Source organism: Nymphalis io, chromosome 30 (genome assembly GCF_905147045.1).
Source record: "Nymphalis io chromosome 30, ilAglIoxx1.1, whole genome shotgun sequence".
NCBI classification, from domain to species: Eukaryota; Metazoa; Arthropoda; class Insecta; order Lepidoptera; family Nymphalidae; genus Nymphalis; species Nymphalis io.
The window spans coordinates 1,107,107-1,160,411 of record NC_065917.1 but is presented as its reverse complement, the minus strand read 5'-3'; the positions used below and the strand labels follow the sequence as shown (position 1 = coordinate 1,160,411).

General features: G+C 34.5%; 2 protein-coding genes across 4 annotated transcripts; one reads left to right on the top strand and one right to left on the bottom strand.

Moving 5' to 3' along the window:
- The first annotated feature begins 1,038 nt into the window (after window positions 1-1,038).
- On the top strand, window positions 1,039-37,693 carry LOC126779925 (M-phase inducer phosphatase 3-like). Of its 3 annotated transcripts, none has more exons than XM_050504120.1 (6): window positions 1,039-1,201; window positions 32,870-33,380; window positions 34,248-35,172; window positions 35,442-35,593; window positions 35,981-36,159; window positions 36,944-37,693. In XM_050504120.1, exons 1-6 carry the CDS (start codon window positions 1,152-1,154, stop codon window positions 37,227-37,229), a joined length of 2,103 nt encoding a protein of 700 aa, XP_050360077.1. In that variant the 5' UTR covers window positions 1,039-1,151; the 3' UTR covers window positions 37,230-37,693. The 3 variants fall into 3 exon arrangements, with proteins under 3 accessions (XP_050360077.1, XP_050360079.1, XP_050360078.1); XM_050504122.1 differs by lacking the exon at window positions 1,039-1,201 and adding an exon at window positions 2,012-2,148; XM_050504121.1 differs by lacking the exon at window positions 1,039-1,201 and adding an exon at window positions 31,474-31,606.
- A 5,028-nt stretch (window positions 37,694-42,721) lies between these two features.
- Window positions 42,722-50,356, bottom strand: LOC126779833 (uncharacterized). Its single transcript, XM_050503954.1, has 7 exons — window positions 50,290-50,356; window positions 48,486-48,694; window positions 47,247-47,412; window positions 46,232-46,428; window positions 44,782-44,916; window positions 44,160-44,314; window positions 42,722-43,188 (listed from the first exon to the last, which is right to left on the bottom strand). The coding sequence occupies exons 1-7, from the start codon at window positions 50,296-50,298 to the stop codon at window positions 42,722-42,724; spliced, it is 1,338 nt and encodes a 445-aa protein (XP_050359911.1). The 5' UTR covers window positions 50,299-50,356.
- Between the last annotated feature and the right edge of the window lie 2,949 nt (window positions 50,357-53,305).

Below are 53,305 nucleotides of genomic sequence, written 5' to 3'. Positions count from 1 at the left end.
TAAATATAATTGAATTATTATTTATGCTGTATGGTACATAGTTTTTTATAATCTATATAAAAAAGTCTTAAAATAAAAAAATAGCTATTTGTATTATTTCCTTGTAACGTTAACAAAATTCCAATACAAAAACATTCTATACTGATAAGGTCTTTATTACCCTAAAAATTACAATTGTAAGGAAAGTTTTCTTCGAAAACATTTGTTTCAAAGTTGTAAATCAAACCAAATGAAAGATTTTAAGACCCTTGTGCCTTAAAACTGCCGCACAGCATTCACGAGAATTTCAACGTCTTAAATATTTTCTTTTAAACAAGGCTTATTTGCTTAAAGACTACCTGAATGCTGATTGTTAATATACAAGCTTTACATATTCAGTAACTATATATACTTTTAAGTCGAAATATTAATATTGCACATAATAGGATAGAGGGAATAACTTATATTATTATTTCACTTGGTAAATTACTTCTAAGTAAATTTGATAATTCTCTTCAATGTTTATCTATTTATATTGTTTTATATATCTAATAATTTCAATTATCTAACTATACTAATATCTAACCTGGTGGTGACCTGGTTTTGCCTGCGCGTCTGGAGGTATAGGTTTTAGTTAGCCTATGTGCTTTGTATTGTGATATTTGTAAATAACAATTAAATTATATACTTAAGGTACATATAAATAATCAATTAAAATGGCCGGTCGTTTATTTAAGCCCCGTCTTAAAGGTAATCTTCCTAAATTGACAAATTCTAATTTTCAACGGTCGTTATAAATTAAAATCTTCTATAAAATAGATTTAAAACAAATAGATTATTTTTTATAATGACTTAATAAATATAAATGTATTATTAGATAAGTATGTATATAATGCATTTTTTTATAAGTAATAATTTCTACCGTAATTTAAAACCAATCCTACCGAAATGGTAGAAAATTTTACGCACAGCGCTCTCGAATCAGGGGCGGCGGGATACAGAACCGGGACCGCTTGGGAACCGGGACAATTTGACATCACATTCAGTTGTGGCTCGACCGCGGAGCGAGAAACATCGTGGTTGGAACACTCTCCTTGTTATTAGACTGATTATTAATAATGGACTTGTGATTTGTGATTTACGTGTAAGTTTATTATTGTGTTTAAATTAAAATGTGGGGCGCAAACAGCAAGAGCTGTGAGAATAACTGCCAGTGTGCCGGGTATGTTATTTTAATCTTTTAAACTATACAAAGATGTAAACTTTAAAAATAAAGTTAATAGCTGCTTAAAACTATAAACAATTTTTACATTTTTATTTATTGTAATTAAGGGAAATAATTTAGTTTTTTTTTTTTATCATCATAACCTAAACATCATAAACCTTTTCGTAAACATATTTTTATTTTAAGTTACTTTTTATATTAAAAAAGTTTATTACAGTTCTACCATAAATTATATTTTTGTACTTAATTAAATGGATTCTTTTTTAACATAACTTCATAATTTTAGTTATAATATATATATATAAATTATGTTATAAAAACCACGACCTCACATGGTAACATCGATATAAACTTCTTAACTACGATACAATAAAGCCAATATAAAAACTAAACTAATGAAACCTATTTTTACACATTACATACGGAGAATTCCTTCGTACAGATTAGAAATCATTAGTTCCATATAGGTAAGGAATTTATAGCAGAAATTACTATAAAAAGACATTACGTCACTCAGACCTTGAGGACTTAGAAATAGTTTGATAACCTCCTTGGTCGGATGTGTATCTGTGACTTGTAAAAAAAAGTTGAAATGCGCGCGAAAGTTTCCATTTCATTAAAGCGAAAGTGAGAATCTAAATACTAAGTTTAAATATCGAACGAATTTAAAAGAACACGTTTAAGTAAAGTTTTTTAATTTATAAGTGAAATAAAAACGACAAAAGTCAACAAGTCCGACCAGAAGGATTTTTTATAATCTTTTAAATTCTAAAAATGAATGAGAAATCATATAAAAAAAGTGGACCAAAAAGTTTTATCTCGGACACGAATGTTATCGCATAATAGCTGATTTATGTTTATATTGCCGTCTCTTTCTAATCCGTGAAAGAATGCAGTGTGGGAGTGAGATATAGAATCAATTGGCGGGAAGTGAGTGTTGTCACGTAGGTACTTAATTTTGTAATTGTGCACGTTTTACGGGAGAATTATTAACAAATTTGTATTGTTTAAAAAAATATTTGTCTTGTATTTAAATAATAACATGTTATTAAATTATAAGATCTATCTAGATTTAATTATTAATTTGTTTATAATTCTGTACATGTTTTCATTGGTTAATCAGTTGATCACGTGACGTCGTTGTCTTGTCATTTCCGCACACTAAGACGAATTCGCTACCAATGAATCCATCAACTTACCCGTGTAACGCTACAAGTTCTCTGACATAAGTCGCTTAACCTTGAATATTAAATATTAAGACATAAAAGGCATTTATGGGAATTACGACATGGAGTTATCTTGATAAAATTGTAGAGCAGTACTTGGTATTGTTGTGTTCCGGTTTAAAGGGTGAGTGAGCCAGTGTAATTACAGGCATCTTAGTTCCCGAGGTTGGTGGCGCATTGGTGATGTAAGCAATGGTTAACATTTCTTACAATGCCAATGTCTATGGGCGTTCGCAACCACATACCATCAGGTGGCCCATATGCTCGTCCGCCTTCCAATTCTATAAAAAAAAAATCTAAGTCCAACTTAAACTTGCTTAGAAAGAAAAATTGTCTTAACTTTCTGGGTCAAAACTACTTCAGGTAAGGTAAGGATTTCTATCATTACCTATTTATATACATCAGGTTTATCTATCGTATAATCGTACTATTAATGCTTTATATACTTGTAAAAATACTCTGTAAATAAGCGATATATAAATGACACACAGGGCCGTTTATTCCTGTGACTGTTATAAGTTGCATTGATATACATAATTAGATATATATATTTATATTTAAATAAATTTACTTAATACGGATAGGATGGCAGGGGTACTGCCGACGATCCAGTCCAGAGATTGTTATACATCTATGGTACGAATATCTCTTGCCGGAAACTGGATAGACGCAAATCTATTTATAGTTTAAATAGAAATGACAACACTGTCCGTTGGGTACGGAACGAATGGCGGATTGAATTTTTTGATGATACTTATCACATTAATACATGAACTTGTAGCTTACTGGTGGTAGAGCTTTGTGCAAGCTCGTCTGGGTAGATATCACCCACTCATCAGATATTCTACCGCAAAACAGCAGTACTTGGTATTGTTGTGTTCCGGTTTGCAGGGTGAGTGAGCCAGTGTAATTACAGGCACAAGGGACATAAAATCTTAGTTCCCAAGGTTGGTGGCGCATTGGCTATGTAAGCGATGGTTGACATTTCTTACAATGTCTAAGGGCGTTTGGTGATCACTTACCATCAGGTGGCTCGTCTGCCTTCCTATTCTATAAAAAAAAAAGAAACGAATGGCGAATAGCGATTTTTTGATGATACTTATCACATTAATACACGAACTTGTAGTAAGCAGTGTAAAAAATTAAAGAAATTGATAAGATTGTTACACTAAAGCGTCCTCGTTATGATAATGACAAGTACGGGAGATAAACTCATTACTTAATCTTTCAAATCTTCTATTCTATACGCTTATCACCTAGTTGGCTGTTTACTTAAAACCATCTCGTTCTGCCATCACTGATTTGACATTCGAAAGAAGAAGACAGCTATGCTTATCCAATCACCCGCTAAACAACGTTTATAAACACCGTAAATGTATATATATGTATATAACAATTAATATGTTCGTTATATACTTTTATATGCAGTGCATTATGAATGAGTTCATAGCACAGCTATAAAAAGTTTCGAAAGTAGATATTAATTATAGAAACCAACGAATTTTTTTTTTATATTTACATAAAGTAATATATAAATTTGTTTATTCTATATTAAAAAAAAAACGAATTTTGACGTAACTATTATAACAAAAATGGAACGTTAAAATATTTTAAAACATATCGTGACGTCATAAAAATTGACATTCCATATTCGTTGAATGAATTTACGTCATAAAACGGCTGATGAATTAATAATGGGTAAATGCATTCATGACTGGCAACACACTCGACTAAATCATGAATGGACGGCCGTTTTGCATGTTAAATTTGTTCATTAACGGAATTTAGATTTTATGACACGGTAAAAGAGCTCAAAATCGAAATTTTCATTTTAAAGCATGCTTAGAACATTATAAGACTGCAGTTTTTTTATGGACTTATTGATATAAAGCGGTCACTTTGATAAATTATTTTATTATTGCGTCTTATCTCAGTATCGAGTCAAGGCTTATGGGGTTAGCTTTTAAAGTCGCGGTTTCGCATCCGCTTGACATAATTATCAGTCATCTTGTCGAGATATTTTTTTTTCATAGGGACACGCCAATGGGCCACCTGATAGTAAGTGGTCGACCGCGGAGTGGTGAGTGGTGGGGGGGGGTACGGAAGGCGTTGGCGCTGTAAGAAATATTACGTAAGGGATGGCCTTCGAATCGTCAATTTGTCCCCAACCTTGGACATTAAGATGTTATGTTCCTCGTGCCTGTAGTTACACTGACTCAACCGAATATCTTATGAGTGGATGGGTGGTCCCTACCCAGACGGGCTTGCACGAAGCCCTACCACCCAGTAAAAGCCTGGTTGGTATACATCCAGCGAGTCCATGATGACAGCTATTATGATCTAGTAATTACTATCCCCATTGTTGATCTGATTCAAATTAAAAGAGGTACTAGTAGATTCTTACCGCTAGACGGCTTTCTGCAACGGTAGTTGTTTGTTTAGTACCCGGTAGTACTACACTACTTATACGATAAAACTTCCCAATATGCATTGCAGGATAGATCGCTTCATTACTCTAACATTTTAAATACGTTCCTTATTAAGTACTTCCAGAAATAAATAACGATAGCGCGATTTAAAATACAACTAGCGCCATCTAGTAGCGAAAAGGAAAATTCAAATGATATTTGACATATTGTCATGTGATCTCGAGTAGTTGAAGTATTGATACTCAAAAGTAGATTTGTTATAAAGTTTACTTGAATCAATGTAATTGATTTGATTTGTAAGGTTCTAAATCTAGATCTAGATTCTAAAGTCTCTTTCGTCGCCATTTGTGCCTTCTTTATCAGCTCTACCGAGTCGTTGATATTCTTGCCGGTTTTTAGTAGAATCTACATACTGAATCGGTCTTAAAAATCATCTTTAAATAACAAAAAATATATTTATACAAGTTGGATAGACTTGGTGACTTTCAGGCGAGTGTAGTTATTACGCGTGAATATTAACCGATGATCGTGGTTTCGAGCCCGTTCAAGCACCGCTGAATTTTCATGTGCTTAATTTGTGTTTATAATTCATCTCGTGCTTGACGGCGAAGGAAAACATCGTGAGGAAACCTGCATGTGTCTAATTTCATTCTAAATTCTGCCACATGTGTATTCTACCAATCCGCATTGGAGCAACGTGGTGGAATAAGCTCCAAACCTTCTCCTCAAAAGGGAGAGGAGTCCTTAGCCCAGCAGTGGGACATTAACAGGCTGTTACTGTTACTGTAGTAATTACAGGCACAAGGGATTTAACAGCTTAGATCGTCGGTGGTGCTTAGTAGAATTTATCTCAGACTCAATGTCTATTGGCTATTGTGACGTACCATCAGGTGGCTTGTTTGCTGGTACATTATATAAAAAAACCATAGACAAAAAAATGTAAATCATAGAGCTCTGTTTTGTTTTATGGATTCTGTGGTATCTCACAATGGACCCGTATCATGTTTGAAGTAACATAAAATTTAATAAAAAAAACGAACCTAGATCACATTTAATAATAACTCATAAGTCATTACCAATAAGGGTGTGAATCGCTTATATGCAATCCAATTGTTGGAATACATTTTTTTGTTTAGACCTACTTCAAGTGATTCTAAGTAAGGCGTTTTGTGGTTTATAAAAACTTAAGAATGAGATGTTACTTACGGAATACATGTATACGTTGCAGTTTGATCCGGTTGATACCGGCTTTGTCCAGTTGAATCTAGTTTTATTTCAAGACTAGGTGCGCCCGAGGCTTCGCACGCGTGGAATTCAGATGAGACTGTTAATTAAATGTAGCCTATCTTACTTCTGTATAGAGTATATTTCTGTGGTGAGAGAATTGTTAAAATCGGTTAAAAAGTGGTAGGTACCACCCACTCATAAGATATTCTACCGCAACACAGCAGTACTTGGTATTGTTGTGTTCCGGTTTGAAGGGTGACTGAGCCTGTGTGATTACAGGCACAAGGGACATAAAATCTTAGTTCCCAAGGTTGGTGGCGCATTGGTGATGTGAGCGATGGTTAACGTTTCTTACAATGCCAATGTCTATGGGCGTTTGCAACCACTTACCATCAGGTGGCCCATATGCTCGTCCGCCTTCCTATTCTATAAAAAAAAGTATCAGAGTTTATCAATTACAAACAAACAAATATTTCCTCGTTATAATATTAGTTTATAAAGGTTTGAAAAAGCTTATGAGCTGTTGGCTTTGCGGGCAAGTTATACTAGGCGCAGGACCAACGGCTTTACCTGCTTTTCGAGGCTCGATTGTGTACACACTGACAACTTCCTGGCTGCTGAACCCAGAAGTCAGAACCTCGCCATCTGCAGCCTACGAGACCGAGTCAGTTCGCCCCTCACCATGGATCCTCCATTGGTTATTAATAAACATGTGTATGACTCCGTTAAAATACGTTGTGCAGGTTAACGTAACGGCGCGTTACGCTTGACTCGGACCGGACTTCACCACGATTCAGTGCGGAGAAGGTTTTTATAGAATCGTTTTCAGTTAAGAAACGGATTATACTTACGGTTAAAAGTTTATTCATTTCTTTTTTTATGTTTTATGCAATTGAGTTCTTTATCTGTAACGATACGATTTGAGGTTGCTTATAATGTCATTATTTTACTTGTTTTTTTTTTTATTTAGGTTTTTTTAATGTAACAAAATTGTTTTCGATTTTAATAAGGTTCTTTTCGTGTAATGTTAAAAACAACTTCGATTTATTTCTGACGATGTTTGTTGTAAAAATATTTAATTATTACTATCATGTAATACAAAATATTTTATTATTTATCGTATTAAAAACATAACAACATATTTATCTTAAAAATTTTGTTCATTGGCTGTATATCGTAACACCAAGGTTACAAAATAATAAACAAAAAAAGCTTTCCCGCGCTCCTCACATAACTTAAACCGCAGATTACAAAAACTATATAAAAGGCGATGACCGCGTCGTTTGACCTTTGTTTATTTAATTTATATTTTAACTTAATTATAAGAAATTTATAAATTATGTAAAAGTGATAATTTTGTTATACTTTTTTACATAGTATATACGTACCGGCAAATTGGCTAATGCGCAACCAACCTTGGGAACTACACTAGCTCACTCACCCTTCAAACCGGTACACAATACCAAGTAGGTATTGCAGTTTCGCGGGAGAAAATTAAAAGAGTACGTGGTGGTGGGCTTTCACAAAGCACTACCCAATAACTACCCATAAATACCCAATAACTGCCTTTATCCTTATATATATACATACATGAACTTTAATAAAGACAGATTCAATGGTATAGTCATAATGAGGGTACAAACAAACAGATTTACATTCGCGTTTATAATATTAATCTGAGTATTATTTACTTATGATCAAATCTCAAAAACATTGGCATCACTTCCCGTTGTAACAATTGATATAAAAAATTTCGTAGCTGCGCTTGCGCACGATCGATGCTACCCCCGCAGTTCGTTCAACCCACCAGATGTTCACCCTCTGTAATTAATGTACGTAACTAGTGAACCGTTCCGGCTTTTACGTATTTAAAACATCCCATTATATATATATATATATATATATATATATATAAGAACAAACAAACAGACAAAATAGTAAAATATATTAAATGCTATAAAACTTTACAAGGTCGAACTTTTGTGTTTTTTGTTAAAACGAAATTTACATTTTAATATGTTTTTATTAATGAAAACGCTTTCAAGTTATTTAAAATTCATTAAACAATAACTATAAATAAGTCGATAATTTCGCAAATAACATAACCTTTTTAGATAGCGATACCATAAATAATGTTATCTCTAGAACAATAAAACGAAAATTGTCTATGCCCTATCGAAAAATGGCGCGTTTTATTAGGGTGGATTGACACCTGCCTAGTTGATTCGGGGTCGCTAAAATTCGGACGCAATTATGAACTTTAGATAAATATATTTATAGTTTAATTTCGTTTGCAATAATTATTATTTCTTGTTATTTTTTTTATATACCGTAACCGTACTCTGACTTATGATGTACATATTAACTCTATATGGTTACAATGCTATTTAATGAACATTTTCATGGTGAGGAATCCTGCTGGAACTATTTAACTTTAGCATTTCAATCGTGGGAGTAAAGATAAAAAATCATAGATTTGTTAATAGTCAATTATTAATATATTTATTGCCTGCCTCGTTGGTCTAGTGGCTTGATATAAGGTCGCAGACCCGGAGGTCCTGGGTTCAATTCCCAGGTCGGGCCAATAAAAAGTTATTGGGGTTTTTCTGTCTCGGAGTCTCGAAGTTGAAAGTGTGTACACTCCCGTGCCTCGGAAAGCACGTAAAGTCGTTAGTCCTGCGTCTGAACTCTTTCCGGTCGTGTCGGATTGCCGTCCCATCGGATTTTGAGAGTTAGGGAATAGAGAGTGCACCTGTGTTTGCGCACACACTCGTGCACTATAATATCTCCTGCGTAGTTGGCTAATCTCTCTTGAGATTGGCCGCCGTGGCCGAAATCAATCAATTACACACTACAAACAGCCCGCGATTAATATGTCTAACTACACTAAGCCGCGAGTTCATTAGTTATTCATTAATAACATCAAACTATACAGATTAATAATGTATAATTTGTTCTTGCGTCTAAGTTATGATACGAAAATTATCCTTAGCTTCCTCTTCAGACTGACATTAACATAATTGAATATAAATCCATATATGCGATAAGTCGATATTTTGGAAACTATACCGATTGACTTGAATTTTACCAGTCTCAGAATGGAGTCATTCGTGGTAGGGCTTTGTGCTCGTGTTGGTAGGTATTAAGCACTTATTATCTACCGCTAAACAGCAATGCTTAGTATTGTTGTGTTCCGGTTTGAAGCGTGCAACAAAGCATGGGAACATGACATCTTCGTTCCCAAAGTCGGTGGCGCATTGGGTGTAAGGGATGTCTATGGTGACTTAACATCAGGCGGCACATTTGCCAAACCATTTTTTTAAAACAGATTTAACGCAAATCCTATCCAAAATAAAATTTTCATTTTATGATATTTGAAACATATGTTTTTAACTAAATTAAATGGGTTATTTGCTACGAATCATACCCGTACGTAAGTCGGAACTTTTTAGTTAATAAATAAAATCTCTACAGTCCATAAAGAAACTGACAAAACGCGTCCAGCATCACTCTCATCTCGTGTAATCATCTTGTCGAAGGTTTTTTTTTACCTAAATTGCCCGGACGACGTAGCATTCCTACAAACCGCTTCGTCTATTCTCTTATTTTATCTGCATGTTACCCACGCACGCTGAATACAAGTGGGTAATGATTTTTTAATTTCACTTAAAGAATTTGGAAATAGCACAAATTTCTCATCATTTCTTGTGATATAATTTTTGTTAATCACGAAAAGCGAATCGATTTAACGTTATACAGACAACTGATAATTATTGTGATGCCAGTTTAGAAATGTGTAGCGTATTCCATAGACAGGAGTAGTGAGAAACGATCCTTATTACACATTCCACGCGATTCGCCACCAGCTCCGCTGTATCGTACACCACAAACACTTCTCGAACAATATATCTCTATATATAACACGACACTGCTACACTTAATGCTCGCGTCAGGGGGGGGGGGTAGGAGATTTAGGTATCCCTATATATGTCCCTTCATCCCAATTCGTTTGGTTTTTGCGTGAAAGTCTAACGAAAATCCCTTAGCACAATGTGTAATATAAAAATATTGATTTTGTCATATTAATAGTGCCCAGCGCCTTGGGTACAATGCCACAGGACAATCTTTTAGACGGCGTGTTTTTGCTATAAATTTGTAATGTGTATTTTTTTTTTTTTTTAATTTTAATTTTATATATTATAAAAATGACTGTACATAGTTTCCTTAGAAATATAATAAATTTTGTAATACATAGAATTAAATATATAAATATACAACTAGTAATTAAAATTATAGTAATAATAATAAAAAAGGGAATAAAATTAATCACAAAAATACATAATAATTATGCCAATCTATTTTTGTTTTTTATAGATTTGACACGATGTCCGATACAAGATTGGGTCCGTTTTTTATCACGGAAGTCACACTCCATGGCTTCCGATAAAAAGTTACTTACCAAGCATTACTCTACCGTAACGATTTACCGGTGATCACTCTCACCACCATTATCCCGCTTTCGTTTTCACTTACTATGTAGTTTAATATCGTCCAGTCACCCTGTTTCCAGTTAGGACGAGATTCTTTCAATTCGATCCAAGTGTCAATGAATATTCATTTGCGTGTATTTGGAGTTGATGCAGATCTCAAAACAAGCCCTATTTTATCGCTGGAAAAACGTTTCCCCCACGGGAATACCCACTATGTGGGGCTCGCGGTGTTGAAGGCGCCGAGTGCGCCCCGAACATTGGAATACCCAAAAAAACCAGCGGTACCCTTTCCGTCTTAACGAGGAGCGCCATGGTACACTTGCGTATGCTACCGTGACCTCAAAATAAGCCTTAGCCCAACAGTGGGACCACAGCATGGCTTTTAATATAAATGATACAATAAGATAGTCTATATTACTCTCTGATAATTAAGCTTTATAAAGGTGAAAGAATTTTTAAAATCGCTTCAGGAGATTATCCATTACAAACAAACATACAAAAAATCTAATGTTCTCTTTATAATATTCGTTTTGTTAATTATTTATTTCGTAAATCATATGTTATATTCGATCTCAATGTTGAATAGCCAAGATCATAAAATTTCAAGTTACCACCGGAAATTAAATATACCGAGATGAACTTGTATAAAACTCGTTAGTTTGTGATAATGAAAAAAAAAAATATATATAAATTAATATTGTATATGCCATGCTATGAGATTTAATATATTTTTTCTTTATATATTAATATATTTCTTAGTACTTAGTAACAGCCTGTTAATGTCCCACTGCTGGGCTAAGGCCTCCTCTCCCTTTTGAAGAGAAGGTTTTGGAGCTTATTCCACCACGGTGCTCCAATGCGGATTGGTAGAATACACAAGTAGCAGAATTTCAATGAAATTAGACACATGCAGGTTTCACCGTCAAGCACGAGATGAATTATAATCACAAATTAAGCACATGAAAATAAAGTGGTGCCTCCCGGGTTTGAACTCACGATCATCGGTTAAGTTCGCGTTCTAACCACTAGGCCATTTCGGCTTCATTAATATGTTACTAACTGTAATTAATTATCTGTGCCAAGTAAATAAGATGTGTATTTCCTATTCGCTTATAACAGTCTATGAAGGTATAGTATATAACACCTGCACTTTAAAGTCGGTTCAAATGGAATGTAACTTTTAAGAGATCTATAAAACCGGTTCGAGGCGGTTCCAACCGAATCACTATATAAAAAAAAAAGTTATACAGCGTCACGTCCGTTCATAACGTCGGAAACTTCTATATACGGTAAAATAGTATATATTATAATACTTCTATATATCTGGACAAGTTGAATGTAGACTTAAAACATTATAATTTCTTTTAACGTGATAAGATAAGTGGTCACCACCGCTCATAGACATGGGAACCGTAAAAAATACCCACCCTTACATCGCCATTGCACCACCAATCTTGAGAACTCTTGTTATTTCTCTTGTATTGCTATATAGTAGAAAATCTGAGTAGCTATTGGTTTAGTTGGTATTGTTGTGTTCCGGTTTGAAGGGTGAGTGAGCCAGTGTAATTACAGGCACAAGGGACATAACATCTCAGTTCCCAAGGTTGGTGGCGCATTGGCTATAAGCGATGGTTGACATTTCTTACAATGTCAATGTCTAAGGGCGTTTGGTGACCACTTACCATCAGGTGGCCCATATGCTCGTCCACCTTCCTATTCTATAAAAAAAATTACATTAAATTACAACTATTATATAGTTAATACAAATCTCACAAATCAAGTTATTTTCTCGACCCATTTCTGGCAATTACACTAGAAAATGGACCTTCTGCCTTGCATATAACCAAACGGTCGCTACTGAGGATACAGGCAATTGACCCCACAACATTAGCGGGAGCTGTTCCAGGATGTTACATCACCAACGGTAACGTTTATAAAAGAATATTTCATTTTAAAATAGCGTCGGAATGTGTCGAGATGGCCTAGTGGTTAGAACGCGTGAATCTTAACCGATGATCGTGGGATCAAACCCGGGCAAGCACCACTGAATTTTCATGTGTTAAATTTGTGCTTGTAATTCATCTCGTACTTAGTGAAGGAAAACATCGTAAGGAAACCTGCATGTGTCTAATTTCATTGAAATTCTGCCACGTGTATTCTACCAACCCGCATTGGAGCAGCGTGGTGGAATAAGCTCCAAACTTTCTCCTCAAAAGGGAGAAGAGGCCTTAGCCCAGCAGTGGGACATTAACAGGCTGTTACTGTAAAGTGTGTTTGAAGATATATAAATATATGTGTATATACTAGCTTAGGATTTATCTGAAATCCCTTCTTAGTGAGCGTCTACGCCGGAAAAGTAACTGGCAAATTTCAATTCTATCGGCCATTAATAAGGCGTTACTACTCAATGAAAGGTTATATGGTTGACTAAGTTGATGGTGGGGTTAGGTGGTCGGTATAAAAAAGCCAATGTCCGTCCTTGGGATTCAAACTTGCTTCATACCAAATTTCGTCGAAATCGGTTCAGTGTTTTAGTTGTGAAGGCTTAAGACAGTTACTTCCGTATTTATAACATTAGTATATACTTGATTTAAAAGAGAAATACTAATATTTAATTATAATAATAATATTCTGATATATTATTCACACACGGCCATCTGATCCCAAACTAAGCAGAGCTCGTGCTATGGAAACCAGACAACTGATGTACTACATATACTACTTTTCTTTTGTAAATACATACTTATATAGATAACTACACCCAGACTCAGGACAAACAGACATGTTCATGCACACAAATGTCTGTCCTGGGTGGGAATCGAACCACAACCTTCAGCGTGATAGGCAAGTATCCAACCACACCAACCGGCTCGTCAATTGTTAGAAAAACAGTAGTAACAAATCATCTTGCCGGTTATTTTTTATATAATCTTTTTTAAATATTGACAGTTCATTGATTAGTAATACCTTTGTGAATCTAAAGTAGATTTAATAAAATTAAGTTTTTTTTTTAAATTTAAAAAATACGTCTTAAAAAGTCTTAGTTGAATCTAATGATAACGAAAAAGACCGAAGTTTCTATATAATTATATATATGTTTATATATCCTGTACGAACAAAACGAAAACTACTCCGAGCTCTTTCATTTATGTAATTCTGTACACTATATTAGTTTTTTTTATCTGTGGCACTTAGGATCTTTATTTAATCTGGATTTTAATGTTTAGTTTTTTTTTAAATGATTACATCACCGATATCACTGTCTGTAATGCTACGCTTCGATCCTAACGGTTGAAAATTTGAATTTCGAACGGGATAGGTTTTCGTAAGTCAAACGTGTAAATAGAAAGTTCCGGATGTTTTTCAAACATTGCGCAAGTGTCATCTTGTTCAAGATGGCCGTTAGTGATTAGAGAAGTAAAAGGTTTTTATATTTAAACAAACCTTCGACGACGATAAATTTTCGTTACTTGCAACATTTGTAGCTAAACAAATTAAAAGTGGAATGTAGGAGCAACGTTTTGTATGTAACGTTTTTGTGCCTCGTTTTTGACGCTATCAGTTTAACTTTTTATAGCTGTAATTATTATTACAATATAATCGAGTTATATTTTCTTCATATATATAACACATATATATAACTTTTCGAATTGAAGCTAATATATTAAAATATCTAACTTTAATAAACAAATGCAATTATAATAACAATAAAACCTTTACAAAAATCGCCTTTTTTAAATCACTTAAAAATATTAAGAAAAATATTTTTTTAATTTCCTAACATTTAAGCCTTTCGTTTGCGGCCTTTGCTCAATTATCGTTTTAGATTATGACATCCTTACATCGCATAGACAGCTGTTGACAATTATAATCTTCAATTAAAGTTAATTTTGATTCCGTAGAAGTCTTTATGTTCATATGGTCGCTAGGCGTAAATTGAAATACATATTTTTTTATTATTAAAAATTACGTTACAGAGAAACGGCCAAATTGGCGTAATTTTGAAATAATACAATAATTATAATAAAAAAAATAATTCGTTTTTCAGACAATATAAGTTTAACTAAGTTTTTTTTTTTCAATATTTCTTCTTGTGGTTGGGAATGGTGTGTTCTGTAATTGGTTATATATAATCTGTTTTAAGTGAATGTAAAGCGTGTTCTACATGTATGTTTGTGCAACTGTTGGAAATCTAAAAAATAATAATATTTAATTAAAATTATTACATTTGAATTGGTGTGTGTTCATATCGAGTTTCTTACCGGTTCTCAATAGAATCTTAATGCTCCAGGGGTAAGAACAATCGCTAATTTTCAAGTGCTTAATTCGTGTTCCCTATTCATCTTATATCTCATGGATAAACGTACTGTATCAGCTAGGTGGATAAGTTCTTGCAATATGTATACTATAATTGAATCAAAAACCATTACTATCAAAGTACATATCAAAGTTAATACATTAGAATTCTAGATTAAAAATAATGCTAGGTCCATATCTGGTAAAACGGACATTTAGAATCGTATCAAGTCCCACTTCCTCATTAAGCAACCATATTTAGTTCTCAGAGGAATCTAGAGACTACCCTATAAGACGCAGATAGCTTTTTTTATGAACACATTCTTTATTTAATATATGTGGGATAATTTGTCCGTATGTACGTACAGTGTCTATGGTAAAGCTTGGTAGGGTACCACCCACCCGTCAGATATTCTACCGCCAAACAGCAATACTCAGTACAAGCACCAGGGACATAACTTACTAAAACCATTTAAACCATTTATTTTTGCTACACGCATACATTACATAGATTATACAGAAGAAAAATAAATTAAATTAAAGAATACAGTGTAGGTAGCAAGGGGTTCATCTCAGTATAAGCTGTGCTAATGCACAGCACTGATTTTCAGCTGGCCCCTGACTATTGGGTAAGCATAAACAAATGCGCGCACACGAAAATAAATAAATGAAATTATAAGAACAAAAAACTAAAACTAAGAAGCCCTTATCCTTGAGAGAAAAAAAACCATATTACACAAAAAGAAAAACATCACAAGGAACTTAGACATAAGATTTAATTAATTAATAAACTACCAATTGTCTATGTAAGGAATGGCTAATATATCTTACAGTGCTATTGTCTATGGGCGGGGGTTAATACTATCAGGTAATAATAATAAGCGTGTAAATATATATGATAATATTATGCCTAACCGATAAAACTACTGAACTATGTATGTTACATATAAGACGCAGCGTACTTCGGAGGCTTTAGTATATAATCTTAATATATAAGTTGATGCGCTTTGTAATTTCACCCGCTCTTATTTGGACTATTTACGTGATATTGCAACATTTTCATGAACTTATTTATCTACTTATGTGTCTATATATAAATAAATCGCTATTTCCCTTGATCACTTACGCATTTCATTCGTTTTTTTTAAGTTTGCTGACACTTTATTGGAGGTTCTTATAGAAAGGAATATTAAGGAAATTGCGTAAATTGGAAAAAAAATAACGCCTGTTTTTAAATTAATTAATATTCCAGTACAAATTGAATATTCATAGCTAAGACTGACTTCTCTCTGGCCAGCTGGTATATATATATGCAGTATATTATACACAGTAAATATGATTGGGGAATAATTACAAGCAACATCATGGTCCGAGATGTATCAATCAGTTGCGTGGGAGAGCTACGAGTTAGAAAAAGACGGCCGAGCGACCGTTGAAGCCAGTTTTGTCGTTTTCTTTTTTTTTTTTAAACCATAGAGCCAGTTTTTTTCTAAAGATCCTATTCTCGCTCGCGTCTCGAATTTTTATCTAAGGTTATATAATTTATTCAAAGGAAAGTTCATGTGAGGTTATTCTGACAGTTTTTTTTTTATAAATTTTAGGTTTGGAATCTTAATTTTTGAATCGTTTTTTTTTTCATTCATATTTCGCTTAATAATCATAACGATATTTGTTTATATCAATTATATTGTCAATTCGAATTCCAAATTATTTGAAACGGAATCAATTTTTTTTTGTCATACAAAGGCGAATATGTACATAACTTAAGTGTAACAGTTTTAAATAAAATAAATCCTAATACAAGACCGTAAACCCGGCGTTGTTTAAACTTGTTAATCAGAGGAAGCTGCAATCACTTAACAAGTACGCTCACGTGGAAGTGCTTTGAAAATTATATTTTATTATCTATGTCGAACTGTTACATCCTTATTATGGGGTTTTTTAATGACTTGTTTTAAATAAGTCCCATAAGCTAAGTGGATTGAACATAACGAAGGTTGCTGGTTCAAATCCACACCAATTTATTATAAATTTACTTGTATTTATATCCGGTTGGGATAAAACTCTGATACGTTTTTAGCTGGTAAGTTATTTGCCCAGGCGTGGGACATTTCTGGGCCGTTAATAAGTTAGTATTCATGTCCATATTTTATTTATATTTTGTTAGGAACTCCAAGAAGGAATACCCATCACAAGCTCACATTACACGAGTTATACGTCTATGTGCTCCTTCAATTATAGGAAACCACAGCATCCATCTTATATAACTAAGTAACAGCTAATTAAATAAATAAGAAAATTCTAATTAAAAACATTACAAATTTAAATTAATAAACGATAAATTGATATTATATGAACTAGCTATGCCATCGCCAGCTGCCAGCCAGCATACACCCAGCATAGTTTATTACATTATATGCTTAAACACAATCAAAGTGACTAATGCTGCGAGCTTACGGCTCATTAAACAAGTGTAAACAGTAACTTAATCTATACTTAGACAAAGCAAACACAGGTTCTCGTTGTACTGTTTATTCAATGTTATCACAAATAAACTAATGAGCTTAAGTTGTGGCACTTAACATAAGTACATGATTTTAATGGGGTAACTTTAACTTAACTTGTGACTAAAATTTATTTGTGAAACAAAAAATTAAAACAGGTATTCTGTACTCTAAAACGTTATCTACCTTTATGCTAAATTTATCTAAATTAGCTCAGCTATTTGGACGTGGTGATGAAAGAAATATTACAAAATGTGTACTTGGTGCTAGGGCTTTGTGCAAGCCCCTGAGTAGTACCATCCACTCGTCATTTATTCTACCGCTGAACAGTAAAATTTTGTATTGTTGTGTTCTTTGAAGTGACCCAGTAACAGAACGTAACATAGTTCCCAAGGTTAACCCTTTGACCATGTAAGGGATGGTGTAATATTTCTTACTTCACATAGCATCAAATTCATTTGCCTCGCTGCTTATTTCAACTTAAAAAAAGAACTAAACAACTAGTTGACTTTGAATCATTGCTCAGCTGTGGGATTCCCCACCTGCATTGCCCACCAATTCCCACGAAACATAGAAATACATATCCGTCGTCCATATTTCGACTTTCGTCTTCACCTGGTCGAAAAAATTAAAGAAATCCATATCATTCAGATTGAAATCAAAATCATCAAATGAAGAACAGTTGCACAATTTCAAAATTAGAACACCCCAATATCGATATAAAAAAAATATTACAAATCCGAATCGAACGTGGTCCATTTTCAAACTGGCCATCTGCTTGAGAAACCCACAGATAATAATTCGTTATACAATAAACTCACGGTGAGACGTTTTAAACCCTATGCTACTTCCGTAAAAAAAAAATAACAATAAACAAGAGATGATCTAAATTCGCATGGGAATTTGCGCCCTATTGTTTGACAGGTCGTGACCCTAGGGCTCCGACTTGTATTACGGCCATTGAATACTGACAGTTCTCAAGGTTTTTTTTTTTCGGTGTCGCGAATATATCCTCTACCAGCCATCGAACTGAGGCGCCTGTAGTTACATACACTGTCTTACTCACCCTTCAAATCGAAACAACAATACTGAGTATTGCTATTTATATGTAGAATATCTGATGAGTGGGTGGTACCCACCCAGATGGGCTTGCACAGACTACCCCCAGGTTCCTTATGAGAATTTACTTGAATAAAGTCAAAGTTGATTTTGTATTGAATGTGATGATTCTTTTAAATTATTTAGGCCATTACTGGAGACGGTAGATTCCGAAGCAATAAGGTGTCAGGCACATAGGATTGTGGACTAGCTCGGGCAGTTCACACCTCAAATACCCTATTCCAATTGATGGAGTAAAAATGAACAAACCTTATATTTACAAATACCACGCAATTCGCCACCAGCTCCGCTGTATCGTACACCACAAACAGTTCTCGATCAATATATCTCTATGTACAACACGACACTGTTACACTCGACTTTTTATATACACTTTAGTTTTACTTACAGTAACAGCCTTTGAATAACTCCCTCCCTCCCTCTGTAAATCCCTTTTGAGGAGAAGGTTTGGAGCTTATTCCACCACGCTGCTCCAATGCGGTTTGGTAGAATTCACATGGGCAGAATTTCAATGAAATTAGACATACAGGTTTCCTCACGATGTTTTCCTTCACCGTCAAGCACGAGATGAATTATAATCACAAATTAAGCACATGAAAATTCAGCGGTGCTTTCCCGGATTTGAACCCACGATCGTCGGGTAAGATTCACGCGTTCTAACCACTATGCCATTTCGGTTTTACTTAAAAAATTCTAATGAATATCACAGATTCAAGATCTCGACAAGCGATATCGCGCCAATTTAATGTCAAAGTTTTTTATCTGTCTTTGTTCTTCCTGTGGTTGGAATAGGCTGTATATATTGCTGTATGGCGGTAGTACATCTCCTGTACTTTACCATACTTCTATAGGAGAAGGCATCTCGTATTTTGTTCCAATTAACATAATCTATTAATAAAGAATAATAATATTACAAAACAGTATAATTCATTCGATGTTAACCCGAACCGTGAGAAACGACCATAGACAAATCGTATTTTTTTATTAGCATATATTTAAATATATTTCGCTAATTCCTTGATGCCTGAATGGAATTAAAAAACTCGATCTTCGACTTTTTTTGTTTAGAAAAAAAAAACGATGACGTAACAAACATGTATGTAAAATTATTGTTTGTTGGGTGAAGATGTTATCTAATTTATTTTTTTCTTTTTGCCATACGAATGTCATGAATGAATTGATAATTTTATCTCTTACTTTCAATCATTTTCTATTCGTGCAGTTCAGGAAAACATCGTGAGGAAACCTGCATGTGTCTAATTTCATTGAAACTCTGCCACTTTGTATCCTAAAAATATGTCTCCTAATAGATTCATCATATAAATTTGTGCTGTCATTTTGAATATATAACGCAAAATGTCATTCATTCATAGCGTGATGTCATCAGAAAATTAAAATGGCGTTTTTATTTTGTTTTAAGTAACAGCCTGTGAATGTCCCACAGCTGGGCTAAGGCCTCCTCTCCATTTCGAAAAGAAGGTTTGGGATTATCCACCACGCTGCTCCAGTGCGGTTTACATTGGCGCAGTGTGGAGAGGAGGCGTTAGCCCAGCAGTGGGACTTTAACAGGCTGTTACTGTTATCCGAATCCGAAACAGCCTGTGAATGTCCCACTGCTGGGCTAAAGGCCTCCTCTCCTCATTTTGAGGAGAAGGTTTTGGAGCTTATTCCACCACGCTGCTCCAATGCGGGTTGGTGGAATACACATGTGGCAGAATTTCAGTGAAATTAGACACATGCAGGTTTCCTCACGATGTTTTCCTTCACCGTAAAGCACGAGATGAATTATAATCACAAATTAAGCACATGAAAATTCAGTGGTGCTTGCCCGGGTTTGAACCCACGATCATCGGTTAAGATTCACGCGTTCTTACCACTGGGCCATCTCGGCTTATACTTGTTATATAATTGTATATGTTACTGTTATAATAAATACATAATAGTGACGATCGCGTCCACCATTATTAGTCTATAGTTAAGGAAAAATAAACAGGCTACTCATATCCTAAATACATATCATAATAATAAGTCTAACGGTTTTCCGTTAGTTAATTATACTTTGTTATGTTCGTGATAAGAATTTTTGCATTTACTGATAAGGATGAATGCGAATTGCACAAAAAAAAATACATTATTGTTTTATTGTAATGGCAATTCTCATCGAATTGCCAGATCTGCGACACTATCTTGACCTCATATATTTTACATTATATATAAAGCTTATGTGTCTTGAGAGTTATTTTAAATTTTCATACAACAGCTGAAATATTAAATATAATATTAAATATCGTATACGTTCGAAATGTCTATTAAATAAATGCCTTTTTTATTTTAATTAAAATTAATTATGTATAATAAAATTAACGCAATAGTACTTGTCCTAAAGCCTATTGTGGAATCAGTGCCTTTTTGTAATTTGATAATTTAAAAAAGAAACATGTCAATTAGACGTTTCAACATTTTTTCGCTCCAATATTGTACCCGTGACGTCATTAACGGTTTCGTCTAAACTCTAAATCTCTTTGAATCTTGAATCTAATGTTCTTTGAATTTTGAATGACGTACGACTATGAACCTAATTACTTGCATGATAAAGTTAAATTTTAATTAAAGTGATTTATGTCGCCATTTTTGCTTGCTCTAATATTTCAAAATAAACGCTTAATTAAAGCAATTGCTATCAAAATGGGTCGGTGTTAGATCGGTTTATCGGTGTGTATGTAGGTCATTACAATGACGATACGTTCAGCTTCTAATAATATAAACACACATCGTTAAACAAACAAAACGCTTACAGTTATTAAAATTCTAATTGTTTTTTTTGGGATTGACAATTCTATACATTTGCTGAATATAAAAAAAAACTTTACACATGTACACATTCCAAAGTACCTTTGCCTTTTCAAAAAAAAAAAAATCTGTCAAAATTTGTTGCAACGAAAATTTTACAATATTAATACGATAATAATAAAAAAACTAAGTGAAGTAATATAGCTACATAGCATAATTAATTACCAATGTATAACTCAAATATTTATTAATAGATTTCTTTGTTTTTTAAATGAACGGCCAATTGTGTCAGGGACTTGTAACTAATCATTCGAACAATATTCTTATCTCATAACGGTCGTTTCGACTCTATGACGCATACGTGCAATTTAGACTTTTTATATTTTTTATTGCTTTAGATTCTGCTCTTTTGGCAGACAATAATTCTGCCATATAGAAAAAAATATATCAAATTTTATCTCTTTATAATAATGATAAATAAACTTTAGTATTAATTAAAAACAGCTTAAAATATTACAACTGAAATTTGCCGAAGACAAAAACTTATCGCGCAGATCTTAAAGAGCAATTTGGAAAAATAAAACGCTCCATTAGCAAAATGGCGGCTCCTTTGTCAGTTCTGAAAATTTAACAGCAAAAATGTGAGTTGATTTACGGCGGTCTAGCGAAAGTAACTTAACAGAAATTGTTTATAAAACAAAACTTATTGTCTATTATGTATTTTAATTAACAAAGGACATTCTTTAAGAAATACCAACTCTCATTTCTGTACATTATACCGTACCGTAACCGTAACAGCCTGTGAATGTCCCACTGCTGGGCTAAAGGCCTCCTCTCCTCTTTTTGATGAGAAGGTTTGGAGCTTATTCCACCACGCTGCTCCAATGCGGGTTGGTAGAATTCACATGTGGCAGAATTTCAGTGAAATTAGACACATGCAGGTTTCCTCACGATGTTTTCCTTCACCGTAAAGCACGAGATGAATTATAATCACAAATTAAGCACATGAAAATTCAGTGGTGCTTGCCCGGGTTTGAACCCACGATCATCGGTTAAGATTCACGCGTTCTTACCACTGGGCCATCTCGGCTTTTTTTATAAAACAAACAAAATCTACTATTTCTATTAACATTGTGAGCGAAAGCCTAGTGCTTAGAACACGTAATTTGTAAAGATGGCGGGTATTAACAACTGTATTTTCATGTTCCATTTATGCTCATAATACTTTGATTTATAGACATTGGAGTATGAATTAAGGATACCTTTTCAAGAGTTGATTTTTCCAGAAGTAACACATAAATAGATCAGTTTTCGCCCGCTGGTTAGGGGTTAGATACAAAAAGTTCTATACAAGATATAAGGGTTCAAGCTTCCTTCATTCTTATTTCATAAAAAGAACAGACACACTTTACTTTCGCTTTCATATTAGTATATTTTGTCCGTGCAAAAGTTTATATAAAAATTAACATAAAACTTTATCTTTATGCTTTATTATAATAATTAATATTTAAATAATTTTCCGTCTATTGTTTACATAGTGGCTTATGTGTAACGTCTATGGTTTGTTTAATTATTATTAATTGAATACATTTTGCAAGCTGTATTTGGATGGTTTTAAAAACAATTGATCGTGGCTGAAAACACGTATGCCTTTTCCGAGAGGTAAGAATAAAAAATAATTGAAAAAAGTACTCAATTAAATCGTATTAGTCCTTCAAGTGTGGTCTGTTTTTTTCACACATCTGAGAGCGTTCGAAATTCAAATCCGTTCCGTTCGAAAACCGTTCAAACACGTGCAGCTAACGATAATCGGAAAAGGTTTTTTATCGTGCACATTTTCTTGCATCACTTTAAATATTAGATTGTTTAAAAAAAAAACTAATTAGTCACGTGTTAAAATACTTATTCCTGTTGAGATTAAAAGAAAACGTTTTCTTTATATAAGTATTCACGGCCTTTTATAAGCGTTTAATTAAACACTGATTTCTCTCTTTCTTTCATTATTGATTTGACATTAGAAAGAAGAAGACACAGCGTTGTTTAACTGATCTCCTATACGCTATGAAGGTTTTTTGGAATGTAAACTTTAAGGGTATTGTATCATTACGGACTCGGTACGTGCAACTAGTATAACCATCGCTGCACATTATAAAACAAAATCTTCTAGCCGCGTCTGTTTGTACGCGATAAACTCAAAAACTATCAAACAGGTTTTCATACGGTTTTCACCAATAAACGAAGCAAGTCACGATGAAGGTTCACGTGTATAATTAATTAACATTTTATGTAAATTGGCTGAAATATGATTGTTAAAGATTTTGGAAAAAATGACATGGCAACTAGAGCTTTACTTATGCCGTAATCCAATAGATTAACATTTTATCTAAAGTTCTAGACCAATTCAACACTTGCTAAGCTGAGACACCAGCAGTAACAATATGACGGGCCGTTGGCGTGGTTGGTAGCTTGCCTTTCACGCCGAAGGTTGTGGGTTCGATTCCCACCCAGGACAGACATTTGTGTGCATGAATCTGAGTCTGAGTCTGGGTATAATTATCTATATAAGTATGCATTTACAAAAGAAAAGTAGTATATGTAGTATATCAGTTGTCTGGTTTCATAGTACGAGTTCTGCTTAGTTTGGGATCAGATGGCCGTGTGTGAATAATGTCCCCGGACATTTATTCATTTAATATATGAAAATTATTTTATAATGGCGATCGTCAAACTGAAAAAGAGACCAAGTATTCACGGTCTCTGTAACGTTTTAGCTTAATTACAATTAATATTATTTGTATATTTCTGCCACCGACCTCCCTTAGTCCCTCCCGCGTTGAACATATGGCCGCCGTGCGCAGCGAGACATGAAATTTGTCCAATGAATATTCTTAAAACAATGTCGGTTACTAACGCTCGACATATGTTTAGATGATATTGCAACGACTTCTGTTCAATCCATAGACAATTTTTTTTTTTTTATTTAATATCGCATATAGCTTAACATTCTGGACTTTCGGTCCTAATTACTCTTCTTTCACAGCCAATCTAATGTAGTCTCATTCAACTTCATCAAAATCGGTCCAGCCGCTTAGAATCATAACAGGATTACAAGCAAAAAATTAAAAAAAAAATTAAAAACTTCAAAAGATAATTGCCTAATGTTTATCTACGAGATAAGCAGATAAAGAAATACCTCCATAGTACTCATTCATTCATTCACTCATTCAACCTTCAATATTCTCAAGCGGAAGCGGTAACAGGATTCAAGCTCTGCTTGTTTAGACCCTCCGTATCGTCTTACGCTAGCCGTCACCGCAAAACTGTCACCGTCCACTTGTTACACTGCACGGGTGTACACACATCCGCAACTTTACAAACCACGCAATAATGGTTTTTCTTCACCAAATATCTGATAATCATTTATTGTTAAAGTAATCAAGCCGAGATGGCATAGTGGTTAGTGAATGTGGACCTAAACAGATGATCGTGGGTTCAAAATCCACACAAGCACCACTGAATTTTCATGTGCTTAATTTGTGTTTATAATTCATCTCGTGCTTGACGGTGAAGGATGTCACATGTGTATTCCACCAACCCGCATTGGACCAGCTTGGTGGACGCTACAAACCATCTCCTCAAAAAAAGAGAGGCGGCCTTAGTCCAGTAGTGAGACATTCACAGGCTGTTACTTCACAACTTACTATTCAAACTTGCTTTATAACAAATTTCATCAAAATCGATTCAGTGGCTTTGCTTTGAGAGCGTAACAGACAAAGTAACTTTTGAATTTAATATTTTTTGTATATATGTTTATTTGTTTGTCTACAAACCATCATTACGTGAGGGTTAGAGAAAAGGACATAAGATAACCTCTCCTTCCCACAAAGCTAACTAGTATAGAAAAAAAAAAGTAATCGTTCTAAAACAGAAAAGTTTGGTCAATTAATAAATACAAGCAGTTTGTAAATTATTGCTCTTAATTCAGAATTGAAGAAATAAAACGAAGCGCTTTCTATTAATATACATCGCCAAATTACGAATTGTTTTTTTTTTCATTGACAGTTTTTTTGACTACGCGCCGGATACGGAAGCACGTGCGTACCGGATAATGAACGAACATCCCATTCAATTTCATTCTTTTATCTTTCAGAAATCAATTCGTTTAAACATTGCTAAAAAAGAGTTAAATATCCGAGGATTTCAAAATTAGAAATTCCATGAAGCAAACGCTAATGTATTACCATAAACAAGCTATATTTTTAAACGGACGTTACAACGACGGTACACCATACAGCCGAGACCGTTACTGATCGATACGAGTAATGCTGGCGTATTGTGTTTATGTCGAGGGTGGTTACAGATTTAGATTGTTTTGATTACTATATTTTTTATATGAACAAAATAATGTTTATTATTGCATAGAGGAATTATGGATTTGTACCTTTGTCTATAATTTTTATGGAAAAAAAATTGAAATTGGTGGTTAATTTTTTTTTTTGTTTTAAAATGTGGCAAAAGCACATTACGCGAAACACGACAAATGTTGTTTATAGCCTTATCTTATCAAACGGAAAGCATCTGCCGTTCCCCCTAGTTCCGATGGAGGTCAATGTTCGCGAAAAAAACGCCTGACGCCTTCCAAGACGCAAAGGTGCTATATGTACCAATTACGCGCCAGCTGCCACAGCTGCGTTCGAGATTCAAATTCACTTGTCGTCAACCATTGTTACAAACCACGGTTATAATTTTGTAATCGAATATATACATTATTGCTATAATTTTAGGGGTGCGAATGCTATGGATGTGCGGCAGCTGTGTGGCACGCGCCAAGACGTTAACTTTGACCTGGCTTTGTCAGATAACGGTGATGCTACCGTTGCATCATATTGTTCGTTAAGAAATTTATGTTAGATTGTTTATTTTTTGAGATTTTGATCTTGGAAAGAATTTTGAATTGCGAAGTTATTGTTTAAAAATTTTGATTCTTTTATAACACATTATATAAATATAATAAATATTATATTTTAAATATTTATTATTTTAGTTTTACGAAAAGTTTCAATAGGTTTTTTTTTAAATGTCTTATTAAATACTTTAAGACAATATAAAAGTATTGTATTTAGATAATAAATATATTAACAAATAGCAAGGCACGTGCCGTTTAAGATTACATTCCTTTTTAAATAAATCCGCCCACCTGAAAGGACTCAATTGTTATTTACTCCCCCAACCATAGACACGTGTGTTTTGACACAGGGCAACATTATACTTACGTCAATGTCATTAGAGGTTATTATTCGGTACAATGTAAACAGCCGGCTGTTTCGTGCGCGTGCGCAGTGTAAAGTGTAAGAAAATAATAGTTTTGTTACTATTTATATATCGATTCGATTGTTACGAACCGTTTTTGTATTGAAGTTGAAAATGTAGTTTATAACCGGTTTTAACCGGTAAAATTATGATTTAAAACGCATCTGGTAAACTGATGGCAAGTGGTCACGACCACACAGACTGACACGGTATCGTACCGTACCACCCACATATACCGCATTCAACCGCCAAAAGGCAATTAGTAATGGTGTATTTGCCACTGCCTCGAGTGTGACTGCCTCGTTGGTCTAGTGGCGTGATGTAAGGCCGCAGACCCGGTGATCCTGGGTTCAATTCCCAGGTCGGGCCAATAAAAATTATTGGGTTTTTCTGTCAGAAAATTCTCAGTAGCGCCCGGATACTGGAAATTGGAAGTGTGTACACTCCCGTGCCTCGAAAAGCAAAGACGTTGGTCCTGCGCCTGAATTCTTTCCGGTCGTGTCGGATCGCCGTCCCATCGGATTATGAGAGTTAGGGAATAGAGAGTGCACCTGTGTTTGCACACACACTTGTGCACTATAATATCTCCTGCGTAGTTGGCTAATCTCTCTTGAGATGGGCCGCCTTTTGACATTATTATTATTACCGTAAACCAGTATAACTGCAGGCACAATGTAACATACTATTTGCAATTATCGGGTGCATTTGTAAGGCTACATATAAATAAAAGTAACAATTTCTAACTAACAATTGCACTGTATTTAAGAAAATGGCGTGCTACCGTTGATTACCGTTCAGTTCCTGAGTTTCTCAGCTATATTAGCTCGTCCGGTGTTAAGAACAGTAATTAGTTATGTACATGAATATATGAAAACGTTTTCAACGACGTCATGGAGCGAGGTTCCGGGTTCGAAGCGTGCGAGCCTCCATTATCGTTTGCTTCAATTATTAATGTTGATAAAGAAAAATATCGTGAGGTTTCCTCGTGTGTCGAATGATAACCAAACCTTCTCAAAAGGCTCTCTCCCCCTTAACCAGAGAATTAATGAATTTAAAGCCGGTTTCATTCATGATGATGTAAGGATTCTTACGATACCCCATACAACTAAATCTGTTGAGGCGTTTAGACGATACAGTTGAATAAACACACATACATGAACTATAGTATACCTACTATATAATATTCAAGGCTAATATAATATTCAAGATGCAAGCTTCATTCATACTAAGTTTCATCAAAATCGGTTCAGTTGTTTAACCGTGAACGCGCGACAAACAGACAGAGTTTCTTTCGCATTTATAATTTTTCCTTGATGTGATAATTATCTGATGGCCCAGTGGTAAGAACGCGTGAATCTTAACCAATGATCGTGGGTTCAAACTCGGGCAAGCCTAACTGAATTTTCATGTGCTTAATTTGTGATTATAATTCATCTCGTGCTATACGGTGAAGAAAAACATCGTGAGAAAACCTGCATATGTCAAATTTCACTGAAATTCTGCCACATGTGTATTCCACCAACACGCATTGGAGCAGCATGGTGGAATAAGCTCCAAACCTTCTCCTCATAAAAAAAAAGAGGAGAGATCTTTAGCCCAGCAGTGGGACATTCACAGGCTGTTACGGTTACGGTGACGGTAATAATTAGACTAATTACCGCGTTAAGCATTTTAATTAATAATTTGATATAAGAACTTTAAAAATCACTGTTATTTGGTAATCAGTCGGCAGGCATGGCTGCCTTTTTAATGCAAGTTGTATAATAAAAACCAAAGTGAAATAACGAAAATATCGCTTGTAACAGTTAGGGATGCGACCCCTTGTGTAATGTTAACGGTTTTCATCGATTTTTTTCAATCACTAGGGGTGATATGACTTCGTGCGATACCGTTAATTAATTGATATGTTATATATATATATATGTATATATATATATAACTACAACGGTATTAAAAAAATCCAAATATATTTATATATTTTAATAGAATTATCTTTCGATGATAATGAATGGCGTTTTCCTTTCAATGCCTTACTGGAAATATTAAAAAACCATTATACATACATATACATTTAAGTAGATGCGCTTTGCGGTTTCACACGCTTTACAATTAGACTATTGATATTACGAGAGTGAATTTCATTTTCTTGTTAAACATAAATTTTATTTGATTCTCTTTATTTGAAAATAGAAAAATTTGTCAGATCTGTTTTCAAATGTCGACGTCCGACTTCAGGCTGAAACTAACTTAACATTTAATTATAAAATTCTCTGATTGACAACAAACAAAAATAATCTTTATATAAGCTTTATTAGTAAATAGCATAATATATATAATATATAATTGTTTAGTTTTTGTTAATTTATATAATTCAACCAAAGTAAAAAAAAACTCGAGATATTTCGGCTTATTTATAACAAATTGCTTACATAAGCGATCCTATGAAACCCCACGAGGTATGCATCCTGTGATCGGATGCGCCGTTACTGTATCCCTTCGACCTTGACTTAAGCTCACCACATGGTATAAACACAAACTAACGGATTTTAAACTTCCGTGGATTTCACGCGATATTGTTTTTTTTTTTTTTTAATCTTTGACAGAAAACAGGCAACGAACACGAAATAGACAGCCACACTAAACGAAAAACTTTTTTTATTTGTGAACTAGAAATAGCTGTTAGCGATTGATCTTAGAGCTGGACACATAATTATTATGTACTTATATGTGATTATTAATTGTCAATAATATGTCGGAAAGAATAAAACTTATTGCTAACACTATTGTTTTGAAGACAGAAACTACAAATATAAAAAGTACTATTTCCAAGTGATATACTATAATATACCTCTTTATAATATATAATACACCGCGCCATATACTTATGTAAATAATTAATGAGTATTACTTAAATCGAACAGGAACTGATAGAATACATTTCAAGTCATAAAATCAATATTTCTGTCATAATTAATAGAAACAATGAATATTTTTAAATTTTACTTTTTAATAAGTATCAATTGGCAAAGTTATTAAAAAAAAAAACAAATAACCTGTATTTTTCTTATTAATAACGATTAAAAATAAATCAACGTCAGCTGATTCAAAATAAGAATTAAAAGTGAAATAGTCGAGTTCCTGAAAACCGTTGCAAAAAACCAACGTCTCGAAGACGTTCGAAATTCAAACGTCATAACCGTTCAGAAACTCGCTTTCTTTTAAATGCACTTCCACACAAAGGGTACAAAGCCGATGCACCACTTGATTCAGCCGAAAATCACAAAAGGCCTGATTTGAATAAATATTTTGTCTGGAACCCTTTTTTTATTTGAAACGATTTTCTGTTTAATTGTTATCACAATAAGGGCTATGTTCGCTTGCATCGTTAGAGTCGAGCAGGTTTTTTTGACGGTTATACGAACAATGGACCGTGATAGCTTTTAGCGAGGTCTATTGACGGCAATTAAAGTTAACTATTGTTTTATATTACTTCAAGCACGGATTCCCCTGTAGTACCGGGTTCATGTTGAAGGTAGGTAGGGCGTTTTGCAAGGCCTTCAGAGTAGGTACCACCCACTCTTGAAATATTCCGCCAAGGAGTTACATTTAGTGTTGTGTTCGAAGTGAGTTAGTAACGAGGGACATGAGATCGTAGTTCCCAAAGTCGGTGGCGCATTGGGGATGTAAGTGATGGTTAATATTTCTTATGAAAAACGTTATTGAGTCATAGTCAGTAACGTATCGTTTTAGTTACGAGTAACAAAACATCTCTCGAATCACTACCAATTTGACGCCATAAGTATTCACTGTTCAATGTACCTCTCCTCTGTTAATTAATCGATTTTCTGTAGCTCGACATATAGTGGTGTTAAAAAAAACCATTTTTTTTTGTTCTGGTATTAAGTAGAGCGAAGACTATTTAAAATTTTGTAAATTATTTATGTACAGTATGGCTGTATGCGATACTTCAATTACATTTCGCATGAAAAAAAAAAACGTTACTAAGAAGAGTGTTGCTGTTTTTTTATTAAAGAAGTCTGTTACAAACCCCCTACAATACCGTTAAAGTAGCAAAAAAACGTCTTTGAACATCGATAAGAACGTTGCACCGTATGCAAGTATTGTTCATCTGAATAATACATGGGAATTTGCCTCTTAACTGCTTATATATAGGGATTATTTTACGGTATTTAATAAACCGTTTAGGGATGATACATAAAAAGCAAGCGAAAGTATTTTGTAATTGTATTATAATAAACTGGTAAGTGAAATTCATGTAACAGGTTTTGCAATATAGCAGCAAATTGTATGACATAATTTGTTCTCTTCAACGATCGATAGTTCAATGATAACTATCACTCTTCAACTGATATACAAACTCGTCCCAAGGACTCTTGAAGAAATTAAAAAAAAACAATCAAGTTGTTTAAATAGAACGCCGTAATGTAGAAATAATTTATTACCGTTGTACAGTTCGTTAAATACACCAATGAAATTATGTATATCAAATAATGTTCCAAATTTAAATTTTCGATATTAATTCTGTCCGTTAGAAAAAAATAACGGTTGAGATTACGATTTTATTCATGAAGATCGACGCCCCATCCTGGGATCTGTTCAATATTGATTTCCCTTTATAATTTTATTTATCATACAAATATACGTCATTGTGTACGCATCTTTAGGAATATTTAAATTGTAGCCTACATATAAATGATAACAACAGATAACAATAAATTACTAATAATTAACGAAACAAATAAATAAATTAAAAAAAACATTTTGTTTTAAAACTTTGATATAAATTTCCGAACTAAGTTTGACAAATTGACAGCTCGAGTTTCACAAAGCGCGCGAATTCATTTGTGATGTGATTCACGTTTTTCGTCTACCTGTAAAAAAAAAAAATTATGTTTAGGATTTTTAAATAGTGGTTTAGTGCTATGACATGAGAAATGTTTTAAAAACTTCGTTCTCATAACCTTTATTACAATGTGTCGTCTGGGGCAAGGTAATATTTGGAAGTTAAAACCCGTTTCGTGCTATTTACGAGATTCGATAACAAAAAAAAAATATGTTTTGTCACCCCATCTTAAGGGGTTGTATTGTTATATTATCTATATTTTAGTTCGGTAAATTCGTTTCAATCGTGGGATTTTAAAGTTGTAAATGCATTAAAAGAAAAAAAAAGCAATTAGGTTATTTTATATCGAGCGATGTTTTATAATGATTTTAATCCTTTACTTCAAGTTTATTGATATATAAATATATTTAAAAAACGCGAGTTAGAAATAGTTTTTCTTTTTTTGTAAATTAAAAATTTATAAATTTTTAATGTCGAATAATATATCGTCTTAACACAAATTAATCCACTTCCATGATATAATTGTTATTTTAATTAAATTTATTTTTATTATTTTATAATCTGTAGAATATAAACTAAAAAAAAACGTAATAAATATCTGGCTCATTCTCGATATGTTTTAAAAGTTTTTAGGACATACTTAAATAAAGTATATTTTGATTTGATAAAATTATGTTAAATTGTTTAAATTCACTGACCATATGATTAATTGTAAACATATGAAATGACACTGCCTTTCAAATGACATCCAACAGTTCTATCCACTTGACTTTATTGTTATGGTAAATAATTAAACATTCCTAAACCATTCATTCAATTGAGGGGTCAGTTGGTGTGGTTGGATTTTTTTAAACTGAACTTAATTTTCTTAAATCTATTTTAGAGCGACTCATAAAGTTCCTACTAACGAATAAATTATCAATAATAACTGGCAAGATAATCAGTTACGACTGTTTTTCCAACAATTAAATTATTATTGTTTCTCTTTTAAATCAAGTATATACCAATATTATAAATGACAGACTGGTGGCGTGGTTGGTAGATACTTGCCTTTCACGCCGAAGGATGTGAGTTCGATTCCCATCCAGGACAGACATTTGTGTGCATAAACGTCTGTTTGTCCTGAGAGAAGAAAAATAGTATATGTAGTATATTAGTTGTCTGGTTTCCATAGTACAAGCTCTGCTTAGTTTGAGATCAGATGACCGTGTGAATAATGTCCCAGGATATTATTATTATTAATTGATTGATAATTTGAGCTTTGGTGATATGTTCGGTAACCAAGCAAATCAGATCCTTTCCTTGAACATCAATTACAACTAGCTAACTACTCTTGTACTAGTCAAATATAGAATTAGTAAATAAAAAATATATTTCTATTAGTAATAAATTATTTTCTCATTGTTACAGGTTAATGACAGATAATTTCAAAATTAACTCCGGGAACAGCGGTACGAAGAGGAAACGGGAAGAAGCTCACACAAACAACTTCAGAACTAAAATGATGCCACTGTCTCTGGACTTCAACAGAAAACAGTCTCCACTAAGCTCGCCTATCTCCACACCAAAACGAAGGGTCCTCGGTGAAATCCAAAATTCTCCACTATTCAGACCGAAAGACTCTCCCACAATTGAAAGATTAAAAAACACACCTATAATAGACAAGAAGTCACCGTTGATTGATCGTAACTCACTCTCACCTTTAACGAGTAGAACTGACAGATCCAAACGGCCTTCAAAGATATCAAGGATATTTGAAGAACGGTCTAAATTCAAGATGTCGGATAAAGAGAATGACACATCATTAATGAGTGAGACATTCCTGAAAATAGATGTCGATGAGGAGACCAGAGATTGTTCGTTCGGGGATAACTTCCCATCATGCTCGGCAACGAAGCTAGCCAACTGGTCGGTGGCTAAGGTTAGTACCTGAATTGATTTTTACTCATCGGTAAATTTGATTCAGGGAACTGGAGACCAGGTTAATAAATAGGTAAATAGCAAATAAATCGTTTTTTTTTAAATAATACAAGAAGCAGGACATTGAAAATACTACTCAAATAAAAACCAACATATTTAGATAATGTTTTACTTAATAATATTGTATATGATTTGTAATTTTAACTGACGCCTGTAGAGTGTAGAGGTAAGGAGTATTTATACGCAAAGAAAGTGTTCCTCAATATGTATGAAACATAAATGTCGGCGTGGAGGTAGAGGATGGCATTTGAAGGAACACGTTAATACTTTACAGTAAGGCAGTGTTAGAGAGAGAAAGTTATATGTACTCCTTTAAAAGTTGCAACTTTGTTTTGATTAACCTTTATAAGTATCAAATAATCCATACCTAGTATCATAAATGACGAAGTGAGTTTATTATGCTATCACGTCTTACTACTCAATCATGGAGTTTTGCATACATGTTAGAAAAAGACATAAGGTATATGACGTAGCACCTCTGTCCGTCTCTCTCATGCGTTAACATATAAATGTTAATTTGATGTAATTAAGCCACTTCTTTATTTCATACATCTTGGTAGACACTTTTCCATTTCTTCACTTCTACACTATACACCCACCATATAAATTCAATCAAATATTCACGAATTTCTGCTTAGTCTAAAGGTTGACTGGTAGAGAATATCTTTGGGCATTAAGTCCGCCTTTTGTCCTACACATTGTATGGTGGTCAATAAAGTATTTAAATAAATAAAATAAATTAATATATTTGTCTAGTTTTGATATTAAAATGAACTTATATTAATGTATATATTAACTATGCTTACAGCTGGATTTCAAAGATGCTCTTCAGACATGTGGAATGGACAAAACAGACGATGTCAAAGAGAATATTGACATGTTCGTGCCGGAGAAAGAAGTTGACATCGAGACAGACTTTGAAACATTACACGATTTGGAGGAAGAATTTGAATCTCGTAACTTCGATGAATGCACCAAGTATGAAATTATTTCAACCGATAGTCCAAACATCATATCCAGTGGCCGAACAACATCGAGAAAGATAAACTCCAAAAACTTCGAATTTGGTGCACCGTTATCTGAAAATGAGCAGTCTACGTCGTTCAATAAACCCACAACTAACGCTACAAGAATGTTAAACTTCGAAGATGATAACTTTGAGTTCACATCACCAGCTGCAGCTGCAAAGCGTCCATCTCATAGTGTATCAGTGAAAAAATCCCTGAAATTCACAGAAACACCGACCAAGAATGCTTTACAGCATGAAAAAAGTGACTCCAGTATCGGCTCAATGGCATCACCTTCCTCCACACAATTAAGAATATATCCATCCGGATCAACAACATCCATGGAGAGTGGTTTCATATCCGGGTTAGAGGAACCATTTCTGGACATCGATGAAGTTTCCAACTCCCCAAGAATGGCCAATTTCAACGAACTCCTCTCCGGACACATTAGGGATAGCTTTGAGAGTGAATTCACTTTGCGAAGACAATTGCAAAGGAGCTTAAGCCTCAATCCTGAAGCAACAAAGGCAAGAGTGTCACTGTTCCCTATAAATGAGAGCCCTAAAAAATCGAATAAACGGGGTGATAGAAATGACATCGATAACATATCGAATAAACGGAGGAAGTCGAACTGTGAAAGTCCAAAGATGGAGAAATTGCAACGGCCAGTTTTGCAGCGGGCATTATCCGAGAACAATGCTTCTATTATGTCAGCTTTAGCAAGATGTAAGTATCTGAACTAATATAAATGCAATAGTGAGTTTGTTTGCTTGTTACTCTTCCATGTCTTAACTACTTAACCGATCATCATGGATTCCATGTTATCAAAGGTTAGAGACAAAGGCATATAATACCTACCTAAGATCTGCCAACACAACACCAAGTGGTATATACAATTTCTTGCCAGTGTATTTAGAATTGGCAAAAATGTAATGAGCGCCATCTATGGGCACTTTATTATCCTATTCTATTCTAATTATTCTTTCCATTCCCAGCGGTTGTAGATCCAGACTTAATCGGTGACTTCTCGCTACCGTTCGCGCTCCCGCTCACGAGTGGTGACCACACAGACCTGAAGTCGATATCCTGCGACACCCTCGCTTCACTCATACGTGGGGATTACCATGAAAGCATTAATGATTTTCAGGTAAGATAAAGAAAATTTACGTTTTTTTTTCATTCCGAACAGGCAAACTACCAAATGCGCCATAAGTGGTCACCACCGCCCGCCCATATTCATTGGCACTGTGACCACAGGAGGAGTAAAAACAACTATACTACTTTGACCTAGAATTTTCACGACGTTCATTGGTCGAGATATATATAATCTGTGGTATTAATGTCAGCAAAGTCAAATAAAAAAAAGTAGTAATAGCCGTCTAAAGTAAAACTAAAGTGCATATAAGTGGTTAAGTGTAACAGTGTCGTGTTATATATAGAGATATATTGATCGAGAAGTGTTTGTGGTGTACAATACAGCGGAGCTGTTAGTGAATCTTGGTGTAAATATTAACATTTTCATTTGTTTTTCTAGGTCATAGATTGTAGATACCCTTACGAATTTGAAGGTGGACATATCCTCGGAGCGATGAACCTCTTCACGCCAGCACAAATACTTACTCTAGTGAACAAGCCGCTGCAACCCAAGGACTCGGACAAGCGGAGTATACTTGTCTTTCATTGTGAATTTTCACTCGAAAGGGGACCTAAATTGTAAGTTATTTTTATATATATTAATTATTAATATATTATATACTCATTGGTCTAGTGGCTTGATGTAAGGCCGGCAGACCCGGGGGCCCTGGGTTCAAATACCAGGCCGGGCCAATAAAAAGTTATTGGGTTTTTCTCTCAGAAAATTCTCAGTAGCAGCCCAGAGTCTGGAAGTTGGAAGTGTGTACACTCCTGTGCCTCGGAAAGCACGTAAAACCGTTGGTCCTGCGCCTGAACTCTTTCCGGTCGTGCCGGATTGCCGTCCCATCGCATTATGAGAGTTAGGGAATAGAGAGTGCACCTGTGTTTGCGCACACACTCGTGCACTATAATATCTCCTGCGTAGTTGGTTAATCTCTCTTGAGATTGGCCGCCGTGGCCGAAATCGGTCTGGAGGACATTATATTATTATATATAAATGGTTAGTCACTGTTTAATAGAAAGCTTAATACAAATATTTGTTAAAGTCATAATGTCTGTTTCTTAGCGAATTTTTAATTGTTAATTATAAAGTATCTCCAAGTCAAATTAAATCATTTAAATTCTTCCAGTAACATAGCATTACTTGCTGATATATATTTATTAATAAGGCGAACAGATAACATATATTTTTATAATTCATATCTTAGCTGCGGTGAGGAAACCTGCATGTGTCATATGTGAATATGATACACGGAGCTGCTGCTGAATTTAACTTCAAAGCACTTACCACAGTGGTAGAAGTCTCAGCCCTAAACTTTGACATTTTCAGGCTGTCACTAAATAGTATGAATGTTCTTTCCAGATCCCGCTTCCTACGTTCATCAGATCGGGCGAAAAATAAGGAGAATTACCCGTCTCTCCATTATCCGGAAGTGTACCTCCTCCACGAGGGCTACCGAGCCTTCTACCAGCGCTACCCTGATCTATGCTCACCAACTGGATACACTGCCATGTTGGATCCCCAACACAGAGATTTATTACGTAAACATAGGTCAGTTCAGCAACCGTCCTCTTCAATGCATCATAGACGGAGCGTTCAGCAACCGTCCTCTTCAATGCAACATAGACGGAGCAGGCTGTTGCTATAAATGTGCAATCATGTTTTTATTAAATATAAAGCATTTACTAAACACATTGACGTTAAAATGTTGACGGTCTACTGAAAATACCACGGTCTACTCAAAAGAACGAACTAAAATTCACTCAAAAAATGTATTTTAATAATAATTTAGATAGAAGATATCTACTATCTGACTTGTACTAATTCGTTGCGGTCTACTGAGTAGACGGTCGGTCTTTCGAGTAGAATGACATCGATGCATTTAATGACATTATCCTTTTAATGAAAAGCATTTGAAAGGCAAGAAATTATATTAAAATTATTATAGTTTTTTATTGTATATAGAAGAAAATTATGCCATATTATTTTTAAAATTAAGTACAAAGTAGTATAATATGATCCCACCTCTGTAGAATAATCGGTTTAGTTTAAGTATAAATAATGCAATATTTAAATAAAATGAAAAAAAATAAACAATATTAATAATGAAAATATAAACTTCGAAATAATATAAAATAAAAAAAAAATTGACTTAAAAAAACGTATTTAATTTTAATTAAGCTTTAAAAATTAAACTTGTGCCGTGTTAGACCCAAGATAGAATTAAAATAGTTATAATATTAGCAAAAAGCCATATTAGATAGGTTTATGATAGCGGAAAGATGGATTATATTCAAGATTAGCATCGTTTACACTCATTGGTTGACTAGTCCACCGAATGAGTGAGCCAGTGTAACAGAGAACTATAGTGACAATAACATATAATGCGAATTGGTTTATCAATGATTTGCTAACCTTAGACCTTTCCACCTTCGTGGTGGAAGTAAAGTCACTACCAAACAAGTATCAAGTAAAACTACAAAATCGACCTTGATATTTGCGTGACGTCACAATACCCTCTATTGTGATGACCATGATCTTGGAATATTGAAAATTACCTAATAAAAACCAAAATAATATGGATTTTGATATAAACTGTACGAGAAAATACTTTATAAAAAAAACCAACTCTTTATAAAGTGAATTCCTTGATTTAAACGCGGTACTTTATGTAAGCGTGTTTGCAAATATAAAAATATAAATTATTTGCCAAATAAAGCAATCTTTCAATGCATATATAGTCCTAGTCCATCAACTAGTTGATGCCCACGTGTGGACCTGTGGGGAAAAAAGGTCACGTAATAGTCCTTTTCTGCACTCCTTGCCAAATTTAATGATGATCGGTATTGTTATAACGTTAAAGCGTAACATACAAAAACACTTACGTTCAGAAATTGCTACGCGAGCGCTACGTCGAATACCGCCATTAGCTAGCTTCGAATGGTTATGATTCATTATTATTGATAACATTAAAGCTCTTAAATAGCTGCCAAACAAACAAAAAAAAAACAGCGAAAAAAAATGGCACTAAACTTTACCTTTGCCTAATTTTCATATTAATACTTTGTGGGTTTTGTTTTGTAGATTAAAAATTATGACTTTTACTTCAAGAAATTTGCATTTAAAAAATGTTTAGGGATATAACAAATCTTCGTTTGCAAATAATTATTGTTTTTTTTTTAAATATATTATTGTTTAATTACGATAAAATAATTACTATAAAGCTAAAAAAAACAATCAAATGAGTAAAGTCCATCCGTACTTACAAGCAACGAATTAAAAAATAAATAAAAAACATTTTTTACATTAAAAACAATAATTTATGATAAAACCATTAAAAAATATATTTTTCGGAATTCTAAAACATTTAAATAAATAATTGAAACGTCAAAGTTTTCCCGCCAAAATTAATTTAATTACATTAGACATTTTAAACATTCGAGGCAGTCAGCCTGCCGGAACGAAAATTATGGCAATATATTAATACGCTTCGATTATGTTAACTGAGAAAGATATATTTTTATTTAAAGAAAAATTATAACAATTTTAATCATAGTGTATATAGTATTGTTTTTTATCTGTACCTTACGAACACGTGTTTTTTTTAATTGTAAGTTTCAAACTCGTTTACGGAAAATTATAAAAGATATAGATTTTAATTATAGTGAATGGACGAGGCAAATGCTTGTAAAAATATCTGTAATAGCGTAATTTATTAATATTTTGGTCTATTGGAAGGAGCATGGTCTACTCAAAAGACCGGGAAATGTTTTGCTTTAAAATCTGATACTAATGATGATTTAAATAAATTATTAAGTATTCCATTTTGGTCTACTGAGTAGACGGTCTTTCCAGTATAATTACATCCCTATACGCCTCTAACTGAGATAAATAACGCTATGCCCATTCTCTGCCTCTCATTTGTGTTATTTGTAAGATCATGTTTTCTCCCTGTCCAGTAATATCGTCATCTCTTTTTTGCATTCGGTCTAAAAATTCATTCCAAAAATACGTAAACGGGTTTATTGTATAACAACAAAATTATCTGTAAATATTATTATAACGAAAGTGACGCAATTGTATATAACGATACTAAATCTTGATTAGCTAAACTGAAAGCTTATTGTAGTTCTCAAACATATACTTTGGACAATACATATGAAAGGTTTATTTACAAATGTCTCTCAAAACATTAATCAATCGGCGCCTAACGCTACAAGTTTCATTTCTAAACGTTTTTTAGGTTAAAAAACGCTGTCTTCCAACGAATGTCAAAATGATAATGACAAAAAAAGAGAAATCAGCGCTTAAACCGCTAAAGAACTTTTATAAGCTGTGTGTCTATAAAAATATACGTGATAGACACCGCTGCAGTTACGGCGCTGTTTCGCTATTCTGTAAGAACAAACCGCTGAAAAAGCTCGCGTCATGTCAGTGACATTGACAATTGATAATAGTTATAATAAAAGTCAACTGTCAACATAACACGAATTGAGTTTTAATTATAAAGTGAGTTACAGAATCGCATTGTTGATTAATGTTTAATATCCGTGTTCAGTGTATACAAGTTTTATTTTTTTGAGATTCTCCGCGCTCGCCCGCGAAGCTTACGCTTATTAAGTTTTAATATAATGTAAATAAACTTACTTATAATTTCTAGAATATTCTTCACGTATACTATGCATTGGTTTTTGTGGAGTTTTTTTTTGTCATGTAATTTTTATTGAAAATTGTATCTTTAACTATGCATTTTATTTCTGTCGCATTTGAAATAAACTAATATATAATTAATTATTTCAAATAGATTATAAAATGTGAATTTGTAGGTTTTTAAGTTGAAATAAATAAATTATAAACACATACATGCTGTTTTATTGCGTTACGTTACAGGAGTGAAGCTTATTTGCGTCAGTAAAGTTTTACTATAATGCAACTCTTAAAGTTACAATGTAAAATGTTAGTTTTCGTTTCTACATTAATATTAATATTTTTAATTACATGTGCAATTACAATAAAACCCTAGATGCCCCAGTGGTTAGATAGCGTGAATCTTAACCGATGATCGTGTGTTCAAACCCGGGCAAGCACCACTGTATTTTCATGTGCTTAATTTGTGTTTATAATTCATAGTGTATTTTACCAACCCGCATTGGAACAGCGTGGTGGAATAAGCTCTAAACCTTCTCCGCAAAAGGGAGAGGCCTTAGCCCATCAGTGGGACATACCTAGACGAGCTTGCACAAAGCTCTACCACCAATACATGACAATACCAACGATAGATAGCTTAGGAAATAGGAATATGTCAAAACTATAAAAAGTATTAAAAATTGTATCTCATCCTATATGTGAATAAACGAAAACTAAAGACAATAAGAATAATACTTTGATCTTTAATTTTTTTCATATTTGTTTTTTTTTACATATTTATTGATACATAAAAGACAAAACCAAAGGAAACTTGGCTTTTATTAACTTTAAGAATTGTACATAATAAAATGATAATACATTTGAAAAGATAAAAAGAATAGTATAATTTCTTCTCAAATTATACGTCATCTCTAGAATCTATTAAATGTCAGGAATGTAAAAAAATACATATAAAACATCACAATATATAATAATCACATTTAAGTACATAAACATTAATATAATTAAAATTTATTAAATATATCATATCAATTTATCTTAATTACAAAGGCTGTTAATAAATAAATTATTTCTAATTGAATACGCCCAAGGTAATCGAGGAGAGGGGGGGGAGGGTGTTGAACGAAATATGAATCATATTTCACTGTTCACGAAACTTTAATAAATTGATGAAATTATATAACATCGATAATACGCGTACGTACTAATTACAAAAAACTTACGACAGCGCGAAATAGGACTTTAAAAAAATTAATCAACGCCATCTAGTGCCAGACAATAAGATTTTTTTTTAGACAATATTTTTTTTTTTTTTTATAGAATAGGAAGGCGGACGAGCATATGGGCCACCTGATGGTAAGTGGTCACCAACGCTCTTAGACATTAGCATTGTAAGAAATGTCAACCATCGCTTACATATCCAATGCGCCACCAACCTTGGGAACTAAGATTTTATGTCCCTTGTGCCTGTAATTACACTGGCTCACTCACCCTTCAAACCGGAACACAACTATATCAAGTATTGCTGTTTTGCGGTAGAATATCTGATGAGTGGGTGGTACCTACCCAGACGAGCTTGCACAAAGCCCTACCACCAGTATCTTTGGTATCTCTAAAACTTTTAAACATTTACAAATATATATATATTTTTTTCAAGCAATATTCATTGTAAGCAAAGACGAAAATTAACGAAACGAATTTACTATATAATATATTTCAACTACGTAGACAATATAAGAATTAATGAACATTTGTTTTAATTATGAACGTTTTTAATATATTCCTTAAATTATTATAATTTAAATTAATGTATTGATTTCAAAAAAAATGATTTTTTTAAAGGAGGTAGGTTGTATAGGCTTTACCTGTGTAAACATATGATTATTTAAATATTAACCAAATATGTAATATCGCTATACTGTTATTTATTATAAAACAGTCTTCCGTTTCGTCTGTATTTCTGAACGTGATAATTTAAATAAATACTGAACGGATTTCATTAAATTTTTCGCCAATGGACGGAGTAATTTAAGAGAAAGGATTAGGTGTTTAATTAATGACGTGTAAATCGGCTAAAATAAAACGATAAATATTGAAGATCATTCATCAAGAATCATATTAGTAATATTAGGTGAAAGAGATTTTAAGAAATAAACGAAACAGCGACATCTATCGAATTAAAGAGGAATCAATACGATTAAGGACTTACTAATAGTGTAACGCTTCGGAAAATGGCAATTATTTTGTTTTTTCCCTTTACAATTTTCGTTAATTCCAACTAATATAATTCTGGTAGTTAAAATATTGTATGCACCTACGTTATTTTATTAAATAATTAATATACAAATACGACGTTACGTTAAAAAAAATCGAAAAAAAACGCCATCTATTGAATAAAAGTCGAATCAACATCGTCGTGGACACATGACAGTTTTACTATGTTCTAAGAGATGGCGCTAATTATACGTTTTTTTTCTACATTTTTTTTAAATTTCAATCAACATTATTTGCTTCAATTTTATTATGATCATTTTCAACATTTTTATCACTTTCGTCGATCGAACTCATCGATAGCTGCCTTAAAATATTTTCGAATATAATTGGCGCGCTTTTTGTGTTCGGCAGCGAGATATCGGTCTGCGTCGGAACGGTCTCCCATCTCTTTTCCTCTTTCACTTCCACGGGTAACACCGTCTCTTTCAAGTTCAACGTCATCGTTTTCTTTTTTAATTCCTTTTCTGGGTTTGCGCTCCCGTTGTTTAATTCCTGTATTTTTTCCGGGCAATAGTCTTTCGATTGTCTTTCTATGGCCTTTGTTAGAACATTACCGAGCATGTGCGCGCATTTTATAATATTTTGTGTTTCACGAGGCGTCAGACGTAGTCCCTCGTTTCGAATTATATTGTTTATAGTTTTAATATTATCAGGAGATCGTATTTTCGAACCGTCCGTTGGAAAATCTGTAAAACCAATTTATTTATTATAAAGGGGCCTGTCATTTGTGTTTTAATCGATATTTCTGCCACAGAAAAAGGCCCTATTTCCTATTACCTACTCATAAAGTAATAGGACAGCAATAAGAACGAACAGAGTTCAAGTTTAGTAAAAAATAACGTGCTTTGCGAGGCAAGGAATTGTAAACTATCACCTTTAAGCTGTTAAGATTAATTTCAGAGAAAAAAAAGCATTATCTATTTTATTTTACATTTTTTTAGTATATAGAAGTATTAGATCATGTTTGTATAACTGTTTATGTTTTTTTTTAATTAATTTTGTTAACATAAAACAGTTTTAATTTTGTAATTGAATTTCTGTTACTTGAATAAATAAATTATTATTATAATATTTAGAAATAATACAGATACAAAATAAAAAATTAAGTATAAAAATTATAAAAAAAAATGATTAAAATAAGAGAAGTTCATTCAAAATTTCATCCCCGCTATCGCTACCTTGGTGGTTAAATGTTCAAAATTCCTTCCTAAGTGCTAACCTATTGCGAAAAAGGAACCCGTATGCAAGTTTTCATGTCGCCAGTCGCAGTAGTTTGGGCTGTGCGTTTAATATGTCAGTTATTTATTCCTTAATATACTCGAGATGGCCTAGTGGTTAGAACGCGTGAATCTTAACCGATGATCCTGGGTTCAAACCCGGGCAAGCACCACTGAATTTTCATATGCTTAATTTGTGTTAATAAATTCATCTCGTGCTTGACGTTGAAGAAAAGCATCTTGAGGTAACCTGCATGTGTCTAATTTCATTGAAATTCTGCCAAATGTGTATACCCACCTGCATTGGAGCAGCGTGGTGGAATAAGCTCCAAACCTTTCCTCAAAAGGGAGAGGAGGCCTTAGCCCGGCAGTCGGACATTAACAGGCTGTTACTGTACTGTACTGTATATATTCAAGAAGTAAGTATGTTTGTGTGTTACCTAGATCCGGCAAATCGACGTCATCAGAGCGATAATGTGTCGGGCACTGGTCGTAGTAGCGACTGATGGGCACTCTTGCTAAGGAGTTATTATAGTTTGCCCAGAAGTGGCCCCACTCGCCCAATTCTCGTGACTCGCACGTGCTCACGCAGTAACTGCAACATAAGGGGATGGTGATCAGGACGGTCAGCCAACAGCTCGTGAGCCTCAGATATCCAGTGACTCGTTGGTCTATTGGCTAGATATTCGTCGATAAAAGTTTATTGTATCTGTCAAAAATTCTCAGTAGCCATGATTCTGGTGTTTGGAAGTGTACCGTGCCTCGGTGCGCACGTAAAGCGATTGGTCTTGCGCCTGAACTCTTTCCGGTCATGTCGGATCGCCGTCCCATCGGATTATGGGAGTTAGGGAATAGAGAGTGCACCTGTGTTGGCGCACACACTTCGGCACTATAATATCTCCTGCGCAGTTGGCCAATCTGCGAGATTGGAAAGAGATGACGTCATTACTTCACCTTTGTTACAATGTAATTAAACGTGTTTTCCAAAAGTTGGTGGAAGTTTTTAATTTGACTAAGTGACATAACGGAACCTCGGATCATACCAGTGTAATAAAGACATACCTCGAGTCCTGAAAATCTTGACTCCGTGGCGAGACCAGGGTGTCCTGCGCTATCCCCGCGATGCTGTCCCCTGATGATGGACCAGAGCACTCCGGTGACATCGAGGAGTAGTCAAACTCGGTGCTGACTCCTTGCCTGATAAAAGTAACCACGCCGCTCCAATGCAGATTGGTGTATACACGTGGCAGAATTTCAGTGAAATCAGACAATTATTTAAGGAAAATATAGTGAGGTTGCTTGATTCCATCTCGTGTTCGGTTAACCGGGATGAATTTCAAAGACCAATTAAGCACACGAAAATCCGGTACCTGGATTTAATCCCGCGATCCACTCGGCGCATTAAACTAACTACTCAACTCAAAAAGTCAAACAAAAACTCAAAAACGATTGAACTCATTATCATATGGTCTTCACCAATGGACGGAATGGAATGTTTCACGAGGAAGGTTCACGTGTACCGAGATGTTGGGTCACCTGTGTCGGTGGTGTGTTAAGGAATCCACTAAGCCAACCATGTACGCTATTACTTTTTTTCATTTAAATTATTTGTTATATGTAATTTATGTGATAAATGAAATTAGTGCATTAATTAATTATGATATTTTATTGATTCATTTCCAGTGTGTATTTTTATTATTTTTTTTCATAGAAATATTTTTAGCCATTTTTAGTATTTTTTTTTAGAATAGAAAGGTGGACGAACATATGGGTCACCTGATGGTAAGTGGCCACCAACGCCCTTAGACATTATCATTGTAAGAAATGTCAACCATCTTTATATCGCCAATGCTCCACCAACCTTGGGAACTAAGATGTTATGTCCCTTGTGCCTGTAATTACACTGTCTCACCCTTCAAACCGGAACACAACAATTACAAGTACTGCTGTTTTGCGGTAGAATATCTGATGAGTGGGTGGTACCTGCCCAGATGAGTTATATATTATAGTATTATATAAATAAATGTTTATTGTACCTTGAAAATGCATGTTCTGCTGTCTTGAACGGTCGCGCACTTTATGTTAAGTTTGAATGTGTTTTTATTACTACATATGTAAGTACAGTGATTGTTGACGGTCCTTAATAAATAAATTACTATACCTACCTATTGAAATCTACTTTACTGGTGGAAGGGCTTTGTGCTAGCTCGTCTGGGTACCACCCACTCATCAGATATTCTACTGCAAAAGAGTAGTACTTGGTATTGTTGTGTTGCGGTTTGAAAGGTGAGTTAGCCAGTGCAATTACAGGCACAAGGGACATCTTAGTTCCCAAGGTCGGTGGCTCATTGGCGATGTAAGCGATGGTTAACATTTCTTACAATGCCAATGTCTATGGGCGTTGGTGACTACCACCAGGTGGCCCATATGCTCGTCCGCCTACATATAAAAAATAAATGAAAGGCTCAATAAATACTTGACGTACACGAAAAACAAAAGAGGTTTCTCTTACCGATAAGTTGCAGGTGACGAGATCTTGCTGACGCTCTCACGACTGTACGACACAGCACTCGCCTTGGACTCCAAGCTGGTCTCCCTCCGTTCATTCGTATATAGCGGTCTGGTCTTTTGGCTGGACTTCTTCGGCGTGGAGGTCGCGAACTTCTCTTTCGTTACGTATTTAGCATTTTTAACGTCAAAATCTGAAACCTGTTGGATGGTTTATCTAGTAATTGCTAGAAATAATGAAAAGACCAAGATATTCTACCAAAGCTCATAGAAAAGTCAGTTTGCGGATTTTTTATATTTATTTAAATCATACAAAAAAATACATATTACATGCGATTCCCTAATGTCTTCGCTGTATCGTACACCACAAACAGTTCTCGATCAATATATCTCTATGTACAACACGACACTGTTACACTCGACTACTTACATACACTTTAGTTTTACTTACAAAGTTCCGATAACAACTTCGCCTATATTCTGAACGCAATTTTTTTGCGAATCAGATTCAAGATCTTAATGATGACCAATGATATCGCGTCAATTCAAGGTCAAAGTTATTAATCTGTCTTTACTCCTCCTGTGACTTGAGCAGGCTATAGTCTATCCCTCTCTTCCTATGTTAATACCGCGATCGATCGAAGTTGGACCAGAATAGAATCGGGAACGTAACCGTATAACAGAATATTCTCCTAGGAGCAGTTGCAGAAGAACGGAGTTTTCAAAAATAGTGGTAACGTAGCCTGGGTTATAGATTAAGTGACTGCTGTATGATATCAACTGAACTGTTACTGGGTTAGCTTAGTCAGTAGCTGATGGAATTTGGCAGTGAACCAGAAAGCACGTAAAACGTTGGTGCGCCTGCACCCTCTCCGGCCGTGTATAGTGAGGTATAGTTAGGTATGAATGAATGCTATGACCGAACCTTTCTGAAGGTCTCCACTGCGTGAACCTTGCTATGAACCTTTCTGAAGGTCTCCACTGCGTGAAGATTCCAAAAAAAAGGTTATCATGCGTACCTGCGATAAATCCAAAGTCATGTCATACTCCAAAGAGGTGTCGCGACTCTTCGAGTGTGCCGTTTTGTTCTTTCGTGGCGAGTCGAGGCTTCTCTTCGATTTTGTCAAAGAATCAGCTGACTGGCGACGATGATACGATCCGGGAAGCGAGTTCGCTCTGTCGCTTCTAAAGTTTTAAAAAAAAGATAATAAATTTAACTACGTATGACATGAATTCAAAATATATTTTTTTTACTTGGTGGGACTTTGTGTAAGCTAGCAAGTACAACTCACTTATCAGATATTCTATTCAAACAGCGATACACATTGTTGTGTTCCGGTTTAAATCTGAATCTTAACCGGTGATCGTGGGTTCAAACCCGGGCAAGCTCCGCTGAGTTTTCATGTGCTTAATTTGTGATTATAATTCACCTCGTGCTTAACGGTGAAGGAAAACATCGCGAAGAAACCGGCATGAATCCAATTTCATTGAAATTATGCCACACGTGTATTCCACCAACCCGCATTGGAGCAGCGTGGTGGAATAAGCTCCAAAACTTCTCCTCAAAAGGGAGAGGATGCCTTAGTCCAGCAGTGGGACATTCACAGGCTGTTACTGTAAAATTTAAAAATAAAATAAAAAGCTCCTGAGTTTTTGACGATTCATAAGTAGGTACTTGTAAATGTCTTTGTATATTTGTTTTCTTATTTCGCTTCCTAAGCACGTCACGCCTAAATCTATGTCACTATAAAACTAATTCATCCAGACGAACCCTTTAATTTTGCTCAAATAATACAAAAAAAATAATCTCTTTTTACAATTACGATAGCGCGATTTAACTTACTACTAACGCCATCTGTTATCACGTAACAAAAAAATTTATTTTTTTATTGAATAGGAAGGCGGACGAGCATATGGGCCACCTGATGGTACGTGGTCATCAACGCCCTTAGACATTGACATTCTTAGAAATGTCAACCATCGCTCTCATATCCAATGCGCTATCAACCTTGGGAACTAAGATTTTATGTCCCTTGTGCCTGTAATTACACTGGCTCACTCAATCTTCAAACCGGAATACAACAATATCAAGTACTGCTGTTCTGCGGAAGAATATCTGATGAGTGGGTGGTGACTACCCAGACGACCTTGCACAAAGCCCTGCCACCAGCTACAACTATTAACATCTAATAAAACTTTTTCCTTATAATATAAGCACCTTGATACTACTTGAATTAAAATAATTTGATTTAACTAACCTCTTCAATAACTGCTTCCCGGTGACGATGAAGCTTAAGCTCGGCTTTGAAACTTTCTTCGGTGTTGAAGAGCTGGATGCTGAAGCGGAGACCTTCTTCTCCGGCTCCTGTATACTCCCTCTTCTAGAGAAGGGTCCCGAGTTCCTCCTAGAAGGTATACGGCTTCTGGGTTCATCTTCATCCTCCGTCCCATATTTTTGCATTTTAAACTGAAATGTATTTTGAAAGTTTGGGTTTGATCGTCATCTCAAATCTGGACAAGCGTCAATGCTTTTAAGTTCATTAATATAAAAATCACGACATATACAAAGAAGCCCAACAAGTCGAACTCAAAACTTACTGAACGGATTTTCATAGAGTTTTCTCCAATAGAAGGTGTTATTCATGAGGAAGGCTCAAGAGTATAATTCATTTAATTTGAAATATAACGACGATTGTTGTATATTTTGGCTTTGGTGTAAAATTCACGAAGTCGGTCGTGTCGATAACGATAACGATATAAATATATACAGACCCTTATTCTACCCGCGCGAAGCCTAGATGGATATTAATTTATATTAATATTATAATTAAAAAAAGCCGAGCTGGCCCAGTGGTAAGAACGCGTGAATCTTAACCGATGATCGTGGGTTCAAACCCGGGCAAGCACCACTGAATTTTCATGTTCTTAATTTGTGATTATAATTTATCTCGTGCTTTACGGTGTTGGAAAACATCGTGAGGAAACCTGCATTTGTCTAATTTCACTGAAATCCTGCCACATGTGTATTCCACAAACCCGCATTGGAGCAGCGTAGTGGAATAAGCTCCAAACCTTCTCCTCAAAAAGGGAGAGAAGACCTTTAGCCCAGCAGTGGGACATTCACAGGCTGTTACGGTTACGGTACGGGGTATTAATATTATAATTGCGAAAGTAACTCTGATTGTCTGTTACACTTTTACGGCTCAACCATAGTACCGATTTCGATTAAAGTATGAAGCAAGCTTGAACCCTTAGAAGAACATAGGTTTTGGTACCACCTAGAAAAATAACACGAGAACAAAAACTAGTTCACTATAGAATTATATACAAAAAAAAATCTTAAGATTAATTAAGATTCCTAATAGATGTATAACTTTTCTAAATATTAAAATTTATTCAAAATGAAGGTATCAGAAGACTGTCGAGTCTTTTCTGAAATGTCTTTATTAAGTAAGCAACAAGTGTACGGGGCGGGTTTCCCTATAAGGATGATTAAATGTACGGGGCGGTAAAGCTTGATAGGTGAGCTTTGTTTTTGTCTGTAAATCTATAAGTTTACGTTAAAAAACTCAATTATATGTGAACAGCGTTTTAAAAAAAACCTAATTGACATCTTATGCCTGATTAAATTCCTCGTGATTTAAAGGGGCCTCAGTCTCCCATAGACCTGGAGCAGCCATGATATCAAATTTGTACTGAGTGAAGTATAAAAAGGCAACGCCACTCGACCAGCATTTTAATACGAATGAAAATTAATATTTTTATATAAAACTACATTTAAAAATAAAACTGCTATCATAATTATAACAAGTTTAAAAGGATCGTTTTTTTTGTTTTATTTGCCAAAAATATAATATAAATAAAATTTTTACCTGTCGACAATATACTCCTACACAAAGCAAATAGCAATACAGAGAAATTAGTTAATAAAATGTTGCTCCTACAAAAAATAAATAGCAATTTTTTACTATAAAATGTTTGCCGTATAAAAAATGTAGGCGTTAATCATAAAAATAGAACATTAAATAATGAATTAATTATTATAAATGCAATGTTACTCACAGACTCCATATCTTCTACTTATCAAATTATTCCATTATTCAGCTTGAGAGGTTGTCTGTATGTGTTTGTCTGTCTCGGCTCCCTCCAACACACTGTCTGCACAAGAGTCATAATCGTGTGCCACGCATGAATAGACATACGTGTTGAAAGTGAAAAGCGGAGCGGAGAGCGATTAGGAATATTTATAAGAAAGATATTATATATTTAAATAGACAGATTAGAGATGGCCTAGATGTTCGCGAGTTCGAATCCAGGCAAGAACAACTGAATTTTCATGTGCTTAATTTGTATTTATCATCTTGTGCATGTGTCTAATTTCACTGAAATTCTGCTATATGTGTATCCACCATTGGAATAGCATGGTGGTATAGATCCAAACCCTCTCCTCAAAGGGCTTTCTTTTAATCTACGGTGAACGGTCAACACCACCCACAGGCATCGTGAATGCGCCTCCAACCTTGGGAATCAATATTATATGCAATTCGTGCCTGGAGTTACACTGTTCTCCTTTTTAATTAAAACATAACAACACAGTTGAAAGGCGGTTAAATATGTAATGAATTATTGCCTACCGACTCTTTATTTACCATAAATAATAATGACGTTGTCCTCTGGACCGATTTCGGCCACGGCGGCCAATCTCAAGAGAGATTAGCCAACTGCGCAGGAGATATTATAGTGCACGAGTGTGCGCAAACACAGATGTACACTTTATTCCTTGATTCCTCTCAATTTATGTTCTGGACACGACCGAGAAGAGTTCAGGCGCTGGACCAACGACTTCTTACCTCCAGACTCCGGTCTGCTAGTGACAATTTTTGATAGGTAAACCGAATCCGGTGCTTGAACTGAACACCAGCTGTATACTACACCAAGCACAGCGAGGAAGTCACGTCACGTTTTATTTTATAAAAGTTAAATCGCTAATATGGCAAATGTGTCCCAAGCTTTAATTAAGGGTCCGTGTGTACCGGTGCATACGATTAGAAACAAAATGGCGGACGGGCTATATTTATAATGGAATATACCTACTTATAATTGTCATTATACATAATAGAAATGCTAGTAACGCGATCTCGTAGTTTTTGTTTAACAAATTCAAAAGCTTTATTCAAATAAGCTCTAACGAAGTGTAATGTAAAGCAAAAAGATTGTAGATTCTACCGAGAACCAGTAAGTGTATGATTATAGTATATACAGTGGCGTAGCTATCGTAGGGGCAGGTGGTGCAGTGCACCAGGACCTCGGAGCTTAGGCCTCTAACTCAGCTTTAAAAAAGAGAGGAGCATAAAATAAAAAAAAAATCTTGTGTGGACGGAGAATTCTGTTAAAAAACATTTTTTCCCTTTATTGATCTCATCTGTATATAAATATTCTGTATTGTCATGTGCGTCGTTTATTTATTCCCATTTTCTTCAATTAAGCACAGAGATTCTACCCCTCATAGAGGTAATTATTATATAATACGAATGTATTTATCTTACTAGGGATAAGTTGAGCTCACTGTTTCCAATTCTTGTTCCTATTTATAATTTTGAAGGCCAATATAAGTTCAAGCTACGCGGAAAGAGGGGATGAGGGCCCGATTCTTTCCTTATGCACCGGGGCCCTTGTCCACCTAGCTACGCCACTGAGTATATATATATATATATATATATATATATATGAGTAGTCAGTAGTTACTATATAAAACATATATGTAATACTTATATACATATTTTTCAATATACATAAATAATCGTCATCCTTACTAATATTATTAATGTGAAAGTGAGTTTGTTTGTTAAGCTGTCTCGTCTTAACTACTAAACCGTTACGTAACTAATACGCGGCTAAAGTGGGGGCCGGAAACTGGTATAAATGTGATAATAATGAAATTTTGTACTGGTGGTAGGGCTTTGTGTAAGCTCGTCTGGGTAGGTACAACCCACTCATCAGATATTCTACCGCAAAACAGCAGTACTTGGTATTGTTGTGTTCCGGTTTGAAGGATGAGTGATCCAGTGTAATTACAGGCACAAGGGACATAACATCATTCCCAAGGTTGGTGGCGCATTGGCTATGTAAGTGATGGTTAAGATTACTTACAATGCCAATATCTAAGGGCGTTGGTGACCACTTACCATCAGGTGGCCCATATGCCCGTCAAAAGTTATTTATTATCTTAAATTTATGTAATTTTATCGAAAGTATAATGTTAAAACAATCGGAATCGGTTTTAGTAATCGACAAGAAAATACATTCAAAAATCAACTCTATAGCTGAGACATAAAGTACAAAATCGTATGTTATAATAATAATAGTTATGTCATGGTATTTTGGACTTTATTCGTATATGTACAAAGGTCAAGTGAGATTATATTAAGGTTCTTGACCGATGACGACACGGATGTAAGTCTATGACGCAATATGTTCATAAACTAGGGTTACCATTAATGAGAATTACAAACAAGACTCGAGTTAAACCAAAATATACTTTATTTTAACTAGTACATCAGATTCTTTACATAATAACCGATTAAGTTTTTTGTTGTTTTTTATGTCTTTATTTATAATTTTACAATTACACAAAAAAAACCGTGTACTAGATCGCTAAGATGTTTGCACATCAAAAAGCAAATTGATTAATAAACAGAGTATAAAAACAACAGCTTTGTCTTAGCTTTTATAAAGTCTTTCGGGGGAGACTGAAGATGGGCAGCAGCGTCCCCCCCCCCCCCATAAACATCTTACCCCCCTACTGCGCTCGCCGGTATTTCAATAAAATATCTATTACAATAACCACTTCACTTATAATTCTCGATAGTACAATCAATAATTTCACCAAATAGCTACGGATCACTAAGATTGAAGTGGATTAAAACGTAACGTCCACTTCGCGGCGATTCAAAACGTAACGGTTTTACAAGATGGCCGCCTCGCTATGCTCGCTGTTTGTTATGGTTGATATTTGTATATAGTCGAAGGACTGGCAGCTGTCAATGTCGTCGAGCTCAAAAAAAGAAGAAAAAGAAAT

Excerpts from the sequence above, each read along its gene's own strand:
- LOC126779925 (XM_050504120.1), top strand. The coding sequence starts at position 1,152 with ATGTGGGGCGCAAACAGCAAGAGCTGTGAGAATAACTGCCAGTGTGCC. Across the intron at positions 1,202-32,869 it reads AATAACTGCCAGTGTGCCGG|GTTAATGACAGATAATTTCA; the intron begins GTATGTTATTTT and ends TCATTGTTACAG. Across the intron at positions 35,594-35,980 it reads AAAGCATTAATGATTTTCAG|GTCATAGATTGTAGATACCC; the intron begins GTAAGATAAAGA and ends TTGTTTTTCTAG.
- LOC126779833 (XM_050503954.1), bottom strand. Across the intron at positions 46,429-47,246 it reads TGACTTTGGATTTATCGCAG|GTTTCAGATTTTGACGTTAA; the intron begins GTACGCATGATA and ends ACCATCCAACAG. Across the intron at positions 43,189-44,159 it reads CGTCGATTTGCCGGATCTAG|ATTTTCCAACGGACGGTTCG; the intron begins GTAACACACAAA and ends TTGGTTTTACAG.